Source organism: Polyodon spathula, chromosome 13 (genome assembly GCF_017654505.1).
Source record: "Polyodon spathula isolate WHYD16114869_AA chromosome 13, ASM1765450v1, whole genome shotgun sequence".
Lineage (NCBI taxonomy): Eukaryota > Metazoa > Chordata > Actinopteri > Acipenseriformes > Polyodontidae > Polyodon > Polyodon spathula.
Genome location: NC_054546.1, coordinates 3,141,208 through 3,213,296, shown reverse-complemented (window position 1 = coordinate 3,213,296; position 72,089 = coordinate 3,141,208). Strand labels below are relative to the sequence as shown.

Here is a 72,089-nt window from a genome sequence, read left to right as displayed (position 1 = left end):
ATCTGCTCCTAACGTTTTTATTTAAAATATAAAGATCACAAGGTCGTGAGTTTCCAGCCAATACTTCTCTAATGGAAAATGAAGCCGGGTACGATTCGATAATCTAATCTATAAATTAAACTTTACACACTGCAGCGCTTTCCACAGACAGGACTTCAATAACTCTTGTTTTAAGGAAGTTTTTACCAGCTTGTCACACTGTTATTTTGTCCAATAGATTACACTGTTTTTTTTTTCTTCATTTTATTTTGTAAACTGTGAGAAATATTTTACTTCTCAAGTAATTGGGTTATTTCCTGTGATCCAGCAGATATTAGATTTACTGTAATTTCTGGAACTTATAAGTTTATTGCAAACAGTTTTTTCTTCATTAAAAATGTACTATCCTTTGCTGGTTTTCTTCTGAAGAAAACATCAATAAAACAGGAAGAGCTGTGGAATGATTAGGACTTTGCAAGCATATCTCAGTGGTGACACTGTGAGGGCTGGACCGCCCATCTGAAGCTCCATTATTTAATTATTATCATTTTTCTCTAAAATCTCCCATTACCCAGCTTAGATCATGCTTTGAGATGGGCTTGTCTGTATGTCTATCGTTCTATCTGTGTAGAGTAGGTGGGGCTGGCGGAATCACATGGTATTGAAATTCAGTTGAGTAAGGAAGGCAATCCAGTGCATATACTTTGTGTCTCTTGTGAAATTTTTAGCTGGTCAGCAGATTTCACTGTTAATGCACCATGTGAAAAATCTCTTCTGCACATTTTGATGGCAGAGATTTATTGGAGGTGTGCTCCCTGTACACTGAGCCCCAGACAGGACCAGTCCTGTAATGGAAGCGAAGATTGTGTTGCTCACAAGGCATATTCATGACAATACTCTGATGTGAAATGAAAATAACTGCTCAAAAATAATTTATGACCAAGGACATTTTGTTTTAAAATATATATTTTGCAGTAAAATGAACAACACATCAGTCAGCAGTGGTATGTGATTTAAGGCTGTCACTAACAATTTAATGGTAAAATATATTTAATGGGTTCTTTGTGCCCTGTGTATGATTACACACAATAACTAATTGGTATCTCATTAACTAATGCATTGTTCAGCTCTAACTATACATTTATTACTGAAACCTAATCTCTTTCACTCATTACAGCTTATTTGCATTAGGTTTAATAATCACAAACTGTATTTCCTAACAGCGCAAGGAATGCATTTAGTAAATGTAATAGAAATGCTGCAGTGCAGGCTTCTAATAACCTTCAGCCATCTAGAGTAATTAGGGAATAATGATGATCCTAATTTGCATGAGCTGTCATTGTTATTTTAATATACTGCAATATTATTTTCTATTAACTGGCTGTAATGTGTTTCATTTGACAGTGTGAGATTTTGACTTTGAAACAAGGTTTGTTTAAATTAAGATCGGTTTAAGCACAGCTTTGTGAAACGTTGAAAAATGCTGGTGTCTTACCTACGCTAGTGATGTACAAACATCTCATTAGTAGTACATGCCCTTTGTAAAACAAATCTGTTTAAACATACATGTGATATTTTTCATATATTTAAAATATGTGTTCATCATATGCATAACACATAAATACTAAATAAACATGTTTATTTAAAGTTACATTTACATTTAATACATTTCTTTCAGAAAAACTTTTACATCTCTCATGAATACAATGGTCATATTTATCCTGGATTGAGTTCTGGCATATGTTCAGGTCTGAGTTACACTGTAGCTGCTTGTGGGTGCTGTGGCAGGTGCAGCTCAGTTTGCAGGGGGAGGTTCCATCAAGATGGCAATTCCCCTAGCTATTGATCCATAAGGGTCAGGAACAGGTTTGAAGAGGATGGCAGAGTCTGATAGAGTATCTGTACATGGTCACTGGAAAAGCCACTCTCCTCTCCAAACTGAATAGAATATACTGTATGCAGAAATAGATATATATTAAATATTGCATATTATATATATCCCAAGAGTTTATTAACTCATTTCTAGTCATGGAAGTTATTAGAGCAGGCACACTGAACACTTATTTGATATAATTTAGTTCTGTCCCTTTGGTGCTTCTCCTAAGTACAAATGAACCAGTGTGCAACTAAACCTGAGAGAGAACGGGTGGGGGGGGGGTTAACATGTTGGAAATGGAATGGAAGCGAAGGGCAGCCTTGTGGAGAGGCTTTGCAGAGAAACAGAAAGCGGCAGCTTCAGCGGAAAGAAAAAGATGTTGGCTTTTAACTGCTGATGATGGATGAGTCTCTTCCTACCAGGAAGGAGAGCCTAAGCTGCTGATGACATCACCACTGAACCTGGTCCATTTGTTATGATTCATTGAGAGATGATAGAGTAGGAGCTCCTGTAAGCCATTATCTGCTTGGAAAAGGAAACTAGAGATTACTAATTTGATGTTTTATATAAAACAGATACCTGGGTCTACTAATTTAGCATAGCTCCAATCCACATGCATGTTTATCAAAGTGCTTTATTGCTTACAGCGCAAGCTGCATGGCCTTGATATAAGCTGGGATATACTGCAGCATGGACTGTTGTCTCCCTAATGGAGGATTTAGTCAGACATGTTGGTATATAGTGGTATATGGATAATGAAAGAATTGTATTTTAACAGTTGGGTTTTGCATTATTGCCAATGCACAGTGTGTGCAGATATTTGTCTGCATTTAAGTAACACCATAAGCAAGCATAGAATACATTCATAAAGAGGCTTTGCATCTTTTCATTGAGTTCACCCCACACGAGTCCTGAAACAGAAGTTGTTGTTTTTTTTATATATTGCATATACTGTGCAATCACAATAAACGAGGGTAACGTGCAGAAAAATAAAAGATATGAAGAAACATGAAGAATCTCAATTAAATATTCAAGTGTTTTTATTTGATTTATTACTCATTGGTAGAGCCATAAAAATACAATCGTAAAAAACAGCTTGAATTGAATGAAATGTTATTTGCTACTGTATTACGCACTAAAAGGAAAAGGTCTATATGATTTTATGGAAATTCTGGAAAAATTAATTTTTTTTAGTAACACCTTAAATTAAATGTCTCTAATTACACTCTAATTACACCTTAATTGCAGGTGTGGTTACATAGTAATTACATGGGTTACATTTGTAATTATTATTTTTATTATATCTATTATTTATTTTTTAATTTTTTAATGAGGCTCTCTTTTCTGCGTACAACATGACATTCCTCTTAATTTCTGATTTAAGTCTTTCAATATCTGCTATATGTTCCACTTTTTAATGATTATAATGATTCTTAAAATCAAATACAGCTGTTTTGTAATTTATAAACTAAGTTTTAGAGCTAGCATAAGGAATAGCACTGCAGGTTAGATTTACTAAATGCATTTTTTAGCACACACACAACACACGCACACACACACACACACACACACACACACACACACACACACACACACACACACACACACACACACACACACACACACACACACTTGTGCATCTATTGAAAAGTTTGACTGGTATTTCTACCAATATATGAACCTTTAGTCTCAGGTAGTGTTTCCCAGTGTTTCATAAATTGTTGAAGTAATACAAAAATAACCCCATCAAGTGAAGATCATACTTTAAAAGCTGTTCTTCCACGATTACTGTGCAATATTTTAAAAGCAAAGCGAGGCTCTTAAACGGTTTCAGAACTGTTCTTTCATTCTTTCCTATTAAAGCAAGGCAGGAACAGGCCACATTAGAGTAATGCAGTACACTGGAAAGCGTGAGTTTGTTGTCTTTCAGAGACCTGTTCTATATGCCATCCACGCCACCCTGTCCAGGCAGGGCAGGAGATAACAAGCAGCTTCCAGTCAGACTCTGCATTTATCATGGCTCAAAATCTGACAGTTGTTTTCTAATTTTACAGCAGCAGCCCTCCCCAGGTAGGAATAAAAAATCCCCTTCAGCTGCGACTGGAGAAATATTGGAAAACAAACAGGCATCACACAGCCTCAGGATAGCCGACTGGCACCAGCCCAATCACCTGAATCTGAGAGAACAGATGAGCTTCTCTGTGAGGGAGTTAAACAGACTGAGTGCCAAAGAAAGACATTGCTCTGTCAGTATTCTCACTATATCAACCACGGTGAGATGCAATTCATCATGTAAGGACTAGGCTCTTGGCCTTTCATCAGCATTCATTAAAATGAACATTTCATGACATACTTTTGAAAAAATAATGAAACCGTATTCAAGACATGCTTTTAATGTAGTTGCTGTAGTGGTACAGGAGCACATTTAGAAGACAATTAATGTGCTGCTTAGTATTGGGTAGGCTGTTTGTCACTGTCCTACCCGAATAAAATGAATGCCTTTATTACACCGTGGTCCAAGGTTTCCAAGATGTGCATGAGAAGAGCCATCAATTCCTGCAGAGTGCAAGAGCATGGAGTTGCAGGTTAAGATGATCCCAAAAATGTAATTCTGGGCTCATGCCTGGACACTGGAAATGGGCAGATCTAATGCAGTTAGAATGACCAAAGCAGGAAACAATTGACTTGGCATCCATAAGTGAGCCCTAATGGACATAGATGGGATCCTCTTAACAGAACCATATTGCTGCCACACATACCCCAGCAATCTTCAGGGGTTTAAAGTCTTCTACTTGACATTGGGCAAATGTGCTCCACTGACCCTCACTGATGTTTGTCACTGTAACCATGTAAACAACCTGTAACCTTGTAAATGACCCATCTAAAGTTACACTTTCTTCTGGAAAATAGTGGATGAGTGTATGTATAGGCCCCTCTCAAATGTACTTATTATCGATAGTACAAATAGCGAGAAGGGAAAGCACTAGCCTGAGTTTCTGGGTCTCCAATAGCATACATAATGCATAAACTAGATATATTGTCACTAAAACTTCCCTGCATACCTCGCAGGAGTTATTAATACTGGGGGTGGGACCTGCCTTGTAGGCGTTGTTCCCACATCCTGAAGGGATGTCATTCAAAAGCGCATTTTGCTCCATTTCTAAATGGCTTGTAATTGCATTGAATTGACAGATAAAATCAAGAAATAAATCAGCTGCTAACATAACTGTAGTGGCACTCCAAGCACTCTTCCCTCAACCCAGAGGTATAATATTGTGGAGATGTTATTAGTTTGATTGATACCTGTTATTATCTGATATTGTTGAACAGAGGGGGTTACCTTGTAAATATGGTGCCGTTAATTTTGTTACTGGTGTTCATCAGCATTGCAAGCTGTTTCTACCGACAGGCTATATTTTACAAGGGAATGATGCATCTACAACAGAAACCTCAGAACAAGCCATGACCAGGCATTCCTGAAAATATCATTGCCACTTGGTCAACAGGTAGAAAATAAATAATGGGAACATGCAGTCCTCACTGTACTGCACAGCCGTATATGAAAAAAGCATAATTTTTATTGATGTGAATTAGCCTTAGGCAGGACAGACCAGTATATTATAGAATATTATGTTTAATATTTGCTGTCCAATTAACCTAGTCGAAAAATTACCAAACTGAAATGCTATAACACTGAAGCAGTGTATATTTAGAGATCGCTCCAGTTTCCGTGTCAGAGAAGCAGAGTATTCGACTAGAGTTTTTCTAACAGCCACATGCCAGCGGATGGCAGTAATTGAGGGGGTGCGCATTCGCTGTAGGCAGTCTGATAAACTTACCTGCCACACCTTGTTTGGGGCTCCACATGGAGCACTAAGCTTTTCTGACATGGAGTTCAGGGAGAACCCTAATACTTCATACCCATGTTGTTTATTACAAGCTTTGCTTAGATTTTAGCCTAGCTTGGTGTGCCCATGAGTCACCACCATCCGTATCACATGTACGCTGTTCTCCTGCTTTGCAATCTGATGGACACAATCCAATATGGCTTTTCCATCAAGCCTGATATTATTTCCTCAATAGGAATAGCATGACTGTATCTATCACCAAAACAATCAAAAGGCAGCAGGATACTTTCTCACAAATGGCACGTTGACATTTTACACCAAGGCCCCTAGATAACCTTGAGACCTTGGCTACGACCAGCCATGTTGAAGGGGATTGTGAATTTTGACTGCAGCTCATTTTATGATGAACTGAATTGTAAAGTCACCTACAGAACACCAAAAAATAAATGGTGATCCACAAACCTTTCGTCCTTGGTCATTCATTTGGAGGTCTCCTATAGCATTTCTATAGACAGCATTTAAAGAATGGAACCTTCTTTTATTACTGACATAGAAGGCTCTGAACTTTAACCCTTGACCCTAATACTGGTATGTACTAATTGGGGGAAATAATGTAGAGTTTGTTTATTGTCAAAGACAACTTCACCAGAGAAAAGAGTAGATGTCAGGAATAAAGATAGGGTTTTTACTTTTTCACATTTTCTTTTTATTACCTGTGAAATATTAGGTAGTGTGCTGTCCAAGAAATTGGGAGGTGTGATTGTTAGCATCATTTAATATTTGTATGCAAAATAAATAAATACACGACTCTCAATATAAACAAGTACATGTCGTTACTGAGTGTGTACACAAAATCCACATCACATGTCCAATACATTCATTGTTATGAAGCTGGATTTCTTTTATAACAGATTTTTAGCTACGCCTAAACAATATACATTCCAAATACGGAATTAACAATGCCAGCACACTAACATTTCCTTCTGCTTTTGACAAAATACAAGCATCACTTCATAATGACAGCAGGAGTGTAAACAAAAGTCTTACGCTGGAAAAAATGACGAGTGTACCTTTAAATCCTCACAGGAGGCATATTTTCTCCTTGGTGTAAGCCTGGAGTGCTCATATCACCTGAACGGCTCAAGTCTCTATTGTGAAATCTGCAGCAGACACAAAACAAGAGATTTATCTGCCTGAGATTAATGGAGTGACCCCCGAGTGTCAGTAGCTATTTACAAACATACCCTCCTCTCTCGTAGGCGTAAACACTTCAGCTAAACCTCCACTGCAAAAATCATTTCAGATCAACGAGGCTGAGGATTATTGATGAGCAACCCATTTATGAGATATATAACCAGGACGCAAAGGGGGGACTTGATAAATGTGCATATGCTCTTTACAGCAAAATGCAAAAAAATAAATAAATACATAAAAAGCATTTTAGACTGGGTTTTAGTGTGGGTTTTAATTAGTAACAGACCTGCAGTCCACAAAACATCCCTTTGTTGTGGCTGGGCCATCAAAGGACAGGAGATGGGCTCTGTTTGCATTTCAATTGGTAACAGATAAAGCTGAGCACTTTTTAATTTGTTACAAGTGTTCATTAACAGGATTATTCACAGCCCATGCAAAGAGCACCTGTTGGCCACCACTGCCTCTCCCTGTTTAAGTGAGGTGCTGTCAGGACTCAATCTCCATTCTCATCACAAAAGCTACACTTTATAACAGCTTCATTGGTCTTGAGTTCTCTGACATTCCACTCCCCTTCCATCTGTTGATAGACAATGACATTGTTCAAAAGAGAGGGACAATAGTAATGTCTACATTTGATCCCTGAGGTGCACATCGTTCCTGATCTGAGCACCAGTCTTAGACCTCTCTCAAGAAGAAAGAGGCTTTTGTGTTGAATTGTGTGACGTGGTGGCAACTAAGACCTAGTGTGAGACCACCAGATTCGTTTCAGTGGATCTGTGTTTGAAGTAGGCCTCCACAGGTGAAAGGAATAACAGGCAGTGAATTAGCGTGCTGTGCCAGCAAGCCCTTTTAGAAAATAGAAAAGGTTTCGTGACAATGGCTTTATTTTTCCTTGGTGGCATCACTTGAAAAGTTATGAAATGTCTTTATTGAATGAACTATGTTTACACAAATACATGGGAATGCTGGATTAGAAAAAAAACGAACAAGTCCCAGTATTAATTTAAATTGATGTTGAGATTTTGATTTATAAATCATTCACAGGCCAGGATTAAATGATAATTGAGGCACTGCCATAACCATTACTAAATATATCTATGTCATCCAGAATTAAATCATCACAACTAGTATATATCATATCTTCAGCTCAGCAAACATTCTAGAAAATAGAAGTAATTAACTAAATAAATAACTAAAGTCAGTTAGGAAGAACCAGGCTGATACCAAGCCTTGAGTGTAGTTAAACAAAAGCTTTGTTCTGGCCCTGAAAGCAGAAAATCCTTGACCTCTTTCAAGCTACAGCAGGTGTTATGGTGCCTGGACCATGAAGGTGTGAACCTAAATGCAGTCCCATCATCAGAACTAACTTGATGTGATTAAAAATGAAAACAGATACGTGGAGTGAAGACTTGTAATGAATTGGCTGGAGTGAATAGCAAACCATGCGGCTCAAAGTCTTACCATTCAATTCAGCAGCAAGCTCGTAGTTTGTTGTAGGAGTCCAGACAGAGAGATATGCAATTCTGACTCTGTCCTAGAAATTGCAATAGTTTATATAAAGCCTTAACAAACAGGAAAAACACCAGTATTTTAGCATTCGCATTTTTACCATTAATATGCAGTATGTTCTCTTATATCAGCACAGGTATATATATATATATATATATATATATATATATATATATATATACACACACACACACACACACACACACACACACACACACACACACACACTGCTGTGCACGGAAGTTGAGCTGAACACTACCCAACTCAACTGTCATTTGCAATCAAATGAGAAGGTTTGTCCTCTGGCAGGCAGCTCAGTGAATAAGATGTCAGCCGCAGCGAGATTTAGGAAGATGTACGATCCGGGGGGGGGGGGGGGGGGCGCATGGAGCAGGTGTTAGTGCACATCCGATTGAGCCATTAATTTAATGGCAGTTTATTGAATAGTAATTAGGAGGAGCTCACTTACCATACAAGAAGAGGAGCTGCTGCGTGATGTAGAAGAATAAGCGAGTGTTGTTTTCAGGTTAGATTAATCTGCTAGCTCCCTTTTCCTGCGCTCATTGGGCAGTGTGGCATAGTTTGAAAGAGGTGCTGGATTGGAGTCCCAGCTATCCAATGGAAGGATTGCATTGAGCTGCGGAAGTAATATCACAAACACTTCATACAAAGCATTGGTAATCCATATATCCTGTAACTATGAGCTGAACAGGCTCTGTCAATACTGACTACTGCAAATATCAATTCAAAATGTTCCATATGAAATATTACAGTACTATAGTATCCGTAAAAATACATATTTGTCACTTGGAGAACGACAGTTTCTCATTCTTATTTATTCATAAGAAACCTACAGGAACAACTTTCAATTGAACTTAATCCTAGAAGTAAAGTAATGTTTTCTATAGTACTGTCATCTGCTTTTTCCCAATGTAAAATCAATATATTTCAGTATTGCCCTTGTCTCTTTCATAACATATGCGTCCTATGGGAATAAAGATTTTTACAGATTATTATTGTGTGCCCTTATATAGGGTTTTTAAAGTGGCTTCTTATTTTGAAACATTTAATATAACACATAATATTGCCTATCATGTGAAATATCTTGATAACCTGTAAAAGCTGATATTTATGGAATATCTAGGAAGTCATTTAGTTTGGGGTAATGCTGGGCAATGGACGGCAGCTCTCTTATAAAAACAGCATCCAGCACACTTATTTTATCACTTAGAGCACAACTTTCCCTTAATTTAATGAAGTGTACCATGTATAAATCTGGCAAGCAGTAACATTTTCACTGTTAGATACTACAGATAGATGGATAGATGGATAGATGGATGGATACGTTGGCCCATGTAAATGATTTGTGACCATTGTCCCAATGTGACATGGAGCACCTGGTGTGCCTGCAGTGAAGAATATGGCTGCTGCCTCCCCCATGGACTTAAATACATGCAAACATATGCTACCATTATTGTGAAAATGAGTTCTGTAAACATGAGTCTCTCTTCATTGACGTGGCGGCCTGCCTGCCTCCCTGAAGGGGGCTGGGTCAAGTAGGAACATTCTCAACATCTTCCCCTGTGGGACCTGCAGAGGAAAAGTGAATTAGCTCCATCAATGAGGGGTTAACCTGGGGCAAAAACTATACTGACCTTTCAGGATTTCTTAACTCGATGGCACTATTCCTCATACTTAACCAAATGTGTGAATACAAATGCTTTTCAGGGGCAGAACAAAGCTTTTGTTTAACTACACACGCTTGGTATCAGCCTGGTTCTTCCTAACTGACGTTAGTTATTTATTTAGTTAATTACTTCTATTTTTCCAGGATGTGTGCTCAGTTGAAGACATCCTATATACTAGTTTTGATGATTTAATTCTGGATTATTGTTTAATAGTCATTTATAGAATTTTAGATTATTTATTTATTAAATGCATTTATTTATTTTTTTCTAGCTTGCTTGTCTGATTGTTTGTTTAATATATAAATATATAGATTATCAATGGCAATCAAGACAATACATTGTAAAATGGCTACACCAGTTAGGTAAAGACCAATCTTAGCCATTATGAAACATTTCAACAGGAATAAAAATACATGGAATTCATGAGGGAATTCATCTTTTAATTTGAAAAAATAAACCCAAAAATAACTGAATGTTAATGAATCAGGTTGACAAGTACAGGCATTGTTCCAGCTGCAATAGTAGTTTAACATCAGTTTCCCAAGCTATGGGTCTTGAATCTATTGAATCTTCTTTAACATGGATTGCCATTCTTGTATCATTCCTAGTGATCCACCATGCTCGCGTGTGCTTTTCATGTTTTCACTACAATGCAGATCAAGTGATTCCGAACTAGACATGCATTGTATGCAACAGAAATTCGTTTTATTAAGTATATACTTTGCACGTAATGTTTTTATTGGTAACACTTGTGTTTTTGTGCATCTGGTCTAAAATAATTCAAATAAACACTAATATTGTGTTTGCAATCAGTCCTTTAATTCTTAAACATCTGGTTTTAAAATATATGCTTTCCTCTGCTTTACTACACTTTGCTATCCTTTGAAAATTACATTTTATAAGTGACGGTATACATGTTTAATGTGTCACTGCGTTACAATTCTGTAGAACTGGAAATTCTACTAAACTTACATCTGCACACCAACTCAGTCCTCTGAACAGCACGTTGCTCACTTTATCAGAAATTTATCAGAGAGTCCATCATTCCTTTGGAAAATAAATTAAGTTCTGCACGCAACCGTGAGCAAACTTTTAATGCATGCTGAGCATTCGGACATTATGTTGTGACCTGACTTGTCGGCCACTAACAAAGTGTTGTGTGTTGGACATCATTCAGTTCCACACAAGCAATCAATAATTATTGTGTCATGGCTCAGGGTTTTAATATAAAAAAAATAAGAAGCACTGTTGACAAAAACCCATTTTACTTACTGTTATATCATTCCTTAACTCATTTAAAGTTAGCTTTACCCTTTTTCCGCTCTTGATTTTTGAGAAATTGTGCTCTGTGGTAATTTCAAAATAACCACACACTGGAGGGTAAAGAATGCAGTCTGTGACCTTTAACCCTGATATAATTGAACAAAAAGTTCAGTGTGTGCTTTTTCAGCTGGATATTTCAGCCACGTGTCCATTGCAGTCTCTTGCTCTATCTTGTACTGCTTATTCTTGCAGATGGATATTACACCTGTCAGCAGTAGATATTAAATACCAGTACTATAGACTGATGAGGATCTTTTAGACAATCAGAGCGCATGTTTCATTTGGTGTGTTCCACGACAGGTCACAGAGAACTACATTTCATGACATCAACTGTACCATTTAAAAAAATGTATTTAACATGCTGTAGTCTCATTATCAGTATGGTTGACATCACCTGCTTTGAAAAATCATATCTGAGGCACCTCTCAAAATTCCATTCGATTGCAAAGTCTATTCAAAACAGTAACAATTGGGCGCCGACCTCAGTCACTTAACAGTATTGTCTTCATCAACCTTTTCCTGCTTTTCAATGGAAATCACTATGGACTCAATAAAGGTGGGTCATGAATGGAAAACTGGATTTTTTAATTGCTATACTAACAATAAAGCAGTATATACCAGTAGTAGAGTTGAGCTGTTGCAAATATTTCAAATACTACACTATAAAGGGCAGTATCCTGGTTCTTTTGCTGTGGGTCACCTGGTTTGATTGCTGTTAGATTATTGGAGTGAGTTTGAATTTCAACACTTGAAGTGATTCAGGACCATGAAAGAGCCGGCAACTTTCTGTGTTGTCTTTGAAATATCAACATATTCCAAACTGAACTATAGAATACAAGCAATGAATCAAAAGAGCTTGAAACGAAGACAAGTGAGACTTGTGATATGGGCACCTAGACCGTTGCCAAATTGCCAAACCTGAAATAAACAGCTCACACTTATCATTATAGTGGGTTTTTAATAAACAGCTCACACTTATCATTATAGTGGGTTTTTAATAAACAGCTCACACTTATCATTATAGTGGATTTTTAATAAACAGCTCACACTTATCATTGTAGTGGGTTTTTAATAAACAGCTCACACTTATCATTACCTCCGATAAGATAAAAGTTGCGCTGATGACAATTTGGAGTATATAGCTTTGTGAATCCACACTGTTGTGTTTGTTTGGTCAATGTAGATAAAGTATCAGCCCTGGTTGAAACTCCCTGTGGGGGGACAAAAAAAGCGTCAAAGCCCTGCTCTAAATTATATGGTTAGGTAGATTGATAGTTGGCATGTAAACATAAAAATGTTTGAGGCAGGTGATTGAATGCCTCGGGTTTGTTGTTGATCCAAACCTGCTAGTGGCAACCTTAATGTGAAACAAAATGTGAAAAACGTGTATTCCTTCAGAGTTAAAGGGAAACAGAGTCTGGCATCTGTAACTGGACAAAGAAACAGACTGACATGCTAACATGTTAAATAATTGAAGGCTTAAAGTACAAGACCAGAGAGCTACTGATAAAATAAGTTAACCCTGGAAAACATTGTCTCTGTAGCAGCTTTCTAATTCAACCACTGTAAAGCCTTACCAGTATGCCACCAAGTAGTCTATCAAGATGAATAAATAGTTATTCGAACTAAAGGGCAGGGATTGCATGCAGATAGGTTAGGGAACTACACCATGTGGCTATGGTATTGTAGCCACACAGCATAGCCCTATCCATGAAATCTCTTGTGTGCTGTCGTATATATAACCTCATCAGGATGCTTGCTGCCACTCAGTGGTGATCTGGGAAACACAAAGGGAATACTGACTGGCTCACAGTCAGTTACGTGGGGCTCACTCCACCCACAGCACTGCTTACTGACTAGAAAATGTGTTTAAAGGGCTTTACCTTCTAGGACAGCCATACTTACGTTACTTAAGACTCATTTTTTTTATAAAATAAATATATGGTAGTACAATATATGAAGTAATATGTTAGTTTTTAAATCAAACTTTTCCAACTATAGTATTGATTTCAGATTTAATATATGAGTTTTTAGTTCAAGTGCATGTGTTAATCTTAGAAGACATGGCTCTTGTGAAAATGTACCATCAGTAGTGCTTGAGTAAAAGCAGAAATGGATAATTATAGGTGCCTCAAAAATGATTAGTTCAAATTGGCATAGTATCAGTACCTTGGACAGAGATTTATGTACACTCTTTCTGTCTAAGTGCATACAATGTAATTGTACTGTATTGAGATCCATTTCATAAGAAACGATATCTAGTTCTGTATTCATAAAGCATTAGAATGCCAATCAAAGTTTAAGACCCAAATGCATTTAATGACGTCCTAATGCTTAGGACAAAGATGCTTTAATGACCTTCTAACCCAGTGAAACCTCTTTATTAATATATCCTATCCTCTATCAAATTCAGTAGTTTCTTTTTCATAGTGCACTGCTGTCTGCTGCAATATTCCATTCTCCACTACACGGAGTTCCTTGGTTGGCCAAGCAGAATCCACCCAGATAAAAGTGTCCCTCTGCTGTTTAAGCGAGAACAGACAGAGTAAAACAAATGCGACAGGCCCTGGCACTGGGAGCCAAGCTTAGGGGGACTGCTTTAAATTCTTCTCTGATTGAGCCCAGGCTGGAAATCATTCCCATTCAGCCGAGGACACAAATGCGTGCACTCTCTCTATATAAATATCTCTGGATAGCTGGGAGATTTATTCCACTGCCAAGCCTGCAGAAAATTGACTTGTTTCATGGAGGCAGGCTATTGACACATTACTGTGAGGAGGGTTAAGAGAGAGAGAAGCAACACCAGCTCCCCTCTATTATACGATAATGTAATCAGCAGTGTGGGAAATGGCTATGAGTAAAATGGCACAGCTGACATTTATATTAGAGGATATTGATGGCATGAGCGGAGACCGCATCCATCCTGCCTCCCGTTTTCCCAGATTGACATAGAAGCTCTTGTTGAGTCCTTATTTTTTATCTCTTTTTTTTTAAAGTTGCCCGCTAGCAACCGCTGTCAACTGCAGATAGGTAATTGAAAAATGGATCTTACCTTCGTCTTTTTTTGTTGTTGTGAGGGAGAAAAGAAATAGTGGTTCATGCAATTGCTAAAAGGGTTAGCCACTCAATCTCAAGGCATGGAGCCCGAATAAGAGATTGAGAGGAAATTGGATTTTACATGGCTCTTTTATTCAGCCAGCCTTGATATAAATAAGAGCAAAAGAGGGGTTTTTCTCCCCTCACTAACAGCGTGAGGGAAAGGAAAGAGCGAGTGAGCCAGCGAGCAGGAGAGGGAAACATGGTGAGGCGTGCAGGAAAATACTGCTTTAATCAGCATTTGGGCCTGGGGGGGGTGGCATTACTTAGCCTCAGCTAAGCCCAGGGCCAATATCAATCTTGAATAGAGGCCCTGGGTTTTTATTAAAGAGGAATTCTGACTCTAGCACAACCATGCTTTTGCATTATCAGCTCTTTAAATATTGTGTGGCAAATTAAAAATGAAGGGAACTGATCCATGTGTGTCAGGAGTGTGCTATCCATTCACAGATTGGGTACATCTCAACAAAACACCATGTTCATTTGTGAATTCCTGTGTCCTTACCCTGGTTTACACTCCATTGTATAAACTGAATTATTTGGTTTGGATTAGAACTCAATTGGTCTACATGCAGGCATTCTTAATTCCACTGGGGTACAATGAAATGTTACCTTGCGTGTGTGGAAATTAAACATACAAAACAGAGTTACTGCAGTTACAACACAGAAATGTTTTACTACAAAATGAATGCAACATTGAACCTTTATTTACACTGTACATTTACAGTCAAAGCATATTTTAATTTGATAGATTTGAAATTCAATAGACAGTTGTTGGGTTCGTTACCAAAAGCATAGTATAGGTTCTTCTATACCATTACTTTTTTTAGAAATGTTTTTTTTAAATATGTGACTAGTATTTGCAGTAGCTCTTAAAATAGCATACTGTTTAAAAAAATATATTATAGTTTTGTAACATTATAATTTTGCTTCTCCTTTTAGGGATCAATGTACTTGACATTAATTAATTGAATGTCTCCTTTCCTCTGATTAAATAATTGGGAGTAAATTAAAGTAAATTGCTGGTTTTATTTAATTGTTTTTGTATCTCAGAGAACGATAATAAAAAGTATACAAAGAGGTTATGAATGGCTGTTACTCCAAGCACAATAGTCGGCTTTATAATGTGGATGATGACAGATTGTCCATGGCTTTAGCAGCTCATGGGCCACTTTCCCAGGGAGGAGGAATCCAGTTTCAGCTCATGAGGACCACTTGTTCACGCCTGGAGGTTACATGATCCCTGCATTTCACCTTGATCTTCGTCAACGTCCTCCAGGCCATCCAATCAGGATGCTCTGTTCCACGCAGGGTGTCAGGAATGAAGAGATCTCTGCAGCATCTGGTGTGCCTGTGATCCCCCCTTAAATCCCAACACCATCTTTTGGAGGGGCTCTGTTTTCAGCCACCTGTACTGATACTGCCCAGCTCGACTGCTAGGGAACGAACAAAGCATGCCAGACCTGCATTTCTAAACCTGTCTATGCAGTTTAGATGAAAAGTGTTGTTATTTTAGCTTTGCCTGTCAATATAACTAGACATTTCAAAGCAGAACAAATGGGACACATTTTAAAAAGGTGTCTGAAATTTTTTTCCCTTTATTTACACCAGAAGGAGATCAGTATTGGGCCAATTCCTTTCAATAAAAAAAACTATATACTTACTTTGTTTAGTTTTGTAATATTGCATACAATATGTTGGCAATATAAAACAGAATATACTACAATATGTGGCACCTGGGTATTGAGGAACACTTGTGGTGGTTTCTTTGATATCTTAGAGTTTATTCTACAGTGTGTTACTTATTATTGCTGTATTTTATAAAATTGTATTCACAGAATTCAATCTTCTGTACTGCTGATATTTAAAATAATATTTTCACAAGTGGTGCTCTATCAATGCAGAGATTCTTAAACCCAAAGAAATGCAGCCTGTATGTAAATGCTAGTACCCCAGGTCTGTGATGATCTGTATTCATTCCTATTTCCTAAAAGAAATTCATTACATTTTTAAGGTTACATGAAATAAAACACATGTTACAAAGACATTTCTTTCTGTGACCACCGCTTTCCTTGCACGGCCATATGAATGGCACAAAGGGCTGCCCTTTAGCCCTGTCTACTGTAATTCAATCAGTGCTTGAGCCATGACACAATAACCCTGCTTGGCAGGAGCTGACCGGACACCGGCGCAATACAAATACGCCTCTAACAGGCATGACGAGTCCTTTCTCATATCCCACTGCTGATTTTTATAGCAATAACACAGATTTATTGCAGCCATTTCTAAATGTTTGTCTAAAAAATGTTCATAGGGCAGCAGGCTGACATGTAACATTAAGTGAATGAATGACTTAATGTCTGTACTCGTTCATTTAAAGGGTAATGTGTATCCAGGTTGGGAGTTTCATTGCCAAAGACTTTTTGTAAATCAAAAAGAAAGTTTGCTGGGCCATTCGTCGACATCTGTGCATGGTGAAGAACAGTGCTACAGTATTGGGAAGACATGCTGCTTTGAAACAGTCCTTTTATTTGGAGCTAGAATTAAAACATTTCTTCCAAGATTATTTAATAATAAATAAAGATGCCTCCGTGCTGAGCTTTAATGGAGTGTTGATATTAAACTAGAGAAATGGTTTAATTTGCACATGTATAACATGCTCTGAAAATGTCTAATCAATTTGAAGTAACCAGCCCATTCGTTTTCTACATGAACTAAGCACACTGGGAGGCCTGACTTGTGTAAACCTAGTTCCAATGAGAAATCAAAACTAGTTTTGTTCTGACACTTTTAAGAGGCCCAAGTGCAACAAACTATGACAGCGGCAGTCTAGCTCCAGGGTCTGCTTCAGCATTATAATTCAATATCTGCATGAAAGGAGACTCAGTCATTTTCTACCTTCTAGGTTTATGAGCATTTTGATCCCTCTTCTAGTGGGAAGTTTCTAATGTATCCCTTTACCAGAAGTTGTATGTGATATGTCAAGCTAGCTAGCCTTAACCCATGAATACAGTATCAGGAGCTTCCTGTAATTATTACCCAATGTACAAATAACATCAGAAACACATCGCCAAACAAGGAGCTACAAAACATGTCAGTGAGTTCCTTGGAAGATCATTAACAGTACCCAATCTTTTATTCAATGCTGATTGAATAAGCTGTATTCAAAATTAAAAACTTACAGCTATGGCCAAATGTTTTTCATCATCTTGATTTTTTTTTTTTTTTACAAAACTATACATAATTTAGATATTTTATTTAATATCAGGTAATCAAAGAAAATACTAAATGATATTGCAAAAAGTCTACTGGAAGTCATAATAGTAGACCAGTATTTCATGTTAGATTTAGAAATGTCACGTTTTACAATTTCTGTCAGTTTTCCATTAAGTATATGGAAAACTACAAAGAGGTATGTAATTCAATATGTTAACATAGCGTTATTCAGCATTATGCTTTTGTGTTATCAGATCTTTAAATATTGTGTGGCAAATTAATTACTTGATTTTATGAAGCAAAATTTGTTCATTCTGTGGGTGATGCAAAACTTTTGTCCAGGGCTGTAGGTTTGACATGGATGGACAAATGCATTCACCATATCCCCATTGTCAGGAATTCATTCAGAATTAGATGTTTGTTGTTATTAAGCTCAACCATCTTGCTTTAGTTTTTGCTTCAATGAGAAAGCTGATAAGAGAGAGTGACCAGACAGCAACACCAGGGTGGCTTAGCTTCCTAAAGCCTATCTATGCCAAAACCGTGCTGTTTTTTTAGCTGTTGTGCCAACTGGCCACCAAAGAGGAGAACAGACATTCTAGAGTCATGTCTAAATCTCCACCATTCCCAGGAACACCTGCAGAAAGGCGACAATCCGGGACCAAATCCAACTGATTCCCCCATGAGTTTGTGGAGAAGGGATTCTATAGCACCATGCTGAGGCCGCCATGGAGATCAAACATCCAGATGGGATAAACTGGGGGGACATAACGCTCGGTCTAGACTGCCCAATCCACCACAGGGCTGTTTATTTGCCTGGTATCGCTGTGATATGTTTGTTCCGTGTCAGGCCTGGCTGTCCTGTCTAGCCCTTGGTCGTGGTCTTGGCTGGAGAGCGTGGTAATGGGATTATGGTGGGTAACTGGACACTAGTTTTGATCAACCGCCCTCACCTTTGTCCCTGACTTTGATTTGTGATCCAGTTGCGAGTCGTGACATAACATGTTATTCAAATAATTCTCCCTCAAGCAGACAGAAGAGTGGATGGCATGTATTTAATTGAAATCCACGACTGTCATTTTCACAAAGTGGAGTTTGGAAGGTAATTTTTAGCTTTTATAAAGCTGTTACTGCCTGGAACTTTGTTTGCAATAGGTGTTCAGAGTTTGAATATTCATCCTATCTCTATGCTGTTCTTAGGCTGATATTTTTGCTGTTATGAAAGGTAACACTACTTGTTAGCATCTGGTTGGGTTATTTTCAGTTCTCATATATTAAGATGCTTGCTCTTTCCAGAAAGTCTACATTGCTACTGTGAAGACAACAGAGGTCTGCATGTATCGCAAGATAACTGCTTCAATATTGCCAATGGTTTCTTTAACCAAATTCAAACATGGCCATGGAAAATGAGCTTGGTAATGTTGTGGTTCATCATCCTTTACCCATGGTTACACAATACATTTACTAGTTTATCAAGGTTGGTCTGTGTTCTTTATCATACTTACCTATGCTTGACCAAGTTATAACTTTCTATGTGTATTACTGTCTGCTGCAGTATCTCCATATACAAAAACAGTATCTCTGAATAAATCTAACTTGTGTTGTGTGGGGAGTGAAGGATGTTTTAATTAAACCATGATACATTATTAAAACAAAATAAACAGGATTTAAAAAGTCCAGTAGATGAAACAGATGAAAGAGTTGGGCAGAATGTTTGTTACTTGATTTTGTTTCATATACTCAATATGTGTAAAGTCAAAGGCAAATGAGTGTCGGCATCATCGACAGACGCTTATTGTTACAGGTTGGAAAAGGGTTAACCAGAAAGATACAAACGGATGTAATGAAAAGCTCTTATCGTATTGTTTTAACTGTTGTTATTGGCTCATCTCTGAGGTGGCTACAGATGACAATTACTAAATAGCCCTGAGGAAAAAAGAAAACTGCTTTTGCCAGATACAAGGTTACCGTCAATCTGGTGGCAGATGTTAAAAAAAAAATAGTTATTATTTATTCTGATGAAACAGGTTTTTAAATATGCTTATTTATTGTTGAAAGTGTTGTTTATGATGTCAGCATATTGTCAGCAATCTGTGTGCTCCACATTTATGACTTACTGTACCTTTCTAAATGTGTCTCTCTCTTTTGCACACATTCTCATCGCTCTGAGGCATTCAGGGTGAAAGCTAATTGAAAGAAGCAGTGGATCAGAATCCTTACAAAGGGAAGGGTGGAGTTATATAGTTTTAGTTATTGGAGTAAAGTTGTGGTATTGGATTTAGGCTAATAATATCACATAAACACCAAATATGTTGTGTTTTATGGGCTAATACAGGAAAACTGAGTGAAGCTTAATTTCATTAGTCATTCATGCATTACTCCACTAAAGACATTACTGAAAAGAAAGTTATGAAATCAGACCAATGTTTCGACTTTGTTAATGTCTTTCGTGTGATTTGTTTTTGACTAAAACAATAAAATAGAAAGATGCTGCTCAGCAATAAACAGGTTACACGTTGACATAGCTACCTTGTTAATCGGATGTTTCCTGTGGATCAGGTGCACGCATGCTTTTACAATGCTTTCCTATGCTTATTCATCCTTTGGTCTTGGTTGTGCTTTAATTGCTTTTACTACAGGTGCTCATACTGCACCTAAGCTTCATCATATACTGTACCACGTTGCACTATGAAGCTATTGTATTATTGTCTAAATAAATACCTACATTAAAACCATCTGCAGTTTGTGTCAGTGTACAGATTTTATTAAATTCCTCAGGGCCTGAGCTAGGACCCCTGTGCGGATGAAGTACCTGCGTTACTGATTAACATTTTAGAAAGAATCGAAAACCCTGCTTGGCTGCTGATAGCCATTGAGTTTCAGGTCTAATAGGGCAACAGGACAAAAAAATGAGCACACTCAACTAATGTAAGCATCAGTAAATCTATCGAAGGAGCCCATCTGGGACTGGGGAGTGTAGGGTTTAAAGTTATGAAAATCCCTTGCATATCAGTATCAAAGTCGGTCTGGATGACTCCGAGAAATAAACTGACCTGGAGCTCTGAAAGGGAGCCACGGTGGCATAAATAACCAGCATGGAATACAAATCTTATCATTTACATGGGGTGAGGAAGTATGTTTTTGAACAGGGTTTCATTTCAAGCTGTGTAAATGACAATAGCATGGGATGCCCCAAGCTGTTCTGTAGAATTGTTATATTGCACTGTATTTTTACAAGTGAGTTAATATAATATATATATATATATATATCTATATATATATATATATATATATATATATATATACAGGGTTACCATACAGCTCTTCAAATGGGGCTTGTGGAAATGTGATGATATAGAAGATTGATTTATAATAATGTGTAGCAAACTAACACAAAGGACAAATATTTAATTGTAAAACTTAACAAGATCGTAGAACAGATTTAATGAGTTAATGCAGTGCCCTGCTCGTTTGCAACACTATGAGTTAGGTTAGGACATGGAACAGGATTTCAGTTGCTTACCACTGACATCTAGCAGCACAGAAAGGCACAGCAGCAGCACACAGTCATGCATGCCTCTGTCTGTACACTATGGCAGACTTAATGTAAACATGTGTCTAGAGAAATGCTAATCCAATTGTGATTAACTTGATAAGGACCTTCTTTAGTATCAGAATATGGGGGAAATTGAGGTTTTGTGTCTGGCAGATTTATATATATATATATTGTCACCTTTTTGCTCGCCACACAGGCTCTCACGGGTTCTTCTCCCTTCTGAATCACGACCCAACACACAGGATTCTACTGAAACAGCGCTCACGCCACTTTTAATAAACACAAAATGAAATAAACACAAAACAAACACCTAGCTCCTATTTGGAGCACTCACTAAACATAAACAGGAACCTAACTATCACTCAGGACGGCTAAACCGTTTACCTGCCACAAACATTCAAAAACACACCCTCACACAATACCTCGATACAACTGCTCACTCACACAGTCAGGCTCTTCTCTTAGCAGCAGCCTGGAACAGACTGGCTGCCTCTCAAATACCCTGCACCTGGCTCTAATTTACAATTACTACCAGGTGCAGGGGATTACTAAACAATAAAACAATTACACAATTAAACCCCATAACACCCAAATGTGCATTCTCACAAGGTTTTTAGCAGGGAAGGATTTTAACCCCCTCCCTGCTATCTCACAATATATATTATATATGTGTATATATATATATATGTGTGTGTGTATATATATATATATATATATATATATATATATATATATATATATATATATATATTCATTTATCTAGAAAAAACTCTCATCCATTTCTGATGACTCAGGGCATTTTTTTTTATAATATGGGGTTTAATTGGGCTGTCTTTATCACAACTAATTGTATTAGAATCTGAGGGTATAAAGCCAGCATTAGTCCTTCCATTCCATCTGTATTTTAATTATAGCTCATACACAACAGTTTTTTTTTGGTGCTGGGACTAATCAATGAAAAAAGCATCTCAGCCCCAAAAAGTCTATAATGCATAACATACATAAAAGAAATAGAGGGCTGAGGAGAATAAGAGTTAATTAAAATAAGCCATTAATATTAAAATTAATTCCATGTTAAGTGCAACGTTTCCTGTTGTTAGCTGGCTGAGGGGCACTTGCACAGATGCAGCCCCCTCCTCAGGGTTCTCTGTCAGTCAAACCCAGGACCCCCCACCCAACCCCTGAAGGGAAAAAGATTTGTTCAGGACCAAAGTTCACCAACATGAGGCTCCACTGATAACACTGTGGCCTGGCCCCATGGTGGGATCACAGCTCTGGGGTCTGTAAGTTGGAGGAGGAGGCCAGGAGAGTGCTGAGAACATCCATATTGGATGAGCGCTCAGTAACAGACAAAACCACAGGGGCTGAACAACAGAGTTCACAAAGCAAACACCTACGCCATGAGCTTGACCAACCATCTTTAACACAGTGTGCGGTTTTCAATTGGTCTTCGGTGCATGCACCTTTTTTATAGTTAATGTAATTTGTGTCTGGGGGTAAAAAGCACACACTGTTATGAGATAGGATTGGGGGATGAATGTAGTGTTACTTATGGTATTCAATAACGGACGTTTTGTAGCGAGACAGGCATGACAGATCATTGATTTGAGTGGAACATTGATATTTTAACTCACATCACATCTTGCTCATATGTATATTTATGTTCACTTACTGTCCAAAACCAACTCGAGATATATACTATCGTGTGATACTATATTCTGACCAGCACAATGTATTATTTTACTTATGTCCATACTGTTATATTTCTTATGTTTTTCTTTTCTTTTGCTTTCATTGTGTATTGTTTTTTATCGTGGGCTTGTTTTGTCATGGAGAGTTAGGGATGCCTGCCCTGGCTCTATTACAGTCGCCTCTGAGTGCTTACTTTATGGTCACTCATTCTGAAACAGACTCCTTGCCTCAGATCATCATTTAGAAATTAATTCTGTAGTCTAATTCCAGGGCAATTGTTTGCTCTCCTATGCACTGGGTAATAGAGCTGTTGTCCCTGTTAGTTTTAAGGGCTGTTTGAATTCTATTAGAATATCAAAATAACCAGTGACTTGCTCAGGGCGAGGGTCTGCGTGTTACCCTGAGAGAGAAGCTGTCATTGACTTTACAAGTTAGCCACATTTAAAAGCAAATGTCTTTGTTTTATTGTGGAGAATCAACTTCTCTGTTTACAGAGCCTCTGTAGAGAATCGCTGACAAGCTAATCCAGACTGCACTGAAACATGACCCCAAAGCTTCACAGTGCTCATTGTGCATATGCTACTTATTAAACTTGCCTTCGCAATCAAGAACAAAGTTATTGAAAAACATAAAGAAAATTAATTATTCTAAATACAACCAAATGGTACACAGAACAATTTTCTATCTGGAAGATATTTAACGTTAAACATGTCAGAAAATCTGAAATTATAATAAAAATAATAATTCTCATAATATTTTCCAAATCACATTTTTATATAGTGCAAAAATGCAAAAAAGTCATTTTTTAAAATGTATTAATTTACTGCACCACTCTCTATGACATGAATGCTGTACAAACAGAAACTTTTGTCAGGTGATTATTTTCCAAATTTCCTGTGAGTACACAAACACAAAAAACGCCCCAAGGTGAGATCTTGTTTTAATAACTGAATTCACCCCACTAACAAAATGCAACATTTTTTTTTTCTGTGACTCTATAAACAGTAGTAATTCTAGCAGTAGAAAAAATGAAAGTATGCTAATTCTTTTGAAATATCACACTACTCTTTCCTCGCCAGATAGTTATGAGCTGCTACTCCTGAGGCTTGCGCACACATTCATAACATCAAATTTATAATGTAATCTCACCTCCTTAACATATTTATGAGATAACTTGATGGGTGTTTCTATGCAGGAATCGGGAGTGAGGACTCAACGCATCGCCCCAAACCACTGTAAATCCGCTTTGGTTACATCATTGACAGCAGCACTATTCTTTCATTACACAAGATTTAGCAACACAAGTCCTGGAAGAACTCTGGGATAAATGACTCTCAAGGACCTGCTCATTAACAATTGAAATCGGCCCCTTTGCTTCCTTTCCTGCAGCAATCCCTTTCCTTTTCCTTTTGCCTTTGATGCAATAAAATAAAATGAAATCCCTGAGTGGAATGATTTTGAATTATTCAGGCCTAGTTAAGCTGAGTTTTCACATGACACAAAACAGAGCCATCTTTACCACAAATTATGGTCATTCTAACTTGTACCAGTTCCACAGTCTTTAATCACAAACCAAGTTCTGCCAGGCTGGATCGCATTCATTTTTGATTATTTAGTTAGGTTCAGATAGAAGCTAAAGAATGGAAAAGTTGGCCAGGGTATGAGAAGGCTCAAACTTTCTGCAACAGCAAAACAACAAAGTTCTGCACCAAGGGTTCACATAAACGGGTTGATTCTTCTTGTACTTGCAAGTACCTTTTTGTATTTGCATTTGTTCTGAGTAGTTCTGAGTGCCACTGCTTGAATATTGAGTTTTGTTAGATTCAAATCTGTCGATTTATTGGTTGAGCTGATGGTTGAAGTTGGTGGGCCAGGTAATTCCTAAATTTAATAGACCAAATATAGATCCCTTATTGACAATAGCATGAGACTTACAGAAATTGTCACCAGAAATTGGGAAAATGGGTTTATCATATGTTTTTGTTGCAAATATTATTAGTAGTAGTAGCAGTAGTTGTTGTACTTGTTGTCATAGTAGTAGTATTATATTCAATTATATTTGTGCATGTGTGTGTGTGTGTGTGTGTGTGTGTGTGTGTATGTATCCAGACTTGCAGGGTGTGAAATCTATTAATAACGTATGTTCCTGCTGACTTAATCTTTATATATCATTCATAATTCATTTGAGTTTCTGGTATGTATGAGTGTCTCTTGCTATACTGCCTTCAGTTTAAATTTTTCAGAGCAATGGCGTACTGTGTGAGATCTATCCACTGTCTATGGTTTCGCCACCTCTACCTAGGCTAAAGATGTTACTGGCTATGGGATCAGTCAATCAGTTTTAATAGGGAGCCAGAAAGGAGATGAATGGCTGCTTTGAACTCATTAATGAATCAAACACAGCCCTGCTATTTACACTAATGTAACCAACCGTTATGTAGATTGGGCATGGATGGGGAAATGATGTTGTTAATCAGGTAGGTTTTTCCAACTTATTACGTTTCAAACCTTTATGTGGCTAGTGAAGGGCAGTGGCTATGTTATGTATGTATCTTGAACTATAGAAACTACTTTCAATAGAGAAAGAAAAACGATTGTCTCCTGAAATTCTGCAACGTGTTCCCTTGTAATAAGTATCAACTGTTGACTATTTAATGTAGTGGAAAAATAGTTCACCATACAGCTCTGTCGCCATGATTGGTAGCCTTGTATAAAGGTTTTTGATTGATACATTTATGGAACAATTGTGGGAAAAGGGGGTATGGAACTTGACAAACTGTGGCTCACTCATCCTGACATTGCAATTTCTAGAGGATATCTTCAACCTCTTGATTCACTTTGTCTTCTGCTTTGCATGTTGCTGCCCCTTTTCTCTTAATAATTAAAAAATACCATTTTAATACCAATGTATTACCATGAAGAAACCCTGTCCAGCAGCAGGCTATAACATAGCCAACACAATGGATGTGCATTACAAATTGCACACTGGATAAAAGTAATTAGCAGGATTAGCCTTTCATTTCCTTTCTGCTAAAGTTCTTTAAAGAAAAACAAGCCAAATTCTGGCCATAGAACCAGGCGGATGTTTTGGGATCAGGTGTTAGGCTGTACATCTGTAGAGAGTATTTCTGAGCATGCAATACGTGCCTTTTTGGAGCAAGATGGCGGCTGATAAAATGCCACTCATGCCAGTGTTTATTTTGAACACCTCGCTGGCCATTCAGAAGGAAGGGGAGATATGAGGAGACACAGAGGCTTTGAACTGCACGCCTATGGCTTATTTTATTTACAATGCACAATGGTGTGAAATTGTCTTGAGATCCCCTCTATGTGTTTCTGCTGATTTATGGCAGTCTTGGACTGAATTACAAGATGTTTGGGAGTTATCGCAACATGATTCTAATCGCCTCCTTCCCTTCAGGATATCGGACTGGAGCCCAAAAGTCTTGCATCCCTTACATTTAAAATATCCATATGCATTTCTCCCAACAAATGGAGATTTTTAAGCTAATGCTGCATTTTATATCAAGATATTTAATTTGTTCCCCCTAACCTCATATATTCTAAGCATGTCCCACAATGACTGCTGGTTGAGCTGGATACTGGAAGCCAGGAGAGTCTGTGTTTAAAGATAGCTCAGCCTTTAAGCTCCTGTTTACGTCTAAGGGAGTAACACTTTAATAGCCAGACCCTATCTCACTTGCGTTACTGTACACACACTCACCCATACATACAGACATAAGCAAATGCAAACTGCTAACATATAAACACACAAACTGACAAGGAGATAATATCTTTAAAATCCTTAGTAAATTAATTGTCAGCTGAAACCTTGAGAAAGATGTTATTTATATGACGCTCCAAGCTGATTTGTAATAAGTAATGCAAGTAATATTTCAAATTTAAAAAAATTAGGTGCTTATCTGAAAGTGAACATCTGTTACTGGATGTCTTTGAGCTTGTTTTAAATACAGTTAAATAAATGTCAGGGATAAGCAGCTTGGATTTTATCATTACAGACATGTAGATTGACGCGACTTTGAATTTGAGGCCTTTTCTCCTGTAAGCTTTTGTAGTGATTTATTGATAATTCTGAAGGGAAAAACAACTCAAGGAAAAGGACATGCTGTATTTGGAGGCTAGTCGGTTGGGCAGAACACCGCTTTCTGTTTGCCAACTGAAAAGAGAAGCATTTGTAACCTGCTGTCTTGTTATTATACTTACAAATGTGAGAAGACCGTACAGTGTCATCAAGCACAGTTGGCTAAAATGTATGTATGGCTGAAAAGTCCAAAGAAATTACCATACTAATTCAGATTTTTAAAACATGCTGTTTGTACTTTGCAATTACTGTTCAATTTTCCTTGTCTTCGTTTTGGATCACTACCCAAAGTAGACCCCAAGTGAAAAATTAGAAGTTCAAAACACATGTATTTTAACTGCAGTTAAGGTTCGTTATATTCAGATGAACTGTATATTGCTATTAGAATGTAATTAAATCACACTGTAATAGCAGTGTTGCTTTACTATCTGCAGTTGTATAGAAGTTTAATGCAGTTTCACTGAAGTTACATATGGGTTTGCCAATATTTACCAACCAGGCTTTTGCAATAGACATTCTTCTGAGTGCAAATGTTCAACACTTTAGAACACAGACATATTATTAATGAAAAAAAAACACCAAACCCCACATTGAAAATAATATTCTCAATATATTTGTGCATATTATTTTTGATTTACCCAATGTTATGTCATGAAAACTAGAAGCCATGTATAGCACAAATATACTGCTTTACGGGGTGTTTTTTTGATAACATATTTGAATTATAATTGGACAGCGTGTAAATACCCCATGATGTTTGTTGTACCCCAGTAACTGCTAGAAGAAGCTCATGTCACTATATAACATGAACTAAAATACATTAGAGAACAGTTTTGCGCTCAAATAATGAGAGATTAATTGCCTAGTTAATTATATCAGAGCCAATCCTCAATCCAGATCATCACTGCCATGCAGTCTGTTCCAACTAGAGATTGCCAGCTTGCCAAATTGTCTGGTAGTTTTCTCAGATTAACAGATATCTACTGAGTTGCAATGACATTTCACTTTTGACCTAAATCCCTGTAATTCAGAGCTTGAGAGGTGACAGGAAAGGTTATTGCCCTACTTTGACATCAAATGCTGTGTGACAGTGTGAATGTTTTCCCAGTAGCGAAATTTAACCTTAAAAGTTTCTGCCACTGAGAAAAAGTATACTGCTTTGCGTGTGTGTGCGTGTGTGAGGTTACAATGCATGTTTCGTGTTTCTAAAACCAGAGCATGCAGAAATGTATTAGTTAAAAGGCATTCATAAAAAATGATATATAAAATGACAAATCCCTTACTGAGAGGTCAAAGAAAAAAATGCGATAAATCCTTCATCTGTAATAAAATCTGCACATTGTAAAAATAAAGAAAGAAAGAAATAAACTGGAAACCGTAATTGTAATCAAATACTGGACTCCATTACAGTCTATGACAAGTTTGGATGGAGAGAATTATGAGATACCAAAAGATGTCTGACGGTGAGCAAAATTGGCAAATTAAGGAATTGCCATTTGATCTGCTTTATGTTGCATCTGCAGTGGGGACCTCAAAGAGACTTGCAGGGTATGTGCTGTGAGCCGTCATGAAGGGTTTTAGTGGAAACCTTGTGGAAAATGTATTTTCATTAGGCTTTGGGCACTCTAGTAATTATACTCTAATTCAATCTAATTAACAGGCTCAATTACTCTGGAAAAAGATCATTAAGATTACTGGTGGGCACGTAGAGATCTGAAAGCTTCTCTTTTTTTCATCGAGATCTGAACTAAGCTAAAGTACAGTTGTGTGGCTATAACTAAAATGCCAATTGCTTTGTATTCATGTTTTTCTGCACTAATTTCCTAATCACCACATGCACCCCCCGCCCCCCAATAACCTGTATTTAAAAAAATTAAAAAAAAGAAATACTCAAATAGATTTGATTATATCTCAGATGTAAGGTTCCAGGGTTATATTTTTATGTGGGCATCTACCAACACCAGAGAAGGGGCTTGTTCATTAAGTAACGTGCTTGATTGTGGATTAGGATATTAGGAAATAATGTAGTCAAATGACAAGTATTAAAAGAACCAAACCACCTGATGTGTCACATGACTGTGTGGTGTGTAAGTTTATTCCACACTGCAACTAAATCCCAGAAATAACTACTGCTGTCAAAAGCAACAGGTGGATGATGTAGGAAGACTATGGCTGCAGAGTAGTGTAGCTGATTAATATGTACACTAAACCTTTAATAAGGTAGATGAGACATATGGGGAAAATGTGCTTTTAAATTAAAAAGCAACTCTACAGTTGCTAAAGAAAGAACAGTCTCTGAGAAGCCCTGAGAGTCACTCTATAATAAAAATCCTGGTATGGGTTAAAAACTGCTAACTTGTTAAAATTCACAGCTGGGATGGAGAGCAGTTTGCAGAGAAATGAGAACCGCGTCTGTTATTGCACTTCTAGGTATGCTGCATTCAGCAGCTTTAGCTGAGCCCTTCAGGGAGCCTCCGTCAATGTAGAGCTTCAATACCTCCTCCACTGCTTGCCCTTTCCACTAAAGTGCAGGTAACTGAGAAACGTAGCAGCAGACCACAGTTCATAGAACACTGTAGTCTAAGGATTTATTATAACTAACTACCATAAATATACATATTTTAAAGTATGCAACAACAAAAAATGCCATGCAAGTATTAATAAACAGTCTATAATAAAACTGTGTTAATTATATATATATATATCTATTCTATATCTTGTGACTATGAACTCCTGTGCTACTGTGTAATTCTCTTTTAATAATAATGAATGCTTTTAATAAAATGGGAATAGGTGTTTAATGATTGTTAAATGAATAGAGAAGCGTAGTTCTAATTTCATTCAATACACACTAGAACTGTACTGTGACTGGGCTCACTCTCTTACCCTGCTATTCTCACCCTGGCAGAGTTCAGGAGTGGGACACAGGAAGAAGCAATAGAGTGATTCTTCAAGAACAGAAAGATATTCGGTAAAACAACGAGCGACCCACTGATATTAATACAAGGTAAGAACATGTCGTTTTCAAGCCGTGGTTATCAGTGCTGAGATAAAAGATTTGTTTAAATTGGTTTGAGGAAGCCTCCTGTGGCAGAAGCAGCCAGCCCTGGGGACAGTCGTCCAGGTGTGCAGACTGGCTCTGAGCCACACTGGAGTGCAGAGAACGCACATACTCAGCTCCCACTCACCACCATTAATTACACATCTGTGCGGCGAAACAGACTTAATGACAACAAAAACTCAGGTGCAAACAGGTGACAGAAAGAGCTGATTGTGGTTAAAGGATAGAAAACGGCTCCTGAGAGACGTCTGCCTCTGGCGGAGCAAGGATGATTATTGTGCTCTCTCTCTCTCTCTCTCTCTCTCTCTCTCTCTCTCTCTCTCTCTCTCTCTCTCTCTCTCTCTCCTCTCTTTAACTTTAATTCTGAACCTTCTGCGTGAAAGGCCTGGTGTGCGACTGGTGTTGCATTTCAGTACTTGTTTTCTTTCATTGAAATCTGCTATGTATTGATACAGGAGGTGGCAGGTCCATTGATTATGATGTGTTTATTGTTCAGTAGGTGTATATGGGGAGACTCCTGAGGTACCTTGCAGATGTATGACAGCGCTTACATTTAATATGGAAAGTACCAGTGTGTGGCTGTAGAACATGAACAAATGTCACAATTTGAGTTTCCTTAATCATTTTCAGGTGGTCTTGTGTGCTTTCCAAGGAAAATCCAAGACTGGAAATTAACATTTGTGTTTATGGTTCCTTTTCACAAGTCTGTTTTAATGGATTTGATTGTTTTGTAGTTTAATTTTAGATACATTTAAACAAACCCTATAAATAAGTTATGTGTTATTAAAACATTTCACAATTATTAACAAGGAATAACAGTTTATTACACTAGCATTGCTTAAGGTGTCTTATAAAAGCTTTAGTTTCATACTCAAATAACATAGCTTGTAATTTATTTATTCTTCGAACAACTGTATCGTATTTTTATAACCACCTTAATAGCACATTTATAGTGTCAGTATTGAAAGTTTAAAACAGACCTTTTGTTAATAAGGAAAATGGAAAATGTTTTTTAAATAACACATATTGGAATGACTGGGAATCCTAAGATTGGGCACGTTACCACATTTGTCTACTTTCACATACCATTAATCATTAACATTAGGGATTGGAAACCACCTTATGTATTGGAGTTGTTCCAGTCTCCTTCATTGTAATATATGTTACGGGCAAATCTCGAAATTCGTGAATTTCCCGCTGACTTTGGGCAAAGCCTGAAATAAAAATGAAAATATCTTATTTCAGGCTTTGCTTGACCCTTTGCTTCTCGGTCAGAGTCCGAATCACCCCCTTTGTTTTTTCATTCCTGTTCTGAGTGACAGGCAGATCTTTGGAACAAAAATTAACATGAGAAACCCCATTAACATTTTCGTATAAAAAGCACAGTATTATTAATAACGTAATAACAACCAATAATAATAATACTAATAAGGAGTTGTCCAATCAGAGAGATGGATGCAGTTGGTGGGTGGAACATGAATGATTAGCTGGTTCATGTTTGACAGTGAACGTACTCAGCGGGGTGACTGAGAGTGTATGTACATATATAGATTTTAATCATTTGTTTAAAATAAATTTGTCTTATATATCTATTTAAATATTTTATATAGTCATGTCTTCAATAAAAAATACTTTTTAAAATACTTTTTTTAAATATATGCCTAGTTTCTGAAACCGGACTTCCATGTAGTTTTTATCAGTGAGTGAGTGAGTGAATGATGCTACTCAGGTAGGAGGGTCAAACAAGCACTTCAATTGTAGCTTTGTCTCTGTCCCTTGAAAACATAAAATTAAAGATCTTTGACATTCATTTCGGCCTTTGACCGGACATTGTAGGGCACTCCTAAATCCATGGATTTCATTTAGGGGCTCCCAGGACTAGACCCAATAACAGGGTACACTGTATAGTATCAGTATATATTTTATAGATTGGTAGAACTCATCTCTGGATGTCAGATACATACTGAGGTTGCCTTACAGGTGGTTTGCTGTTGCCATGACAATACGTGGGGAGACCATACAAGTGCCCTACTCCAACTCAGAAGCCTCCCTGCCTTCCTGCCTGCCTGCCTGCCTCACTTCCTGCCTGCCTCTCTTCCTGTCTCTCTGCCTGTCTGTCTGCATGCCTGTCTGTCTGCCTGCCTGCTTGCCTCACTGCCTGCCTGTCTGCCTACCTCACTGACTGCCTGCCTCGCTGCCTGCCTGCCTCTCTGCATTCCTCCCTGTCTGCCTGCCTGCCTGCCTGCCTGCCTGCCTGCCTGCCTGTCTGTCTGTCTGTCTGCCTGCCTGCCTGCCTGTCTGTCTGTTTGTCTGTCTGTCTGTCTGCCTGCCTCACTGACTGCCTGCCTGCCTCGCTGCCTGCCTGTCTCTCTGCCTTCCTCCCTGCCTGCCTGTCTGTCTGTCTGTCTGCCTGTCTGCCTCTCTCCCTGTCTGCCTCCCTCCCTGCCTGCCTGTCTGCCTCCCTGCCTACCTACCTACCTGCCTCCCTGCCTGCCTACCTCCCTTCCTCCCTTGCTGCCTGCCTGCCTGCACTCTGCTGTAATGAGGATAATCGATGGAGCCTCTGACAGGAGCCGGGTGAAACGGTCAAGCAGGCATTACCAGGCTGATAAGAAACATAATGAGGCGCTGCAGATGATAATTTTCCTGGTCTCTCTCACATTTTTTTCCTGCAGAGGTAGCATTTGTTTACCATGTCATTTTGGCTGTTTTCCTTCACTAGGATCCTAATACACAAAATGTCTCTCCAGGGTGGATCTGCAAGTTATATCCTTGCACTGTGATTGCACAGGGAACATATTATAGCTCTGTAAAATATGCCATGCTCTGTTTAGTAAGAATACAATCATTACGCTCTGAAACTCTCAGTGCTTGGAGTCAAAAAATCTGCGTCAGGTTGAAGGAGCATCACAAATGCAGTTGCTTAGTTGTGTTTCTACCTCAAGGGAGGTAATATAAAGCCCTGTACCTTTTTTTAAAATTGCTTTACATCACCTCTCTTGACGTAGAAACAGTTCACAGGAGTGGGAGTCATTCAAATAATCTTCAAACATTCTCAATTAAAGGAATCTGCTATAACAACTTTTCACACACAGAACGAAAAATGACAGTCAGTAATAAAAATGAGCTGAAAGCTCTGAAAGCTTCACACTTCACAATCGAACCCAGATGACTAATTTTCTAAATGTCAATCTATACCTTTTTTGGGTTGGTTGGGCTTCCTATGAATAACTAGCTCTTGTAAATCTCCTTGAAAGTTGACATAGAGAAATCTATTGCATGGTTCTTATATGGTGTTACCATTCTGTTGAACCAGTGCCAATGTGGGTTGTCTCAGATTCCTTAAGTTAAGGAGACAAGGATATTGATCACTCTGACACACGACCAACAAAACAGGCATCTTTCGTCACACTCTGTCGACCACCGAAGATAAAAACGGGGGAAAAAAAACAATCTTGATTGCCTTCAGATCGCATCTCTGCTGTTGAAGAATTACCCAGTATTAAGTCAGGCTCTTCTCTGAACTGGCAGTGAACTTTGCTTTCTACATATAAATACAGCAAGCACTCAGCAGCCAATCAGGGGGCTGGCTCGGGGGCATCATCTCAAAGCGCTGACTTTCACATTACTATAATGTGAATCTCTCTCAGCCTGTAATAACGGCAGCCATGAATAAAAGACTGTCTTTCCTTCACTCGTTTGCTCTCCTGGCAATGACATTCTTTGCATACTAATGAAAGGGAAGCTGTGGGCTGCCTGGGGAGATGAGTGCTCTACTGTGGCACCCAGCCATGTGCAGGATTGCAGAAACAAGGGAGTCTCCAGGATCCAGGAACATTACATGGCTTTGTACTTCCTTACCTACTTGCATTCAGTCAGTCAGTGTCAAAACCAGGACGGACTTATGCGATGCCTGTGTTTCTAGCTCTACCTCACCACTCCTTTAGAGGCCGACACACAACACTGGTGGAAATTTCAATCACCTGGAATGTCCAGGTATGACCAGATGATATAAAGGCTTAGTTGCTAAGAAAGTGGCTTCTTTGCACAGCTGGTCCCCGAATTCTATGATTTATGAATGTGAGATTACACCCTGTGAAAAAAGACGTGTTTTGCTTGGCCTTGAGGTATGCATTCCACTAGCACGTTACAATGGACAGCAAGTTGTTGAATTCCTATTGGTGGATATTCTCTTTGAGAGTAGACATTCATTATAGGGTTTACTGCAATCCCCATATTATAGTCTTTACTATAGTCCTGCCACATGTATTATACTTATCCTAATGATAAAAATATAAGAGTACGATGTGAATTATGAGAGCTGTATTTGTGTATGTGGCATATGTTTTAAATTATGAATCACAACTAACCAGAGGGCTGTCACAAACTTTTGAATTCCACTGCACATCGAACCTCAGACCAATGCATGCCTTCTTATGAAGCTCTTACCAGCCTTTTGGTCAAAGTGGAAAGCTTTGATTGATTACATATATGTCGATAACATAAAAGTGGCCTCCAACAGTGTTTGTTTGATCTGAGTGTCGTTTATTCCAATTAAAAGGACCTAACTGTTAAACCCAATCAGCAAAGTAAAGAGGGAGCGCTATATTTTCTTTTTAAATACACAGATAACAGATATGAATAATTAGTATGTTACTTTTTGAATGTGATCAGCTCTTCAAGCCTGTATCCATCCTGTACAAAGTGACCTGTATGCCATTGAGCGGTGACTGCTGAAAGGTGAATATATTATTGGACACCTGATCATTGGAACCATTCCAGATTCTCCTATTAAAATATGTTTTTAAATACAAAAAGATTGGCAAGGTGCCGTCTCATTTCTGCCGGCCTGTCAACCTATCAGAGATGTCTTGTGTAGCCTTCACAGTGCAGTTTAATCTCAGCGCAGTGCTGCAGGCATTGTTTTGACATTTTAAACCCCACAAATGACAACAGCACTTAAAGTCGTTGTAATTCTAAAACAGCCAATTCTCAGAAAAATAAAACACATACGCTGCTTTTTTTTTCAGCCAGTTGTATTTCTTAACTTAACAGCTCTGACGTGGCCATTGCAAACAAAGCAAAATATTGCCTCTTCAAAAATGTATCAGTTTACCAACATATAAGGTTTTTAACCAGGGAAGCGCTTTCATTTTGTGTTCTTGAATAAAATGCTCTTAGTGTAATCTCTACGTAATTTATGTAACAAATAACAAAATTGCAACATAAATACAGACAAATTAACTGGTGCGCGGAACTCTTAAAAAATATTAATAATGTTATATCCTGGATAAATTAGATCACTAAACAATAAATAACAGCTAGAGATAACAAACTTGTGAAAGGCCTGAGAAAAATGCATCAGTCAAAGTCATCCTTAGCTTTACATATAACATTCTTCTCAAGCCTGTCTGGATGTTGTGAATCTCCAAAACTGTCACTTGCTGTAAACTGTTTTCTGTTATCTGCATAGTCCTTATAATATATCATTGATAGATATCTTTAGGTGTGCAGCATAAAGCTTGTATGCACGAGGAGGGGGGTTCATTTCGGATTATGGATGAAGTGCTTCATACAAAAGAAACATTTAACATTGCCCAAGGCATTATCTAAGGATGAAGCTTCACTCGTAGTTAACAGAAGGGCCATTCTCCCAGGTAAGTGTCCTCCTGCAAGGTCTCAGCAGGACTATTCACAGGCGTGCTGAGGAGAGAGAGTGTGGGGCAGCTGTCAGCTTGACAAGCCAGGCAGACAGTAAACGCATTCTCACAACAGTCCAAGAAAACTGCAGGATGTCTGGGGAGGCATTCATTCACAAATGGACCCACTCATACATGCATACATACACACATGCAGACATACATACATGCAGACATACATTTATTAAACATCTATAAATGTTTTGTTAATGGTTGCTGATTATTAACACAGAATAACACTGAATTACTGTTTCACAATTTTTACGAGAATATTAGTGTAAAACTTAACGATAACTTTATTAATAATGTTATTAAGTAGTTAAAATGGTTTATATGCCTTAGTAAGGTGTTTTTATAATGCTCACACTGTCACTAATAATAATAATAATAATAATAATAATAATAAAATAATAATAATAATAATGTTTATAACATATTACAAAAATCTAAAGTGTTGTTTTTTTGTGTGCTAGTAGTAGAACTATGCACTGCAATTTGAATATTATGTTGTATTCAAGACCAATAAGCAGTAACACATTCAGAGTCAGACACTCATATTATTTACTGATTATCCGATACCACAAGGTGTCAATACTTGTAGGAAACACCACAGCACATACTGTATGTATTCAGCGCAAGCCAGTGCAGGATACAGCATTGCTTTTAAATTACACACAGGACTGGTTGCATTTTTCTGATTAACAGCTTGTAAGCAATGCACTCACATGATGCTTGTTTGCCTCCGTTTCTCTTTGCCTGTGTTACATAACACATTGACATTCTTACCATGTAAGGTCATTCTTTATGGGCTGGTGATATTCTGCTGAAAGTTCTGCAGTAAATATATGGACTGAACCGATACAGGACGTTACCAAAACTGTCACTGAAGTCAGGATGGTATTGTTATCACATACTACACAGTTAGTGTCCAATGCTATAGTATAATCTCATAATACTTTGCTGTTGTTTATAGAAAAGCGATTTCGGTTCCCGTAGGCAGGCGCCTCACACACTGGCGGAGGGCGGGCGAGAACCGGGGAACCTCTCGCACTAAAGCATAGCACCGATACCGCTGTACAAAAGATCCGGCTCCTTTGCAAGGAGCGCATATCAGGCTGTGTATGGCTGACGTATCTGTTGATCATTCATTTATAGAGAGGTAAGGACGCTTCGTTATGTCTATTTTTTCTGTCATGATAACCCCCTCTGTTTTTGTTTGGGTGCTTAAAAAAATAAGCTGAGACCGCAAGAGCCGTGGTCTGTATAGATCTGTATTTTGTTTTACTATATTTTTGTAAATAAGTTCAGAATTTGTATTTTATTTTCCGGGTTTTTTTCCATTTATGTTAATATAATAAAGGTCAAGGATGAGACATTTGGTAGAATTTTGTGTTTTTGAGTATGTGAGTTAAGTGTACCGTACCCGTGGTTTGTGCCCATTTGCTTTAAATCGACAGAAATTTGTGCGTAAACTTTCTCTGACGCTTGACTACAGTTCTGTTTGCCCACAGCGATACTAGAGCCTGTACTAAGCGTCCCAAGGCTGTACTTTTCTCTCGTCAAACTCGCTGCTCGCCACGCTGTTTGTTATATTTGTCTTTCTGGACTGATGCAACCTAATCTTGAAAATCCTTAACCTCGCCCCTGGCCTTGCTTGACTCCGAGTCAGATGTTGTGAGGCCAGAGTTTCACGGTTTGATTCTCGCTCGACAAATAGCCAGTGGAGAACCACCCCTACGTAGCGTACCGAGACCTCACGGGTCGGATGTGCCAGTGGAGAAGGGGAATTGTTGTTTAAAATCTTTGGTAGTCCATTACTCATATTACACTTATAGTCTCATGTCTTATAAAGTGCTTTGTGATGGTGGTTCACTATGAAAGGCGCTATATAAAAATAAAGATTATTATTGACAAATAGTTTTCATTCTTCATTCATTCATTCATTATTATTCAATTAAGAGTTTAGAAAAATAGTTCTAGGTGAGCTTACCCTTGCTCCTAAGAACAACAAACACAGTATTGTCAAAACTCTCCTCTGGCATAGTTATTTCAGGCAAGTGTATTAAATTAGTCACAAAAAAAAAAAAAAAAAATCATATCATAGTCTCCTCCCCAGTTTTGACAAAATCCAATTTTTACCTCTGGGATTTAGTGACAAGAGCAAGAAATTGAAATTCTGGAATAAAATGCCGCTCCCCTATAGAAAAATAATTATATTGTGTGAATACATATTTTTCTGTCTGACTCATAGTGCAGTGGTGTTGTTTTTCTGAAGAGGGTATGAGGGCAAAAAAAAAAAAAAACACTCTGAATGGGGCAGCCATTTGTAACTTCTCTCTCTCTCTGCTTCTCTGTCTCTCCCTTTCCCTGACAGATGCCTGGGAGCCTGAGGCTGTGGTTACGGTGACGAGATGCAGAGATTCTTTATTAACATTTCATTCCCGCTCACTACACGACGTAAATTAGATGGGGTGTTAAATTCAGCCGATTGGAGAGATATGTCACCGAGATGCCAGCCGATTGGACAGGCTGGCTAATCCTGCGGTGAATTCCATTAGCACTGTTATATTGTCCGAATTAGCAAGTCGACAGAGATTCTGATTGCCTTTTGCTGTGGGTTGCACTGAGATCTGCTAGCAGCATGGATTGCTATTAACACCGACAATCAGCACGTGACAGTCAAAATCAATAGATACCAAGATTGGGTTTGTGTTTCATGTTGTCTTTGCTTTCTCTCTCTGGGTGTGCACTGAATGGAAATCACTTAAATGTGTAGCTGTCACTATTTAAAGTGGCTTCCAATCAGAAAAACTCCATGGGTCGTTTATTTGTTTGTTTGTTTGTTTTTAAGCACCTAAGTTATTGAGGAGATCAGTACACTGTAGATCAGATCATTAGCTTATTAGTTAGAGATGTAAGTCAAGTAGATGTGGGTTCAACACACATTTACCATAATAAACTTAACATATCAGGTAACACAGCCTAGAAATAAGTTCATTGTTTGTGCTGGCATAAGAAATTATGGCAAATAAAGTAATTCAAGAACAACTGCAGACAAAGTAAATGTGGCACAATTAAATATGAACTGACAAGTGGGAACTTACTGCTGAAGACCAGGTGGTAAGAACTACACAAATAATAAAACATTTAGGAATGTATGTGGGGAAAACCACCATTGTCATACTAAAAACAGGAAGAGCACTGTACTGTTTCCATGCAAGTTAGCAGTGGAGGGCCATATGTGCTAAAAATGACCCTCATCATCTGATAAAAATAGGTTTCGCTCCATTCTCTCTTTGTCTAATAAGTAACCATGGTAACCTTGAAACAAAAATGTCATCGTAACAGAAGTTCTAATTATGAACTCTCCATTTCCTGTCCTATTTTTTAAAGCTAATACACAGCAGTGTGTAACAATAGTGTCACAGTGAGTACATTTCAGTGATTAACAGCGAGTGTCAGACCCCAAATAAATGTGCTTTCAACAATGCATGTACAAGAAAGTGTTTTATAATGTATTTCCGAATGTGGCTGTATGCTACTGTATGCAGGACTTACATATACTAATATATATGATTTTACCAGGTTTCTAAGATACAGGTGTTCCAACTCAGTTATGTTTCAAACATTGATAAATATTACCTTCTGCCCATTTTATGTCCAAGTAACTTTCAGCAAACTCCTCCAGCCTTTATTTATCACAGAGTCACACAGTCCATCTCCCCTGCATAATATTGTCTCAAGATGTGGCAACTTTATTTCCAAATCGTTCCTAATAATGTGCCAATATCCTGTATAAATACTTGTCTTTTATCTGAAGCTGTGTATATGGCTCTATTTATGTTAAATTATGCAAGGCAAAGTCTTTGTGAAATGAGTTTGAAGGATCATTTTGTGCAGTCTCCTGTGGTGAGGTGATTGCCTAATAAATTACATTTCAGTTTAAATTTACAATTCAACCATGAGAGCAAGCAAAGAATTTTTTGAGGTGCAGCCAGACACAGCCCACTCATACTGAACTTGCGAGTGTACGTTCTTGAGCACCTATAAAGACACGGGTTAAAGACAACTTTTACATTGGAGTTGTGACATCCAGGCTAACCCCCTTTCCCATTACCTTGTTCATTACAAACTACCTGGGGTGGTATTGATTCCTCGACTGTTTCCTTTAGGAGAGCCAAATTTTTAAATTTTTGTTTAACAATTGCTAACATTAAATATTTCAACTTTAAACTATTAACATCTCTAGTTGATTTTGTCAGAAAATAGGATTCATTATCTGTACCATGTCCCCAATTATATATTGTCTAATGCAGCATTATATGCTCCTATGGTCTTGTTTTTCTATATGACAGTATTTTGTTACCTTAAAATGATTAAACATGAAAAAATAGAAGATTGGCACATGCTTTCAATTGGTAATCAATCCAACAACAAAAATGTATACTGTACTTTATTAAACTGATATGAAATAACCTCTAGCCATGCAAAGCTGCACTCTATAACTGATGGATGAGCTGAAAAAAATGCATGTTTTATGCTCTGTGCTCGCTGTGTAAAAAAACAGAATAGTAGGAAAAAAAACACTCTGTATTTGTCTGTTAAAAATGAATAGGCTGCTTGCCTGTGCATATGATAAAGAGATCAGCTGTCTACTGAGTTATTGTACTTTTACAATTCCTGGTATGTGAGCGCTCATTTATATGTAAAAGAGCCATTAGTCATAGCTCTGTTCCTGCGCAGTGTCTGCTGTACAATCAGATTCCTACAGAGGATGAATCTTCCAGCACAGCTGCCCAGCTATAAATAATCAAATCTTCTGTCGGCGTCAATCAAGAAAAATCATACACCTCATTTTGTTGATTCTTTTATAAATGCATTGATTTTTGCAGGTGGGTGAGCTAGAGTTTCATGAGGCTTTACTTTTCTTTTATTCTTTTTATTATTTTCAACACATATACACTGGCCTACCAAAAAAAAAAAAAAAAAAACATTTGCTGTTTTGTGGAGATCAGGGTGGGACATTTTTGTCCACTGTACTACAGTCGTACCCAAGTTCTCTAAATAGCTTGGTATGCTCATTATGACCAGCATCCTCTGTGTAGAGTACCTGTAAAAATATAAGTTTGCCATACAGACAGACAGACAGATTCCTCCATAAACTGTACCCTCAGATTCTGATACTCTTAGTAACAAATGCTAAAATGAACCAAGATTCACCATGACAGAATAGGTGATCCTGTGTATTGAGTGCACCCCAGTGCATTGTGCATCCTTTGTATAATGCACACCCTTAACGTGCACCCCTTTAAAACACACAGGGGAGCAAAGCACAGCATAATACTGTACTACTTAATCATACTTTGAACTCGGTTGATGCATACTATATTATTATTGTATCAATTCGTCATAGACTGTACACTTTTTATTATGCATTGTATTTTTTCTTGAACATAAATAAAGCCTTGACTATAACTTGTGCTTTGGCTGACAGCTGAAAGAAAAAGGGAGAAAGTGCATAAGAACATAAGAAAGTTTATAAACGAGAGGAGGCCATTTGGTTGTTAGTAGCTTATTGATCCCAGAATCTCATTAAGCAGCTTCTTGAAGGATCCCAGCATGTCAGCTTCAACAACATTACTGGGGAGCTGTTTCCAGATTCCCATGATTCTTTGTAAAAAAAAAAAAAAAAAAAAAAAAAATGCCTCCTATTTTCTGTTCTGAATGCCCATTTATCTACCACTTGTGACCCCTAGTTCTTGTTTCTTTTTTCAGGTCGAAAAAGTCCCTTGGGTCGACATTGTCAATACCTTTTAGAATTTTGAATGCTTGAATCAGATCGCCACGTAGTCTTCTTTGTTCAAGACTGAATAGATTTAATTATTTTAGCCTGTCTGCATATGACATGCCTTTTAACCTGGAATAATTCTCTTCTTTGCACTCTTTCTAGAGCAGCAATATCCTTTTTGTAGCGAGGTGACCAGAACTGACACAGTATTCTAGATGAGGTCTAACTAATGCATTGTAAAGTTTTAACATTACTTCCATTGATTTAAATTCAACACTTGTCACTATATATCCAAGCATCTTGTTGGCCTTTTTTTTTTTTTTATAGCTTTCCCACATTGTCTAGATGAAGACATTTCTGAGTTAACATAAACTCCTAGGTCTTTTTCATAGATTCCTTCTTCATACCCATATGATATTTATAAAGCACATTTTTATTGCCTGTGTGCAATAACTTACACTTTTCTCTATTAAATGCCATTTGCCATGTGTCTGCCTAGTTCTGAATGCTGTCTAGATCATTTTGGATGACATTTGCTGCTGCATCAGTGTTTGCCACTCCTACTATTTTTGTGTCATCTGCAAATTTAACAAGTTTGCTTACTATACCAGAATCTAAGTCATTCATGTAGATTAGGAATAGCAGAGGACCTAATACTAATCCCTGTGGTACTCCACTGGTTACCTCGCTCCATTTTGAGGTTTCTCCTCTAATCAGTACTTTCTGTTTTCTACATGTTAACCACTCCCTGATCCATATGCATGCATTTCCTTGAATCCCTACTGCATTCAGTTTGAGAATTAATCTTTTATGCGGGACTTTGTCAAAAGCTTTCGGGAAAGCTAAATAAACCATGTCATATGCTTTGCAGTTATCCATTGTCCATGTTGCTTCCTCAAAAAAATCAAGCAGGTTAGTTAGACATGATCTCCCTTTCCTAAAAGCATGCTGATTTTTCCCAGGATTCATGATGTAGATTGTGTCTTAAAATTAAGGTAACCATATGGCTCCATTAGCGGGACAGTTTGGGTAGTTCAGACTTTTCAACTCATAACCCAATGCATTCTGGTAAGTGTAGTCCTGCTTCTCTTAAAGGCAAGAATGGTACCTGAGACATGTAAAACATACCAGAATGCATTGGGTAGTTGAAAAGCCTGAACTGTCCTGCTGAACACAGAGCCATAGGGTCACCTTTCTTAAAATACACATGTAATCTGCGCTCAGGCTACCACGTGTACCTCATCTAGAGTCTGCATCCTGTGGGCCACCAATGTGTTTGTGTTGGGGTGCCGCTCTGCCACTTATTTTTGTACATATCGTCAACATGTTATTTTGGTATTTGTATTTTATTAATGTAGAAACTTTTTCATGGCTTCCGACTGCAAGTCATTTAATACATAGAAAAGACAAAAACAAAAATGTGTTATATTATCTTCTGATCTCGACATAAGAGTCAACATTTGTGTTCTCCATCTTGTTTCATGAAAATTAACATGTACATTATAAAAGTGCAAATTTGTCACTACAAAAATAGAAAAAACTACAACTCCCGGCATGCCCCATTTCTCTTTGTAGTGAAAATGGGAGTTGTAGTACCTACTCTTACCAACAAACATTTTTCAGCCACTGTAACAAACTACAAATCCCGCAGTTCCATTGGAGCTACAGGGGGGGTGACGGCTGAGCGGATTTTCCTGTCTGCGGTTGCGACGGTGAAGAGACGCAGATCCCGGGGCTGAGAAAGTGCAGGCAGTCCCGGATATAAAGACGGACGATGGAACCAGAGTCGGTGTTGCAAGAGAAGGCTTTTAAGTTCATGGTGAGAAGACAATATAGCTATTTGTTTCTGTTCCCGGGAAAAAAGCAAAAACGCTTTAGTGTATTTTGGGTCTGCTGGTTTTGGTTCGTGTTACAGAGACAGGACCGGTGGAGAGAGAAACCCAGCGCTGCCATCTTGGATTGTTCTCCATATATAGAAAAAAAAACAACAAATCATACAAATAAAATCATATTCTTTTCTATTGTTAATATAGATATTATATATATATATGTATATATATAATATCTATATATATATATATATATATAATTATATATAATAATCGTTACCTTTAAGATTTCTCAAATTATAGAATATATTAGAACAGTAGTGTCATGTATTTAGGTGTATAAAATGACGTATTATTCTCCAATAAATTGACGCCCCTTTTATGTTCAGATCAGAAATATCCCTTGGCCAATGATGTTTACATTTTCTTTATGCTTGCATTTTCTATTTGCAACAGCCTGAACATGTAGGCAAACAGTTGTTGAGATGATTTAAAATATTCTACCCATTCCTTTACTAGAAACATTGAAATCAGAGCTACACATCATCTACAATGGAGTGTTTTTATTTAAGCAGCCATTTTTATCAAACAACATTTTTATCAAAACAAAAAAATATGTAACTTGTGGCTAAATGCGAATAAACCTCGTTTGTGGTTGTTTAAGGGTTTGCAGACAGCTGCTGCTGTAGTTCAAAGTACCTGCCCTGTATGTACCACCTGTTGTCATTGTTTAACTTGGTGTCGTCAGTTTAACTTAGGTTCACGAGGTCAGAAGCTTGGGAATGTGATCTCTAATTGTATGTTCGTGTTTGCAGTTAACAGCCTTTAGGTAAACAAGACCAAATGGGACAAAATATTCGAATGCTCAGAACAGTGATTTAATTTAAGTACATCTTAAGTTAATCTGAAAAGGTATAGTGTTTATGCCCAATAGCAAAGTAATATTACAGTGTTGATAACTGATACCAGTGTTTATACAAATCTTTTTTAAATGGTGTATCCTAGGTGATTGATAATGCAAATAATCAGCTGAAGATCAGTGAGTTTTATTTTATTTTTTTCTGTGACAGTTTGTGTTTTAAGTAGTACTTTGATATCTTAGTATCACTTAATCCAGATGCAAGCCTTGTCTGATTAAAATACTGTTATGTTGCTTTTATATAAAAGTTCCAGCAGCAATGAGCATGTACTTGGGAAAGCAGTTGGTGATATTCTAGTGCAAGCCTAAGGCATGGTGCTATATAAATTGGTAGAATTGCATATTGATGTCAAAGTGGTTACCCCATCTAGCAGCAGTAATTATGTATTGCTTTTTTTTTTTTTTAATGATCTTTTATCCCTTCAAACTGATCTCCCATATCTGTTGCTGTAGCTTTATGAAAGTTAGCAAAGTGAGGTGTGCTGACTGTAGCTGTGCTCTTGCCACTCTCTATTTCATTCTATCCCATCTCATGCTTGTCCTCTCTCTGCAGTGCTCTGTGCCCAGGTCTCTGTGGTTGAGTTGCTCTAGCCTGGCGGACAGCATGCCTTCGCTGCGATGCCTGCACACCCCAGGGACTGGCACACTGACCTCTTTCCAGGTACTCTCTCTCCAGCACCCATTACACTTGCAATATCACCTCCTCCTCCCCCCTCCCCTGAAAACCCCTGCTTTATAACAGTCTTTCCTGAGGATAGGTAGAAGTAGTGCAGAAGTCCATTGGACTAGTATGGGTTTCTGCCTCTTGAAAGGTCTACAGTATGCCTGTCATGACAAGCTCAGGATTCAGCAGTTTCTAAGGAACCCTTATTAGTGATGCAGCTTTTTAGGAGGCTAGCATTCATTCCAGTCACCAAGACCCAGCTGGGAACTTCTCCTTGTGATTCAGTGATCCTCACTAGGGAACATGCAAGCCTAGTTTGAATTAATATACAGAGGTGTAGTTCACTTATCCATTTTGCCAAATGCACACATCATTATTCTCTTCCTGCTTTCCTCCTTTCTTTTTTGATTGCAACCCTTCCATCTCATCTCTTCCTTGTAGTAGGCTTGGGTGCAGCTATGAATAGAGGTTGTGTTTGGTGGAGGTTTGTAAATATAGCCTAATTAATGTATTGATATATTGACAGACTTATTTCTTACGTGTTTTCAATGTGCTTTATTTAGTCCTGGTAGTTGTTTTTACTTATTTTTTATATGGTGTACAGTAAGTAGTATTTTAAAAGTTACATTATTATTACTTTAAGTTGATATGTACTGTATTGTGACTTGTGTATTATTGCACCACGCTTAGGCCTACTTCATTTTTTAAATATTTGATTTAGCATAGTTCAGTTAATATCTGCTTATGCACACTGACATGCAAACGTTTAATTTCTTTGCACTTTATTTTATGTACTGTATCGCTTCCTGCGGCCCATAGCCATTTTGTATGGAATGTAAAGAGTAGTGTTACTGTATGTACCACTGTTTGGTATTCATTTTCTGTCTGAGTATTTGTTTTAATAATATCCTCAATGCATGGGTACGTTAGTGTTGACAAACTACAACTATTAGAGCCAGACAGTCTCCTAGGACACTTACCTTAGGCTGGAAAATCTTTCCAATATCTTATTCATGAGTTTTATTTTGTATTCAGATTTATATTTAAATGGTGAACCAGGAATTAAATACATTTGCTTGTTTCCAGTGTGGGCAGTATATAAAAAGGAGAGAACATGTTTAGTTCATTATGGCATTTAGTTTTTGCCCCTTAATACAGATTTGCAAACCTGACAAGATTTGAGGAACTTTAGTAACTGTATTTGTTGCAGGTATATTTTAGTTTTACATGAAGTAGGTTAGACTGCATTATGTCTTTAGTAGTTAGCGTTCTTTAATGTTATTTTTGTGACAATGATTGACATCAGAACACAACGTTTAATTCACATTTTATTCTGTCCCTTTATTAAGATCGTTTTTGCAAATTGAAGCGATTTAGTTTTTTGCCCAGAATTCTGTCGTCTTTGAATTAAATATATTAATTTGATTATCTGTTTGTAGAAAAACAGCTGCATAAATGACAAAATATGTGACACAGCCATTTTGTTTTCTTTGTTCTTTACAAGAAAAATCTCTGTGAACAGATGTTAAAGCATCTTTGTGTTGTCCCTCAAGGGTTTTCTCTTGTGTCTCTTTGGTGCTTCTTGAGTGTCTTGATTTAAAATTTCTTAATAGTGAATAAGAGCTGAGTCACAAATTATTTTCATTTGTCAAGAGGGAACCATTCATTTCCATCAGCAGCAGATCAAGATCAAACAGATTTCAATTGTTTCCAATTGGGAGAGGGTTCTCTCTGCCAGAATAATGCGGCTGCCAGAGAATGTGGCTGGAGCTTAACTTAAAGACTGATGATTAATTAGGCTCCAGCCACATGGTATATAAGGAAGGAGAACTCCTTTGTCTGGGGGTGGGAGTTTAGTGAGTATGCACACTGTTGGTAAATGTTTGTTGGTACATCTCGTCTGCATTTTAAAAATGCTTCCTTGCAGAGTTGATTTCGTCTCTTGCAGTTCCACTCTTGTTTTCTCGTATTGAGATGGACATTGTGTCCATGTTGTGTAGCATTGCTGCATTTTGTGATTGACATGACAGGCCAGGTTCTGTATTGGGGTCGTTCTGTCCAGCATGCTTGCCAGTGAAAATGTCAGGACTCTTGAGTTTAAATGACTGCCCCAGGGCCCGGGAAGCCTTTTGTTTTCCAAGATGAAAACACAAATTGTATATGTGTTTCAGTCGCACAGTCCAGGGCTTTAATTTCATTCCTTTGTAGAAACCAATAGAAGAAATGTAACCCATTTAGGATTGCCTGTAAATGATAATACAAGTGGCAACTAGAAAGGAAGGGGGGAGAAATCAACAAAAAAACAGAAGGGAGACTACATCAAAACAAGAACAACAACTCAGGTAAGACAACCATTAAATGTATTTATCTAAATGCTAGAAGTATCAGAAACAAAATTCTAGAACTTGAAGCTACTGCACTAACGGGTAACTATGATGTGATAGGTGTTACAGAAACGTGGTTGTCTGAGAGTGATGGGGACGAATATAATATTTGTGGGTATACACTGTATAGGAAAGACAGGCAGGACAGAAGAGGAGGAGGGGTAGCGCTATACATAAGAAACAGTCTTGAAGCCCAGGTGTTAAACCTGGACAAAGAAAATAAAACCGAATCAATATGGGTCAGAATAACAGACAAAAATTCAAAGGGCATAATAATAAGAGCATGCTATAGACCGCCAGATTCAGACGGTGAGCACAATAATCTGTTATACAATGACATTAGAAATGCATGTAGCAAAGGAGAAGCCATACTAATGGGGGATTTCAACTTCCCCCAAATAAAATGGGAAAACCCGGTGGGTAGCGCGAAGGATGAAATAGAAATGGTGGAAATGACAAATGACTTCTTCCTAACACAATTTGTCAAGGCACCGACTAGAGGGGAGGCATGCCTTGATTTAGTCTTTTCAAATAACGAAGATGGAATAACTAAAACAGAGGTCAGAGAACCACTGGCAAACTCAGACCACAACATGGTCTCATTTGAAGTGTTTTTTAAAACCCCAAAAGTAATGACTAAAGCTAGGGTTTACAATTTTAGAAAAGCAAACTATGAAGGAATGAAACAGAGACTAACAGAAGTAGATTGGAGTAAAATAGAGAAAACACCCACAGAAGAAGGATGGTTGTTCTTCAAAAATGTAGTACTAGAGGCGCAAAACAATTACATCCCTAAAGTAGACAAATCTAAATGTAAAACTAAATTGCCAAAATGGTTTAATAGATCAATTAAAAAAAATATTCAGCGAAAAAAGGCACTTTACAGAGCATTAAAAAAGGACCAAAAACAAAGTACGCAGAAAGAGTACACAGAACTGCAAACACAAGTCAAAAAGGAAGTTAGAAAGGCCAAGAGAGAAATAGAAATGAACATTGCTAAGGGAGTTAAAACCAATTCCAAAATGTTTTTCCAATATTACAACAGCAAGAGAACATTCAAAGAGGAGATTAAATGTTTAAGAGATACAAATGGCAAAATCGTAGATGAAGAAAAAAAAATAGCAAATATATTAAATGATTACTTTTCACAAGTTTTTACAAAGGAAGATACTGACAACATGCCCCACATGTCATCCAGTTCCTATCCAGTTTTAAATAACTTTAGCATAACTGAGGCAGAAGTGTTAAAGGGACTAGGAGCTCTTAAAATAAACAAATCCCCTGGGCCGGATGAGATCCTCCCAATAGTACTCAAATAAATGAAAGAAGTAATTTACAAACCGCTAATCAAGATCATGCAGGAGTCTCTTGACACAGGGGTGGTACCGACAGACTGGAAAATTGCAAACATAATACCGATCCACAAAAAGGGAAACAAAACTGAACCAGGTAACTACAGACCAGTAAGCCTGACTTCTATTATATGCAAACTTATGGAAACTATAATAAGATCCAAAATGGAAAATTACCTATATGGTAACAGGGTCCTGGGAGACAGTCAGCATGGTTTTAGGAAAGGGAGATCATGTCTAACTAACTTGCTTGATTTTTTTGAGGATGCAACATCGATAATGGATAATTGCAAAGCATATGACATGGTTTATTTAGATTTCCAGAAAGCTTTTGACAAAGTCCCGCACAAAAGATTAATTTTCAAACTGAACGCAGTTGTGGATTCAAGGAAACACATGTACATGGATTAGGGAGTGGTTAACATGTAGAAAACAGAAAGTACTGATTAGAGGAAAAACCTCAGAATGGAGTGTGGTAACCAGTGGTGTACCACAGGGATCAGTATTAGGTCCTCTGCTATTCCTAATCTACATTAATGATTTAGATTCTGGTATAGTAAGCAAACTTGTTAAATTTGCAGACGACACAAAAGTAGGAGGAGTGGCAAACACTGTTGCAGCAGCAAAGGTCATTCAAAATGATCTAGACAAGATTCAGAACTGGTCAGACACATGGCAAATGACATTTAATAGAGAAAAGTGTAAGGTACTGCACGCAGGAAATAAAAATGTACATTATAAATATCATATGGGAGATACTGAAATTGGAGAAGGAATCTATGAAAAAGACCTAGGAGTTTTTGTTGACTCAGAAATGTCTTCATCTAGACAATGTGGGAAGCTATAAAAAAGGCTAACAAAATGCTCGGATACATTGTGAAAAGTGTTGAATTTAAATCAAGGGAAGTAATGTTAAAACTGTACAATGCACTAGTAAGACCTCATCTTGAATATTGTGTGCAGTTCTGGTCACCTCGCTATAAAAAAGATATTGCTGCTCTAGAAAGAGTGCAAAGAAGAGTGGCCAGAATTATTCCGGGTTTAAAAGGCATGTCATATGCAGACAGGCTAAAAGAATTGAATCTGTTCAGTCTTGAACAAAGAAGACTACGTGGCGACCTAATTCAAGCATTCAAAATTCTAAAAGGTATTGACAGTGTCGAGCCAAGGGACTTTTTCAGCCTGAAAAAAGAAACAAGGACCAGGGGTCACAAATGGAGATTAGACAAAGGGGCATTCAGAACAGAAAATAGGAGGCACTTTTTTACACAGAGAATTGTGAGGGTCTGGAATCAACTCCCCAGTAATGTTGTTGAAGCTGACACCCTGGGATCCTTCAAGAAGCTGCTTGATGAGATTTTGGGATCAATAAGCTACTAACAACCAAACGAGCAAGATGGGCCGAATGGCCTCCTCTCGTTTGTAAACTTTCTTATGTTCTTAAGGTCATGTTGGCTGTGTTTCTCCTGTGTGATTGACCTCTGTCACTTTCAACATCTCCCCAGTGCTCCGTGTTCCCCTTCGGCATTTTACTAGGGAAGATAAACAAGGTGTATGTAGCAAGAGAGATACACTGCCAGTCTGTGCAGTCTCTCATGGGGTGAAAGTGTCATATTTAAATGATGATGATCAAAGTGAATTAAAATAGTAGTATTATGGTACAGTAATAGTGACCAAACATGCATGTAACCTTTAAGTATAATACATCGTTTTCTCTGCTTTACTCATGTTCTTCCCACAATGGCAAGTTGCATTTGGCATTATGTCACTAGCAGTTAATTGTTTGAGTTTTGTTTCATAATCAGAAGCCAGAGGTTCACAGAAAAGTCATACGATAAAACCTGGCTGCTGTTGGTACCATTTCAGACTTCCAATTTGGGTTGAGTTGTAAAGTATAAGTTTCACATATTCAGGCTGTTCCAACAGCCTGTCAGCATCAAGGTGAGCCTTTCTGAAAGAGCATGTAGATAGGATAGGAGTTCATTACCAGAACTATAAAGTGGTTTGAAATTTATCACAAAAAAAGTTGCTTTTTCTTTTTGTGTCAGAGGCCGTTTTAATAATCCTAAATTTATATATGTAAGTAAACATTTACTTATATAATGTTATACTGTACAGTAAATCACCCATCATTTTTCTTTCTTTTTTAAATACTTGCACATTAAAAATAATACCAGGTGGAGCATACTCTGTTCATATTTAGCTTTGTTCAATACCCAATTACTCAAGGTATCTGTGTTTTATTTGAGGCATACCCAAAACGTGCAGTCTGCATTATATATAATATCTAATAATCTAATTATTAATAATATATTTCTTTTTTATATAGCGCTTTTCATAGTGGACCACCATCACAAAGCACTTTACAGAGGTAGGCTGTGAGCTGTGCATTATAGGACATGCAATAGGACATTGATTTAACATCTCATCCGCAGGATGGAGCACAACCACTGGACCGCATTGCCTCCGCATTATGTATTGAAGTGACATCCAAGGGCAGGAGAACTGTGTTTTACTCTGTAGTGTGCTGCTATCTAGTGGTCTCTGGAGCTATTGCACATCTCCCGGGAACATTTGTTTTTGTCCTGGGACAAATATCAGAGTATTCAAACTAATTTTTTTTTTTTTTTTAAAACATGTATTCGGATACAAAAAACAGATATTTGTATTTGCTACAAATTACAAGAATACCTTGAATTTATTTACCGCCTCACCCGAAGTTGCGTGACAGTTTAAAAAATGGCAAATGAAAATGAGTTCTGTGTGAGATTTCTAAAAAAAAAAAAAAAAAAAACAATACAGCTGCTCTTGACCCTCTATTTAAAAGTTTGACAACAAAAAGTAAACAAACCAGATTATGCGCGCACGCATAGTGATCTCACATAGCCATCAGGATCAAAAAATCATTGTGCTGCTCTAGAGACAGTCAAAATTTAATGGGACAGAAAAAAGCAAGCACGTCATTCTGAAGTGCCTCGCTTAATAGTGCCCAGCTTGCTGGAAGTGTTGCAAAGTGATTTTTTTTTTTTTGTATATACATTGTATATATTATATGTTTTTTGTTGCGACTTTGAGGAATGAATAAACAAGACCCAAAACAGTGAGTTTTTCCCCCCTTTGTTTTACAATGCCATTTCCACATTTTATTTGAAGTGTTTAATGTACAATTTCAGTTTTCGTTTGCTTGTTCAGCTACAAAAAGGCAAAAGTTATTACTGTATGAAAACGTGTCGATGGCCACTGTGAAGATACGGCAATGGCAAGGAATGATAAAAGTACAGAGTAAATAAAAAGCTGTGTCAACTTTATGAACCGTATTTCGGGAATAAACAAAACAACGTTTAACTTGAACTGTTATTTGGCATCCCTTGTTTTGTAGTTAATTCACTGGGGTAAAGTAAGCTTAATATAGTTTAATATGTCACTTTTCGTACTGTATGTTATCACAATCAAAGCAATATTTACACTATACTGCAAGCCATTAAGAACAGTAATGTAACTTACCCTTATTCAAATAAAGCTGTTGTTCTTTCAGTGTAACATTCTTTACAAGTTTAATGAATATCAAACTATTTAAATCAGACATAGTAAATATCTTAAGATAAAACACTTTAGTTGCTGCCCTTGATTTTAATTGCCTTGTAATGGATTTAGATGAAAAAAATCTATTTCCCTTATGTAATGTTCATTTGTCAGATACTGTTCACGTTAGAAAAAGGAAAAAGGGACCCCCCCCCCCCCCCCAAAAAGAGGGTAATAACGTACCTTTTTGTGCAGGGAGTTTCACCTTTGTATCCGTGGTGTCATTTCTGGCATACAAAGACATGCTTTTTTGCCTTTGAATACATGATAGTAAGTAAATAAATTCCTGTTTGTCAGTAGTGCCTTTATAAGGGATGAGGGATTGCTTCATTAACCCTTTTCCTCATCTGGGCAGCTTTTGAACCCATAAGGCTGCTGATCTACAAATCAGCTCATGCTTAAGACTTGATGAGATAAGTTGCAAAGATTGCTTCATATTAAGTCAATTGAATGCAGTTGAAAGCAGCTATTTAATTTCTGTGCAGGTTTTTTTTTTTTTTTTTGTGTGGCCTTTTCTTCATGCCAGTTTAGGTGCGATTGTTGTGTCAGTTCTAGTTGTTGGTGAGGGAGATGCACTTGATTTAATGCTGCAGAGTTATCTCCTCATGTAATCACTGGAATAGTTGATAAACCAGATATAACCCTCAGAGACCAGGGACCCCCTTCATTCAGACATGTGTCTAGTGTATCCCAAGATGAGTGTGGCTTGAATGATCTGTGTTTGTTTGGTTAATGATGGGGAGGGTGTTAAGCTCAAGTGTTTAATTAACCCTACGATGGGCTGCCTGTCACAAATGTCCATCCTCCTTTGATTGAGATCTCTCTCTCTTTCTTTGAACAGGCAATAGAAAGTGATAATATGGAGCCACATCCCAAGATTGCTTTTTTTTCTTTTATTCCATTTGATGGGTCACTGCTTTGAATTCATTATTGGGTGGAAATACATTCAGCGTTAAGATGAATGTGTGCCACTGCCATATGGAAGAATCATGTGTGCAGGGGTGATGAACATGAACACAGCTGTCTCTGGATAGGTTAATTTCTGTAATAAAATACATTGTTTTGTATGGCAGTCCAATTCATGCCATTTTTTTTCATACAGATTCCACACCTATTTTTTTATTTTTTACAAACAATGAAGAATAGTTTTATAGTTAAATTGATATATGAAAAATTATGTGGAAGATAAATGTCACAGTAGCATGCTAGCTTTTTAAAAATGATATTGCATACCCCATGTAATTATCTTGAATCGATACGGTGTGTAGCTTTTTACTGAAATCCATTCAACAAAATAATTACTGTAGTCGTATCCTCAATTCTTTGTATGGTTCAATCATATGTTTTATAAGCATTTTATTATTATAATTAATACTGATATTTTCTCTGCTTGTACTGTAAACAGTGTAATATGTGACTGAATCATTAGTGGCTGGCATTAATTAAATAATTTAGTTTGGTTTCTCCTAGATTGATAGCAGGTGTATTGTTTAAGAACAGGGGTCGTTACTCTTATTCTGGGAGGGGGGTGGGTAACAGTTGCCAGTGAAAGAAAACAGAGGTATAAACCCCAGAAGAAAAACAACTCCAGGTTTTATTCTTACCCTCTATCCATCTTGCATATTGATGAAGGCAAATATTCCCCCGTAAAGGCTAATACATTTTCACTCCTGCCGAGAATTCTATTAGAATCATCTGCTTCATCAGGTTAATCAATAGGTAGCGTATGGCGGTGGGTCAGCAGTCAGTGTCGCTGTGCCTTCAGATGGTGTTAGAAATTTGCTTAAAGCCCACACCAATTAACTTCAGGATGATGAATGTCTGGGCGGTCGAGCACAAGCCTGGAGCTCTGAGGGGGGTTTGTGTGTGGGAGAAGCTCAGCTGTTGAGCTGGGGATGCCGGCGAATGAAATTGACTGTCACAAGAGCTCTGGACCCACCCCCTCTTAATGATAATGTCAGTCTAGTCAATACACACACATTGGAGCTGTCAGGAGTTAATCAATCAAAAAGGGGTTGGCAAGGCTTTCAGCAAGATCAACGAACCTGGAACAATAACAAGTCAGATTTGCATAGAGAATTGTCCTGATCTTTGGAAACTGATGCTGCGCATTTCTTTGTGTATTTTTTTGTATTGCAGGTTTTGTTAGTTATTTTTGTGTTTACTCAGAGATGAGGTTAATACAAACCTGTTAGTGGGTCAAGAAGTGAGGTTGTCTCATCAGACAGGTGTGCGTTGTAATTTGTACTGAAGAAATTTGAACTATTGTATTTTTTTGACTTGTCCCTATTGAGGTCCTTTGTATTAAATGTATTTAAATGGTAGATCATGTAAAGGAAAACTATATATCCTTCGAGGTGAGAAAAAAACACTTCAAAAACTTTAGTTTAGGATTAAACAGGATTAGTGTCTGGATTAGCATAGTGATTATCTCCTTGTGCCTTGGGAATTGTTAATGAGGTTTAAGTGATTGGATCATTCGTTTAAGTTGCAAGGTTACTTAATTACACAAATTTCTAATGCTTGTAAAAATAGCCCTTCCCTACACTGTCCCTTACTGATAAACTAACCCTATTTCTACTCAGATACAGAATATTGGACATTGGACTTTCAAAAAATTAGGTACAAAATTAATTGTCGTGTGTGTCCATAATTTTTTCCCCATTTGGTGTGGATAAGCCAAAATACCTTCTGCTAACTATATTCAGATATTTAGATTCTCATAAGATGTGAAGCCGTTTACTTACCACACAGGCACCGATTCATTCTTCTCCTCCCGTTGTTTTATTTTTTCTTCTTTTAAATAGAGTTCTGATGGGAGAGAAGATTGTCATAATGAGGAGCCCCCTAGGAAGATTATCCCAGAGAAGAATGTGTACAGACAGGTATGTTGATACAATAATGCCCTTTCCAGTCAGTAGGGCGTCATAAGAACAGAATAATTATTTTGTTACATGTGTTGGTGGTTTAGATTATCATACTGCTACTGTTTTTTTGTTTTTTTTGGAAGCATTTGCATTCCTGTAACAGATCATTCTTCTACCAATTTTGTGCTGCATCGTGCTGGAATTAACCAAATTCTTTCTTTTATATGTAGTACACTCACACACACGCACGCAGCTGAAAATAGTCTTTTCGGTAGAATTGAAAAATGTCATTTGTGCCTTGTCACATCTACAAATAAACACTCATGTTGTGTTACTGTAGCCCACCCACTTTAAGTAGGAAAACATGTAAAGAAATAAATGCAGCATATGTGGCAGCTCCCTTTTTCATTTGGGTTCTGTGCAGGTGGGGGGGGGGTGTAAATGAAAATGAATACTGATTTGTACGTTTACGGTGGGGCCATCTGTTTTTCTTCCTTTTTTGGCAGAAAGTGGATTGTTTTGATCTTGCAATAGGCCTATTGTATTGGGACTGCTCCTCGGGAGCGTGCTGCTCTGACACATCACAGAAGATGTTGGAATGATGGGAAGTGATTGAATAGTTCTTGCAAAGGTGAAGGATGGAAGCGGTCAAGATGACCAGGTCACAGGGCAGCTGTTTGGGGCCGTCCTGAACTTGATTACTCTGCACGCTTTTATACTGAGAACAATACCTGCTGTTTGGTCAGCTTCTTTCTACCTCTTGAATAGCTGGCAATAGGCAAAACGGCTTCTTTCAGGCTTTGTGGCTCTGCCAGTCTGAATGCTATAAAGTGAAAGGTCACTGGGTTGGCATGGATTATTTGAAAAATGTGTTAAGTGTTTTATCCATTCAGGCTGAAAAACCCTTCCAACACTATATGGATACTTTTTTTCATGAAAGATAATTCTGATGTCAATACTAATTAATGTCAATGTATGAACTCCCTGTGTAAATCTGAGTGTTTTGTTCACTTTGGTCCAACTGCGTCAAACAAACTGCCACCAAGGTAACCAGTACAGTTATCCAGCTAAAAGTGGTCATGTTACCTTATTGTTACGGGTACTATTGTACTACATTTATTTGCATAGATTATTGCCAAAATATTTTTTAGTTATTTGATTTTTATTTTTTTGATTTTAATAATGAAATTAATTCGGTACTCTACCTACAGTATACCTACACAATCACTAAGTGGAGGCAATACAACAAATAGCTCTTGGGAATGGACTTTTAGTGCCACTGTACAGCTTTTTGTTAACTGGTTTATTTAAAAAAAAAAAAAAAAAAAAAAAAAAAAGTAATGCACAAGATTAGTATAGCTTGATGTTGAAAGCCTACAAGTGTTCCTTTCTTTTAAAACAATTTCCTGAATGACTTGATTAGAGCTTTTGGGATGATCTTCCCAAGGGACTGAATAGTTCTTAGAAAGCAGTTCACTTCTTAAGCTAATAATTGCTTTAGCTTTTGTCCCCTTTCAGTCTTTATCCAGCCTCATCCACTCACCATCCAGTCCAAGTGGACAATGATGGATAAAGTGTCAAGAAGTCTTTCCATAGCCCTTTTTTTTTTTTTTTTTTTAAAGTAAAGTGAAGTCTCTTCTGGATTTATCTCTTCAGCACCCTCCCCCACCACAGCCACCTCTATTCAGTCTGTTAATGCTGCTGGAACCCTGATGATTTTAAAGGCATGGGGAGGCCAGTGAATTAACACATCCCCCTGTCCACATAAAACAGAAACCATCTGCCTTGGGACATTGCTGTTCCTAAACTCCTCACACCTCTATAGAGAGGTCGTGTCACCTGCAGTGAGAAGGTCGGACTGATTAGAACAGCTACCTCCCCAGCAGTTTTAAGGTGCTGACCCACAAAGCTACTTAAAATGTCACAACATGATAAAAACCATCTTCATTGTCGGAATTAACAGCTGCCAGGTTTTCAGCAGCTTGCTGCCTGGTTTTTATTTTAAGAAGGGGGTGGGAGTAAGTGATTTTGTTTGAGAAACTGCCAAGGTAAGCTTTTCCTTTTTAAAATGACAGCCCACTTTGTTCATACAGGATAGCATATGAGATACAGTATGTAGCATAGTGGTGTTGTTAACAGTGATTATTAAAAATTTATATTTAGATTTTCATGACAACCGAGGTATACTGAGCTTTGTAATCCGTTCTACTGTATTTCTCAGCATACTGTTAAGAGTTTATTAGGGACAGGGGAGGCTAAAGCTGCCTTCTAGCTTTGTTGTCATTTGAAATATATACTTTCCAGTAAATGAAGAAAATGCCTGCAATCAATCACTTTTAGTGTGTTCTGTGTTTCACATGACAACTAAAGTCTCTATTGATTAACCATTACTTTGTTAGATAATCTCTTGTCATCGAGGCATTGTAAAAAATGAAACTGTTTAGAAAGGCTCTTAGCAGTACAGTCAATTCAAAAACACTCATCGTGAAAAACAAATCCTTGCATCTTGCAATTACAGTGGCTGAAGTCATGAATCACTGCTTTGGCAGAATTCTGTTGGTTTGAGAAGAATGTTCTCTTTAGATCTCATTTTAGGACCAGAAAGGTAAACACAGGTGTTGCTTTCGTTTTACTCTGTCCTCCAATAGCATTTGGAACATTGTAAATAACTAGACAGTGTGCATTGCTTTTACATTACATTATCTAGATTTGACTTGATGTACAATAACACTTTACAGGGGCCACCCTACCCTTGTTACTGTAGGTCTATAAAAATGACAAAAGAGCAGCAGAAATTAAACTGGGTGTATTGAAATATTTGTAGAGGTAACACTAATGTTTAACAATTGCATAAAGAACCATTTTGGTTGATTAATCACTGTTATAAATATGCCTGTTTCACATCCAGTAGGAGCTACTGTAAGTGACTGGATCTGCGAGCTCTGGTCCCACCAGAAGCAAGAAGGTTTTAACTCAAATAGTCAGCTTACCAGGAGTCCTGTGGTGAATCATAACGATGGCAACACATTATAATTTAATTCACTGTTTAAACCTGTAGCCATGCAGTATAAAGAAAAGCAAGTGCTGCGGCTTTGCCCAGCCATGCATATCAGATACTCTGCTTGAAAAAACCTCAGTGGCTTGGAAGGGCCAGCGATTAATCCGCCTTGTTTTGGCGCAGTACTTAATGCACAGACAGTGCAATCGGCAGGGCTGTAATTGCGTTGTTAGGGGCCAAAAAACAAGCCTGCCTCTCCGAGAGACAGCTGGCAGGAAGAGAGAGAGGCATGTTGTTAGGAGAGAGAGAGTGAGGCAAGGCAAATAAAATTACTGCTAGGGTTGTGAGATCGGTGGGAGCCCTGCCTGCCTAATCTCACCGATGGGAGCGAGCGGCTGTTGTAATCCAATTATAGCAGCATAAGCAATTTGTTAGACACTCCGCATAATGTAACAATTTCCCAATAAACTCTGACTTGTAATAACGTTGTTGAGTGCATGCATAAATCTACAGGAATGGAAGTGGGGCTGGAGCTTGCAGCTGGGGGCATGTAATTGGCAGCATCAGCACATTCTGAAGAGTGTGTTTAGTTGGGTCTTTCCAATGCAGGAATTTTAAGTTTTAAGTTTTAAGTACCTTATTGAAACCACACAAAACACCACAACATGATATTTACCAAAGTTTCCTACCAGCTTCAAATTGTGTGATGTAGAGCACATGGAGGTATTTGCAAGGAAAATTATTATAGTTTTTTTGTTTTGTTTTTTTCCGGCATTATCTTGCTGCATAACAGCTTGGTTGGTTTTGTTTTATGAATGATCGATGTAATCGGTGCCTTCCAGGTGCTGCAATGTTTTAAGATGATACATTGTGCTGATCTGAGATCAATATCCAGCAAAACAGAAATGTGAATGTCCAGTGTGTTAAAGAAAAAAGGTAACCTTATTTTCTTGGGACAAATGAACAGACAGCATGAGAGGTCACTAAGCCAAGGATGGGGTTAATGGAATGGCACTAGCAGGGAGGCTGTTGGAGACTGAGTTTATAGTACACCTTCCTGCAGGCCAGTAGGTCACAGGTTCGTATTCTGCTGGGAAATAACCAGGGGTAGTAATTTTTCTAGAATCTACCTAAACCCCAAACAGAGTGCAGAAGCAGTGAGTGATGTGCTGTTAAATTTGATGAGATGCAAAATAAAGGTCTTGCAACATATCACTTTGGATATTCCTGTATGCCTCAGAAGGCACTATAAATAACTGCACCTTGAAAACAGTGCAATCTGTTATAACTGACGTAATGCTATCGCTTGAAGTCTTGCTAGGGTTGCATCCAGGTTTAATGTCATGCATGTGAATTTTAATTCTCCCAGCAGTCATGTCATTATTTCACTCTGATGGTACCTTAGGGATTGCAGTAAAGTTTAAGATCCCGAATTTAGATTGATTAAGCTTTTTGTCTCGTATCTACCTCTCCATGCACTTATTAATGAAAATAACACTACTGGTCATGATGGAAATTATTGTAGTAATGGGATTCCATCATTATATCCTCAGTCTGGTCAGTTTCACATGTTTTAGCCCTGCTTTGCAATGAGCTAATCACTGATGAGTTCTGAATTGTGCAGGATAAGCAAAACCCCTTACTACTTTCAGTGGGGTTACATTGCTTATCTCTCACTTGAGGGCAGGCTTTTATAATGTTCTTTTTTTGAAACTCAAGTGAGTATTGACTTCATTTTAAGGGAGAGATTGCTATGTCCATAGGCAAACATTAAACATAAGCATCTTGTTTCTATAAAGACCATATACATTAATTGGACAGGTGTGGTTTAAGTGCATGCTGTGTAAGATATAGTATAAGTCGGGTTGTGAGAAAGTGGAGACAGTAATGAGACTTGAATTGTGTTATCAAATGTCTCGTACCAATCTCACCTCTGTAGTTGCTTGACCAGCTTGTTATCTGTCTGTCTGTTTTTAAAGCAGTGCTTATTCAAAACGACATATTTAGGAAGAAACTGCACCTTTAGATGTACATCTTTTTAAAATGAAGTTTATCTGAGCACTTAACATGCTTATTGATATAAGAATAAATAAATAAAACATCTGCCAAATCATAGACATTCACAGTTTCTTAACGGATTGGTCAGAAAAGGTTGGGCTTGTGCTGTAAGCAACATAAAAATTGATAGGTGGCATTTTAAATTCTTGTACCTTTTTTATAGTGAAAATAATGGCATGCTATATCACTACAGTGAAGAAGCAAACCTGATTACGACATGTTTGCATCTAATATATCAACACGCTGTGATGCTCTTCATGAAAAGCAGACTGTGTCTGTTTATAACTAATGACTGATTTGCATTGCCTTGACAGTGAGCTGTGTGTGTTATTTTGTCCTGATATTGTAATAATAATGAGAGCAAATTAGACCAATCAATTTACACGGATAGTTCTTGATTGGAGAAGATGGGCAATATGGCTGTGGGTAATCCATCTTCAGCCTCCTGTCACATTACTGTAAGTGCTTCAGACAGCGTGGGCTGGACGAGTGCAGCAGCTTCCAGTCAGAACACCGCAAAATGAAACGCATGGGGTATCATTCTGTGATCAACCGTTTAATTAGCACAAACAGAGACAGATAGGATGATGTATGCAGGTTCACAGCTGCTGCCTGTTTTAACTGTCAGGGATTAAGGACAGCATTCGTTTAAAATGTGTTCATTTGCTGGCTTATAAACAGCATGCTTTTGATATTTTAAAGCACAGTTGTAGTATATTTTTTGTTTTTTGATTTTAGGCCACTTATTTCTTTTTTTCCTGACTCATTAGAAGATACAAAAGATCATAAAGTTCTATAAAAAATACGGATTTATTCTTGCAAAAGTATAATATTTCTAAAGTAGTGTATAACCCTAAACATATTTATGCTGTAGGTAAAAATGTGTATAGTCAACAGATTATTGGATTATACCCAAATGAAATCTGATCTGTATTGTTGGTAAAAGATGTTGGTTGATACCCAAACATCCCTGATCTTCAGGTTTGTTTACTATAGGAACAAACTTCAACAAGCAAATACAATACATTTTATAAACCAACACATTTCATTTAGTTACCAGCTTTTAATGAACGTAAACAGTCCCTGTTGCCTGTGCTGGCTACTGTCACACTTGTTTTGGTCATTGAGTGAATTAGCTACACAAAAAAAGACTGACAAAGTTGTACACTAATACACTACACTCGGTTATATCGGTTTGTGCATATAGTAACAAAACAAAAAGATTTAGTAATTGTATTACCTTAACTGTGTTGATTTGTGCCAGTTGGGGGTCAAAGCAAAACCCATTTAAAAAAAAAAAAAAAAAAAGTTTAAATCCACCCATTTAACAACCAGTCCAGAGAGTAACATAACTAATTTAGAAAAAGGTAACGCTGTCCACAGCAGTTCAATAACAGTATTGTCCATGGTTTATATTTCACTTGGACACCTTTCGGCAAGGCATTTGGTAGCCTGGTGCAAGATTTATAACGAGTTTTTGAAACGCAGCTCCCTCAACAATGTTCACATACATCTTGCGTTACTGCATTCACAGTCATACTTCGAATCTGCTTTGCTGTGTTTGCATTCAGATCTATTATTATTTAAAAAATTTTTTAAAAAGCAGCAACTGGCAGTACATGTTTATTTTTATCACTGTCAGATTTTGTTTGGAGTTTAGTAGGATCCATCTCATTAAATGGTCACGAAAATTAGTATCCCAGACACTTGTCGCATAGCTGCACTTTACTTTCTTGACGTCTTCTATTTTAGAAACGAATTGCCAAACGTTGGAAGGCATTGTGTCACAGTCGATATTTGTTAACTTGCTCTTTTGCTCGCCCTGAAGACTCCCACGCAGACGCGATCCCATCAGTATAAACTCACGGGGGAGAAGGTGAGCTCAATCTCACGCAGATTCAGCGAGTCAGACCTGAGGCAAGCAGAGGAAGCTCTGTTCTGAAACCTAATAAAGGACTGCTGATTCAAAAAAAAATAAATAAATAAAAAATCCCTTTTGCTTAAAACCTTTACACAGAAACAACACACAGGCTTGACTTGATAGTGTTCAAACGACACGATGGATCGATGCATCGCCTCAGCCTTAGTAAAACGCACACCTGTCAAATCTGTTAACAGTGAGTAACAAGCTGTGCACATGGCCTTAACTAGTACAGTAGCCTTGCACATTCTATTCCCAGTGGGCATTTAGGGGAGGCATGCTAGACAGACGCCCCTCTGCTTTACCTGTTACTCTTTCAGAGTAAGTTTTAAAAAGTAAACTGTTTACACATAGTACATTAAACTGACAATTATCCAATTAGAAGCTGTTTTTTTCTTTATCTTTTCCCAGAAAAGAGACAGCATTTTTGTTCTGGCAGGTTTTTACTGTCAAAAGCTCTCTTATTCTATTTATCTTGCGGTTTGCCTTGGGGTGAAGTTATTAAGTTTCAACAGTAGCCATCGATCAAATTCACACTTAACAGGGTAACGTCTCTCCCTGATCGCAGGGAGACAATGATTTCTCTCAGTAATTAACTAAATGAGGAAGTTGAATCTTGCTCTGGAGGATTGAGAGATGAGCAGGGAGAAGAGATTGTCAGCTTCTCTGTGGAAATTAGAAGCTGTTCTCCACGCTCCCAAAGCTTCTGCTCTGTCATATTTTACACCAGCACTGAAAAAAGTATTGTAATTAGTGCTGTCATTGAGGTTTTTTTTTCCTCCATGCACCAAATTGAAATAATTCATCACATTAGACAGAAATGATTTGTTTCTAAAATAAGTACAATTATAACTGAATTAAAGCATTGCTAGTTAAATGCGTGGATGCTGTTCATTCTAACAAAACCCTGAAATGCTTCAGCTATGCATTTTTGCATTTAGACGACTCAGTAGAGGTACTTTGTTCAACCTTACTTTTGTTTTCTGCTGGAGGCAAATCACTTGTCCTCCTTCTGTTACCCCATTACTACTTAATTTGCACTGAAACTATATAAGAAATTAGGTACATTAAGCATGAGTAATGTTATATCTCTTGCAAACTGTTTTATGGGGGTCTCAACTCAGTCACAAGTTCAATATTTTAGATTTGATAGATGGATTGCCTTAGGGTATTAGGAGGCCGTGTAGAAATATGAATCCACTGTCTTCGGTTTCACTGTGAAAATTAAAATATAAACCTAAAATGTTTTAATTAGCCACTGTGAGCCCCGAGCCGATATGGTTTATATTTTACACTTTGGATCCTGACATACACAGTAATTTATAGGTGTGGTGACTTCAGAATATATCAATAAAAGGAAAGCTTCATACTGTATTTCTTATGCAAGTCATCTGTTTTGTCGATAATTGATAACACACAATTCAGATTTTTTTTTTAATTTATTTTTTAAACATTTTTAAAATATATTTTATAAAAAAATAGGTATATATATATATATATATATATTATACACACTGGACCCCCCATTACGTATTTAAAATCATAAAAGTCACTTAAAGGTCTTTTTTTTGATTATTTATTTTTTTTTTTTTAACCAGACTAAACTTGCCAATGGAATATCCAACATGACAGTCCCCAAGCAGAGGAAGCTGTCTGCCAACTATGAGAAGGAGAAGGAGCTCTGTGTGAAGTATTTTGACCAGTGGTCAGAGACTGACCAAGTGGAGTTCGTCGAGCAGCTCATTTCCCGGATGTGTCACTACCAGCATGGACACATCAACTCTTACTTGAAGCCCATGTTACAGAGAGACTTCATCACTGCACTACCAGGTACAGAGAGACATATTTAATAGGTTTCTTTGTTCCTACAGACCCAGCAAGTCCATTGTAATACAAGCAAGTGGTGGAAGTTCAAGCTTGGCTTCTACTGTACAGTCTTTGCGTTTCCATGCAGGTCACCTCATAAAATACGTCAGCTCGTTCAAAATGAGAGCCTTTTGGGGGAGGATGGAGTTAATGCACAACTATTGAAGGGGAAGAATCAGCATTCTTTTTGTCACTAGTAGAGTTCCATTCTTCAAATGTAATCTATGGGAATGATTTTAGTTGGTGCTCATGTACATGTCTGTAGGTGGATAAAGGTTTTACTTTGAGATGTCCCATCTGGATTCATTTTATTTTTTGTTTGTTTGTTTTGTTTTGTTTTTTTAAGACTGATTTCCCTTGTTTTGAAGTAATGCGTGTGAGTTCTGATCAGGGCCTATAAATAAACCCATGTTGTTTCAACACGTGACTCTGCAAAGTCCTTGTCCAGTGCTCAGTAATAGAGAGATTACTGGAGTAAGCAGGAACCTAATAGTCATTACATGTACAATGGGCCTATTGTGACTTGTAGCCCTAGTCCGTGATTTACAGCTTTCATTTACTGTATACACTTCCCCGTATAGCTGGCCCCAAGTTTTTATATACCAAAGATACAATAAAAAAAGGACCTTGTTTCAGTACCACGCTTCAAAAAAGAAGGAAAATTGAGTGAGCTTATTTGTTTCACCAGTGAAGTCTAATATGTGCGTCAAGTGCCAATTAGGCTTCACCAATATGCCCCAGTAGTGTGGAGAATGTTTAGTATGGGGTGGGGGTGGAAGGATACATGCTGTATTAAATTAATTTTCCTGCATGAATAGCATATTGTAAAGTGTAATTGGTTTTATAAAGCTACGTGGTATCACAATTTCCATTGATGAAAGTCAGGTGATGGTTTTTCTTGATCTGCATCCACGTGATTGAGGATTGCAGCCAAACCTAATTTCATTCATCCTCACTTAATGCTCTGTAGTACAACTTCTTCCGAGTCTGATTCAATTCTTGATTCATTTGTTCAACATGATTGCTGAATAAAATGTAGTGAAGCAATGTATTAAGTTTTTATAATCTAATTTCACATTTGATTAGCAGACAAACTCCACCCTTTCCCCAAATAGTTCAGTGAAACAAGCATGTGTTGCATGTATATGCATTTAAGTGAGGGCCATAGATGCATACCCTCCATTTACAAAAATTGTATTTTAGCAGGTATACCTGTAGAAATAAAACATTTTAGAAAAGTACTCTGCCTTTCTGCTTTAAGTAAGCAGCCTGAATTGAAAAAGGCATCTCCTGGTCCTGCTCCATTTTAAACAGCTAGGGGGAGCAGCAGACTTTTTGTAAACCATTTTTTCCTGTAGAGCCAGTAAATATTTTTGTTTCCCTCAGTTACTTAGTAGTGAATAAATAAGTTTGTTTTTTCTTCAGCTCGGGGTCTGGATCACATTGCAGAGAATATCTTGTCCTACCTGGATGCCCAATCTCTCTGTGCAGCAGAGTTGGTTTGTAAAGAGTGGTACAGAGTGACGTCAGATGGCATGCTGTGGAAGAAACTGATCGAGAGGATGGTCAGGACAGACTCGCTGTGGAGGGGGTTGGCAGAGAGAAGAGGATGGTAAGTGCAATGTGAACATTCAAATTGCACTCTCTTTCTGGGGTTCAGATGGGGTTTATGCCCGCCTTTCTCTTTGTCATGCATGAAAATCACTTACTACACACTGAAACAAAATATTTCATTTTGATCAAAATATTGATCAGTTCTCTGACATAAACAGCAGCGATTGTTGTATTCCTGTTTTAAATTTCTCGTACATTTCAAAGATTTTGTTTTACCAAATGTGCAATATATTTAGTGCAACAAACCTTTTTTTTTTTTGCTTACTAAAATGAAGGTTTTGAAAACTACAGAAAATGACAACTTGAATAGAAAAGATTACCTCTCTATGTAACCTGTAGCTAATGTTTTGTTTGGATGTTTCAGGGGCCAGTATCTGTTTAAAAAGAAGCCCCCGGACGGGAAGACCCCACCCAACTCATTCTACAGAGCACTTTATCCCAAAATTATACAGGACATAGAGGTAAGATGTGTAAGATTTAGTTTGTAAACTTTGTATTACAGCTACCACAATTTTATTATTTTATTTTTTTTTTTTAATACAAACCACCTTCAGAAAACTCCACATGGCATACAAGACTGATGCCCACTCTATGTACTAAATGGGTATTGCTAATAAAATTTGCTGTCAAGCTTGTTTACATTCTGTTAAAAATGATAACACACGTTATATCATCCCAAGACCCTCGTTAAAGGAACAAATGGTGTCTGTTTGTGATTTGCAGACAATAGAGTCGAACTGGCGTTGTGGAAAGCACAGCTTACAACGAATCGACTGCAGAAGTGAAACCAGCAAAGGGGTATACTGCCTGCAGTATGACGATCAGAAGATTGTGAGTGGTCTTCGAGACAACACTATAAAGGTATGTTGCAGTGCATGCATGTTTTGCATGTGGTTAATGTACTTGATATGGTAATATAACATATTTTGCGAGGATCTTACAAATCTCATCTTCAAATAGATTCAAGGGACTGTAAAGGTTAGGTGACAAAACTGTTTCTGTTGGTTTGTGCGCCCTGTTGCAAGCACTTCATGATAACTAAGCGATGTAGCTCAGGTTACTCACGTGTTTAATTTTCCTGTTCTAGATTTGGGATAAGAACACGTTGGAATGTAAACGAGTTCTTACAGGACACACGGGATCGGTGTTGTGTCTGCAGTACGATGAGAGAGTGATTGTCACTGGATCTTCAGACTCCACTGTCAGGTACTGGGTATATGTCATTGTCACTGGATCTTCAGACTCCACTGTCAGGTACTGGGTATATGTCATTGTCACTGGATCTTCAGACTCCACTGTCAGGTACTGGGTATATGTCATTGTCACTGGATCTTCAGACTCCACTGTCAGGTACTGGGTATATGTCATTGTCACTGGATCTTCAGACTCCACTGTCAGGTACTGGGTATATTTTCTTGCTCAATGAATTAATTAGAACTGGGATTGACCTGTAGTAGGAGAACAAAGAGTGCAATGTCACAAGTATCTGATTTGATTGTGGGAGGCTTTGCTTTGTGGCATGCTATTTGTTTTTTTTTGTATTTTGATTTAAAGTGAGATGTACCACATGGAGTACAGTACTAGTAATGCAAAATAAGGATGTAGTTAAATTAGCAGTTGCCTTTATTTCGCTAAATGTGTTTTTCTTTGTTTCAGAGTGTGGGATGTGAGCACAGGCGAGATGTTAAATACATTAATTCATCACTGTGAGGCGGTGTTGCATCTGCGCTTCAGCAATGGCATGATGGTGACCTGTTCAAAAGACCGCTCAATTGCAGTGTGGGACATGGCTTCCCCCACAGACATTACTCTCCGGAGGGTGCTGGTGGGGCATCGGGCAGCAGTCAATGTTGTTGATTTCGATGATAAATATATAGTGTCTGCCTCAGGAGATAGAACTATCAAGGTAATCGCACTTCTGCTTGATATACAGGTTTGTTTGGTAGAAATTGGAAGGATAAACTGGACTGATGAATGTTAATGCTACATTGTGAGATTCTATGATCTTTACATTTTATACATGTGAAAACTTTTGGCTGCAGAGAACTTTGCTGGGGAGTTCAAAAACTGTTGGCAAAAAAGGTTCTAGGAAAAATAACCTCTAATCTTGTACAGCTATGATAATGTCATCTAGTAACATTTTAGCTCATGCAAAGACTGCCTTTCTACATGCTGTGAAAGGGGCATTCTTGATAATCACAATTTTGATCAAATTTTTTATCGTGTGGTGTAACATAGCTTTGTAAATCGGCAAAACAAATTGTTAGATATTACTTCTATACACATCAGTATTTTAACTGTCTGATTGTACACCCTGTTGTTTAATGCAGGTGTGGAACAGCGGTACGTGTGAGTTTGTTCGGACTCTAAACGGACATAAACGTGGTATCGCCTGTTTACAGTACAGAGACAGACTTGTAGTGAGTGGATCCTCTGATAACACGATCAGGTAAGAAGTGTTGTTTTTCTATAGAATTATTTCTACTTTAAGAATGGTGTCACGTGGATGCTAAAGTCACTATACATTCTCAATGTCTAAAACATTGTTATCACCTGTCCGCGAGTGTGTAGTGGTGTATATAATGTACATATCACACCTTAGATTTATTGAGAACTACTTGGCAAATGGAAATTCAACTTAGTAAGTACATTCTAAAGCACAGTCTGTATGTATGTATGTCACACTCACATGATCACATATAGTGTGTAAACAGTGGATGCAGGTCGTGGTGATACTGTGGTTGAATCTAGTTTTGTATTTGCTGTTGTGGCTGGTTGTATTATACTGCTGTAATGCATTTCTACCTAAAACAATACAAATAATTTGTGCTCCTCGTGAATATAATTGTCTTTCTGCGCACAGATTGTGGGACATTGAGTGTGGAGCTTGTTTAAGAGTACTCGAGGGTCATGAAGAGCTGGTACGATGTATTCGCTTTGATAACAAGAGGATAGTCAGTGGGGCTTACGATGGGTGAGCGTCAACATTTTTATTTACATACATGCTTAACAATTTCAGTCTTTCTTCCTTTTTTTTTTTTTTTTTTTTTGTAAGCCAGTTACCAGAAATTTGATTCATATACTGAGTTTGCAGGCATGTGCAGGTTGATTCTTTGATTTGTTCTCCTTAATGTTTTGATTAAACTCAAGACCAAGTCCTGTGTCCCTTTTTTTTGTGTGTGTGTTTGTTTTTTTATAACAGAAAGATCAAAGTTTGGGATCTGGTTGCTGCTTTGGACCCCCGAGCGCCTGCAGGAACACTGTGTCTGCGGACTCTTGTGGTCAGTGAATGCTGTTTCCAGGCTACACAAAAGACTAGTGTTCAGTCGTTTGAATACATTTGCCATGTTTTAAACTTAGAGTAACAATCAAGAGATTTAGCATGTGTTGTGTGTGCACAAATAGCCTTTTTATCTGCTTTTGTATTACCATGAGCAAGAAACAACTGCATAATATATTGCATCATTATACAATATGCACACAAAATAAAAACTGAGATGCCACACATGACAGTGCTTTATGGCCAATGCAAACACTTACAATGCAAATTAATTGAATGTCTTTATAATCTCTTGGCATATCCTCAGCAACTATCTGCCAAATTAATGTTAGCACCAGTATGTACACAATTTAAGGGACAAAGGTGAGACTCATCTGAATCAGTAAAAGGGGAAATTGAGAAAGCTTTCCCCTTTGCTTGTCTGACAGGAGCATTCTGGAAGGGTGTTCAGACTGCAGTTTGACGAGTTCCAGATAGTCAGCAGCTCTCATGATGATACAATCCTAATGTGGGATTTCTTGAATGACCCAGACACACAGGCAGAGTCCTCACGCTCCCCCTCCCGGACATACACCTACATCTCAAGATAAATAATCAACACTACTCCATACCTCCTACTTGCACAGGTAAGAGCAGCAAGACTTCCACAAGCAAATAGAATGCTAGGAAGAGACACATCTAAAAAATGTGAAAATTGTCTATGGCCTTTGTTTGTTGTGAAGACATGACTGGCAGGGAGTATAAATTTAAAAAAAAAAAAAACACATTTTTATGTACTGTTTTGTAGTTCACTAGGATACAGTAAGGACTTCACAACCTATTCTTACTTCTGGGATATTTTTCAACTTTAATAGTGTTACATACAATGGCTTTGATAAAGTTCACAGGATTAGTACACCACTGTGTCATGTCCTGTCTGTCAGCACATAATTAATCAGACATTAGCTTGGGTAAATGTATTGTGCAATAATGTAATATTTTTGTATTGTTTTTTCAGGACTTCTTGTGCTGTGGTATTTAGATAATATTGAAGTGCCAGAAACTGTCAACTCAACCTGATCTAACAAGAGGAAGCGGTTTTCACCCCAGCAGGCAAATCAGTTTGGGACTATGGGGAGTGAAGGACTTCTGAAAGTGCTGCTAATGAGATATATCTGTATCACAGAACACGAGAAGAGCTTTTGAAAAAGTGTCAGCCCCCCACCTCCCAGAGTGTCATATATGAATAATATTATGTATTGTGTAAACCGAAAATCTGCTGCTTTTCCATAACTTACCAGCATGGATATTCTCAAATGTTTTAAAGGGTGAGGTGACACAAGTATTATAATTCCAACTTTTTGTTCAAGTGATGCACATTAAGTATCTTATGTGTGCTCCATTTTAACAACCACCCATGCACCAGTGATAATGTGTGATAAATTATGTAATTTTTGCTTGTGTACTACACTACTAAACCCATTGTTTTTATAATGCATTAAAAGCTATAAATGTGACCCAAATGCCATTGAATAACTTTTAAGTTACCTTAAAGGTATAAGCTAGTCTTAAAAAAAAAAAAAAAGTGTGTGTGTGTGTGTATATATATATATATATATATATATATATATATATATATATATATATATAAATATACTTTGTTTGTATCAGAAAAGTTTCCTCAAAGAACATTCAACAAAGAACATGAGTGAAAGGCACATGCAGATTCATTTCCTGTATTCTAGAAAGTTTACCTGTGTTAAAGCAAGGGAAAATGGCTTCAGTTGCTGTTCAAATTTCAACAGCAAACCAATAAGGGGGTTCTAATTCTTTGCTAATGTGATGTATGAATATATTATAGAACATATAGTGTGTACATGTGTTCTGTGCTTAGTCATGGTTTAGTGATGGCTTATGAAACCTGAAATTCCCCAATTTGAAACACAACACTCTTACACTCAAAGCCATGCTTCATGCCCCTTACTACCTTATCCCCCTCCTTCACCTTGTCTGCCTAATACACAATTATATAGTTAGATATGTATATTTATTTATAATTGTTTGCACACCAGAATTAACTGGGAATAATCCAGCTTGTGTAGAGTAACATAGGAGCATACCTAATTTCACACACAAGTTCTGCTGGTTTGGACTGCAGTGTGAGTAATGAAATTAAGCTTAACAGTGTAACGGATCATCTCCAGTTTCTGTTGTCAGAGAGCCATCTTCCTTTTGAGTTGTATTGCCCCTTGTGCTTACTTTAATTCCCACACTTAGCAATTCAGGTAAATGGTTCTTAGCGTTGATCCCTTTGCTGCAGAGATTTTTCTTTTTGATTACGCTACATTTGTATGGGTCATTTTCCTAGAAATGTAAAATGTGTTTTGTGCTTGTTGTCTGGTCAGTTGCCAAAATGAACAATTGTGAAGGTGGATCACTGACATGCTTATCTGTAAAAGTGGACTTGATATTTAAGTATGGAAAGAGACCTAAAGCTATTAGTATATTTTTTAAAGGTGCATGAAAATGTCAATAATTAGTACCCTGGGTTTTAGAACTGTACTTTATTTATTAACTTTTGTAAAAATGTAATGTAAAAAAAAAAGACTAAAAATAATAATAATAATAATAATTGTGACAGTTAAACCAATTGTAATTTGTTTTTTGCAGTGGCCAACATTTATATAATAAAAAAGAAAGTGAATTACTTCAGTTTAAATGTTGTCTTTATAAATGACATGTTGTCAAATTGAAAGCTTTTTAATGCTTTATCTTTCCAGAATGTGAAAAATAATTAGTGGTTGAGAGAACGAAACAGTCTTTAGTATAGAAGTCAATACTATATAGAAAAAGTCAATTTATTTAGCAATGCATTTTCATTTTTGGTAGCTGAGTAAGTTCAAGATGAATAATAAAATAAAATCTGACCAAGCATCTGTTTACCAAGTTGAACCCATTTGTATAGTGATATAAAAATGTAGATGGGAGCTGGGTTATATGGTAATATTGAAAATGCTAATGATTATTTGTAAATTAAAACAAGTTACATATTTTTTATTATTTTATTAAGAATATGTGCTATTATAAGAAAATATAAAGTGTAATAATGTGATGAATGGTGTAAAATAGAACATTGAATGTATACTGTG

General features: G+C 37.5%; 1 protein-coding gene across 3 annotated transcripts; it reads left to right on the top strand.

Annotated features, from left to right (window-relative positions):
* Positions 1-43,314: 43,314 nt before the first annotated feature.
* LOC121326084 (F-box/WD repeat-containing protein 1A-like) lies at positions 43,315-70,531 on the top strand. 3 transcript variants are annotated; one of them, XM_041269242.1, is made up of 14 exons: positions 43,316-43,446; positions 44,929-45,036; positions 55,165-55,242; positions 63,800-64,031; positions 65,493-65,679; positions 66,046-66,142; positions 66,405-66,542; positions 66,769-67,079; positions 67,338-67,587; positions 68,012-68,130; positions 68,545-68,655; positions 68,884-68,962; positions 69,390-69,587; positions 69,959-70,531. In XM_041269242.1, exons 1-13 carry the CDS (start codon positions 43,402-43,404, stop codon positions 69,549-69,551), a joined length of 1,917 nt encoding a protein of 638 aa, XP_041125176.1. In that variant the 5' UTR covers positions 43,316-43,401; the 3' UTR covers positions 69,552-69,587; positions 69,959-70,531. The 3 variants fall into 3 exon arrangements, with proteins under 3 accessions (XP_041125177.1, XP_041125176.1, XP_041125178.1); XM_041269244.1 differs by having other exon boundaries at positions 66,769-66,887; positions 69,959-70,529; XM_041269243.1 differs by lacking the exon at positions 44,929-45,036 and having other exon boundaries at positions 43,315-43,446.
* Positions 70,532-72,089: the final 1,558 nt, after the last annotated feature.

What these genes read in the sequence shown, in the direction of transcription:
- LOC121326084 (XM_041269242.1), top strand. Translation starts at nt 43,402, where the DNA reads ATGGAACCAGAGTCGGTGTTGCAAGAGAAGGCTTTTAAGTTCATG. An exon ending in AAATTATACAGGACATAGAG is followed by an intron (nt 66,143 to 66,404) that starts GTAAGATGTGTA and finishes TGTGATTTGCAG; the next exon opens with ACAATAGAGTCGAACTGGCG. An exon ending in GTCAGTGGGGCTTACGATGG is followed by an intron (nt 68,656 to 68,883) that starts GTGAGCGTCAAC and finishes TTTTTATAACAG; the next exon opens with AAAGATCAAAGTTTGGGATC.